At 40.5% G+C, this 72,089-nt stretch overlaps 1 protein-coding gene and 1 long non-coding RNA gene across 3 annotated transcripts; one reads left to right on the top strand and one right to left on the bottom strand.

Annotated features, from left to right (window-relative positions):
* Positions 1-37,508: 37,508 nt before the first annotated feature.
* On the bottom strand, positions 37,509-45,371 carry LOC128503525 (LON peptidase N-terminal domain and RING finger protein 2-like). Of its 2 annotated transcripts, none has more exons than XR_008355253.1 (2): positions 41,588-41,742; positions 37,509-37,696 (listed from the first exon to the last, which is right to left on the bottom strand). XR_008355253.1 is itself a non-coding variant. In XM_053473639.1 (2 exons), the coding sequence occupies exons 1-2, from the start codon at positions 45,357-45,359 to the stop codon at positions 37,653-37,655; spliced, it is 351 nt and encodes a 116-aa protein (XP_053329614.1). In that variant the 5' UTR covers positions 45,360-45,371; the 3' UTR covers positions 37,509-37,652. The 2 variants fall into 2 exon arrangements, 1 of the variants encoding a protein (XP_053329614.1); XM_053473639.1 differs by lacking the exon at positions 41,588-41,742 and adding an exon at positions 45,053-45,371.
* Positions 45,372-64,245: 18,874 nt separating this feature from the next.
* LOC128503744 (uncharacterized) lies at positions 64,246-64,687 on the top strand. Its single transcript, XR_008355294.1, has 2 exons — positions 64,246-64,396; positions 64,632-64,687. It is a non-coding gene; the product is annotated as an uncharacterized LOC128503744 (long non-coding RNA).
* The last annotated feature ends 7,402 nt before the right edge of the window (positions 64,688-72,089 follow it).

Genomic DNA, 72,089 nt, shown 5'->3' with positions numbered 1-72,089 from the left:
CATGAGTCTTTCCATTTATGCTTACGTTTTAATTTGAGAGTCCAAGCTCAGAATGTTGTACCTGATAGGAGCAGCAACTGGCATACTATTTTTGGTGGAGAAGGTTGCCTCTCAGAGACTATCAATATCTACTTCATCGTTGCTATCCTTGAGTTTTGGGGGTCTAGTTAAGGAGGTTCTAATTAGTTAGAGGATGAACTTGTGTACTGTTTGTTAGAGATTGGTGCCTCCACAAAGGGTATCATCAGTCATTCCATTGCTGCTGACATTTAGATTTCAGGGTCCTAGTTTAGGACATTGTATCTGATAAAGCAGCAACCTTTGTAACATTTTTGTGGATACTTTTTCCTCTCAAAGGGTATCAAAATCCACTCCATTGTTGCTATCCTTGAGATTTAGACAACTAGCTAGTGGGTTTTAATTAGAGAATTAACTTGTGTACCCTCTGTTAAAGACTGATGCCTCCACAAAGGGTATCATGAGTCATTCCATTGCTTCTGACATTAAGAAGCAATCTAAAGATGTGTGTCTCATAGGAGCAGCAACTACTGTACCATTTTTGAGAATACTGTTGCCTTTCAAAGGGCATCAAGTTTCATTCACTTGTTGCTGATGTTAAGATTAAGGGTTTCTAGCTAAAGAGCTGGTAAATGACTAGAACACTTACTTGTGTACCATTTTCTGGAGCATGACATGAGTCTTTCCATTTATGCTTACGTTTTAATTTGAGAGTCCAAGCTCAGAATGTTGTACCTGATAGGAGCAGCAACTGGCATACTATTTTTGGTGGAGAAGGTTGCCTCTCAGAGACTATCAATATCTACTTCATCGTTGCTATCCTTGAGTTTTGGGGGTCTAGTTAAGGAGGTTCTAATTAGTTAGAGGATGAACTTGTGTACTGTTTGTTAGAGATTGGTGCCTCCACAAAGGGTATCATCAGTCATTCCATTGCTGCTGACATTTAGATTTCAGGGTCCTAGTTTAGGACATTGTATCTGATAAAGCAGCAACCTTTGTAACATTTTTGTGGATACTTTTTCCTCTCAAAGGGTATCAAAATCCACTCCATTGTTGCTATCCTTGAGATTTAGACAACTAGCTAGTGGGTTTTAATTAGAGCATTAACTTGTGTACCCTATGTTAAAGACTGATGCCTCCACAAAGGGTATCATGAGTCATTCCATTGCTTCTGACATTAAGAAGCAATCTCAAGATGTGTGTCTCATAGGAGCAGCAACTAATGTACCATTTTTGAGAATACTGTTGCCTTTCAAAGGGCATCAAGTTTCATTCAGTTGTTGCTGACGTTAAGATTAAGGGTTTCTAGCTATAGAGCTGGTAAATGACTAGAACACTTACTTGTGTACCATTTTTTGGAGCATGACATGAGTCCTTCCATTTATGCTTACGTTTTAATTTGAGAGTCCAAGCTCAGAATGTTGTACCTGATAGGAGCAGCAACTGGCATACTATTTTTGGTGGAGAAGGTTGCCTCTCAGAGGCTATCAATATCTACTTCATCGTTGCTATCCTTGAGTTTTGGGGGTCTAGTTAAGGAGGTTCTAATTAGTTAGAGGATGAAGTTGTGTACTGTTTGTTAGAGATTGGTGCCTCCACAAAGGGTATCATCAGTCATTCCATTGCTGCTGACATTTAGATTTCAGGGTCCTAGTTTAGGACATTGTATCTGATAGAAGCAGCAACCTTTGTAACATTTTTGTGGATACTTTTTCCTCTCAAAGGGTATCAAAATCCACTCCATTGTTGCTATCCTTGAGATTTAGACAACTAGCCAGTGGGTTTTAATTAATTAGAGCATTAACTTGTGTTCCATTGCTGCTGACATTTAGATTTCAGGGTCCTAGTTTAGGACATTGTATCTGATAGGAGCAGCAACCTTTGTAACATTTTTGTGGATACTTTTTCCTCTCAAAGGGTATCAAAATCCACTCCATTGTTGCTATCCTTGAGATTTAGACAACTAGCCAGTGGGTTTTAATTAATTAGAGCATTAACTTGTGTTCCATTGCTGCTGACATTTAGATTTCAGGGTCCTAGTTTAGGACATTGTATCTGATAGGAGCAGCAACCTTTGTAACATTTTTGTGGATACTTTTTCCTCTCAAAGGGTATCAAAATCCACTCCATTGTTGCTATCCTTGAGATTTAGACAACTAGCTAGTGGGTTTTAATTAAGTAGAGCATTAACTTGTGTTCCATTGCTGCTGACGTTTAGATTTCAGGGTCCTAGTTTAGGACATTGTATCTGATAGGAGCAGCAACCTTTGTAACATTTTTGTGGATACTTTTTCCTCTCAAAGGGTATCAAAATCCACTCCATTGTTGCTATCCTTGAGATTTAGACAACTAGCTAGTGGGTTTTAATTAAGTAGAGCATTAACTTGTGTTCCATTGCTGCTGACATTTAGATTTCAGGTTCCTAGTTTAGGACGTTGTATCTGATAGGAGCAGCAATCTTTGTAACATTTTTGTGGATACTTTTTCCTCTCAAAGGGTATCAAAATCCACTCCATTGTTGCTATCCTTGAGATTTAGACAACTAGATAGTGGGTTTTAATTAATTAGAGCATTAACTTGTGTTCCATTGCTGCTGACATTTAGATTTCAGGGTCCTAGTTTAGGACATTGTATCTGATAGGAGCAGCAACCTTTGTAACATTTTTGTGGATACTTTTTCCTCTCAAAGGGTATCAAAATCCACTCCATTGTTGCTATCCTTGAGATTTAGACAACTAGCTAGTGGGTTTGAATTAGATAATTAACTTGTTTACCCTCTGTTATAGACTGTTGCCTACACAAAGGGTATCATGAGTCATTCCATTGCTTCAGACATTAAGAAGCAATCTCAAGATGTGTGTCTCATAGGAGCAGCAACTAATGTACCATTTTTGAGAATACTGTTGCCTTTCAAAGGGCATCAAGTTTCATTCAGTTGTTGCTGACGTTAAGATTAAGGGTTTCTAGCTAAAGAGCTGGTAAATGACTAGAACACTTACTTGTGTACCATTTTTTGGAGCATGACATGAGTCCTTCCATTTATGCTTACGTTTTAATTTGAGAGTCCAAGCTCAGAATGTTGTACCTGATAGGAGCAGCAACTGGCATACTATTTTTGGTGGAGAAGGTTGCCTCTCAGAGGCTATCAATATCTACTTCATCGTTGCAATCCTTGAGTTTTGGGGGTCTAGTTAAGGAGGTTCTAATTAGTTAGAGGATGAATTTGTGTACTGTTTGTTAGAGATTGGTGCCTCCACAAAGGGTATCATCAGTCATTCCATTGCTGCTGACATTTAGATTTCAGGGTCCTAGTTTAGGACATTGTATCTGATAGGAGCAGCAACCTTTGTAACATTTTTGTGGATACTTTTTCCTCTCAAAGGGTATCAAAATCCACTCCATTGTTGCTATCCTTGAGATTTAGACAACTAGCCAGTGGGTTTTAATTAATTAGAGCATTAACTTGTGTTCCATTGCTGCTGACATTTAGATTTCAGGATCCTAGTTTAGGACATTGTATCTGATAGGAGCAGCAACCTTTGTAACATTTTTGTGGATACTTTTTCCTCTCAAAGGGTATCAAAATCCACTCCATTGTTGCTATCCTTGAGATTTAGACAACTAGCTAGTGGGTTTTAATTAGAGAATTAACTTGTGTACCCTCTATTAAAGACAGATGCCTACACAAAGGGTATCATGAGTCATTCCATTGCTTCAGACATTAAGAAGCAATCTCAAGATGTGTGTCTCATAGGAGCAGCAACTAATGTACCATTTTTGAGAATACTGTTGCCTTTCAAAGGGCATCAAGTTTCATTCAGTTGTTGCTGACGTTAAGATTAAGGGTTTCTAGCTAAAGAGCTGGTAAATGACTAGAACACTTACTTGTGTACCATTTTTTGGAGCATAACATGAGTCCTTCCATTTATGCTTACGTTTTAATTTGAGAGTCCAAGCTCAGAATGTTGTACCTGATAGGAGCAGCAACTGGCATACTATTTTTGGTGGAGAAGGTTGCCTCTCAGAGGCTATCAATATCTACTTCATCATTGCTATCCTTGAGTTTTGGGGGTCTAGTTAAGGAGGTTCTAATTAGTTAGAGGATGAAGTTGTGTACTGTTTGTTAGAGATTGGTGCCTCCACAAAGGGTATCATCAGTCATTCCATTGCTGCTGACATTTAGATTTCAGGGTCCTAGTTTAGGACATTGTATCTGATAGGAGCAGCAACCTTTGTAACATTTTTGTGGATACTTTTTCCTCTCAAAGGGTATCAAAATCCACTCCATTGTTGCTATCCTTCAGATTTAGACAACTAGCTAGTGGGTTTTAATTAAGAAGAGCATTAACTTGTGTTCCATTGCTGCTGACATTTAGATTTCAGGGTCCTAGTTTAGGACATTGTATCTGATAGGAGCAGCAACCTTTGTAACATTTTTGTGGATACTTTTTCCTCTCAAAGGGTATCAAAATCCACTCCATTGTTGCTATCCTTGAGATTTAGACAACTAGCCAGTGGGTTTTAATTAATTAGAGCATTAACTTGTGTTCCATTGCTGCTGACATATAGATTTCAGGGTCCTAGTTTAGGACATTGTATCTGATAGGAGCAGCAACCTTTGTAACATTTTTGTGGATACTTTTTCCTCTCAAAGGGTATCAAAATCCACTCCATTGTTGCTATCCTTGAGATTTAGACAACTAGCTAGTGGGTTTTAATTAAGTAGAGCATTAACTTGTGTTCCATTGCTGCTGACATTAAGATTTCAGGCTCCTAGTTTAGGACATTGTATCTGATAGGAGCAGCAACCTTTGTAACATTTTTGTGGATTCTTTTTCCTCTCAAAGGGTATCAAAATCCACTCCATTGTTGCTATCCTTGAGATTTAGACAACTAGCTAGTGGGTTTTAATTAAGTAGAGCATTAACTTGTGTTCCATTGCTGCTGACATTTAGATTTCAGGGTCCTAGTTTAGGACATTGTATCTGATAGGAGCAGCAACCTTTGTAACATTTTTGTGGATACTTTTTCCTCTCAAAGGGTATCAAAATCCACTCCATTGTTGCTATCCTTGAGATTTAGACAACTAGCTAGTGGGTTTTAATTAGAGAATTAACTTGTGTACCCTCTGTTAAAGACTGATGCCTCCACAAAGGGTATCATGAGTCATTCCATTGCTTCAGACATTAAGAAGCAATCTCAAGATGTGTGTCTCATAGGAGCAGCAACTAATGTACCATTTTTGAGAATACTGTTGCCTTTCAAAGGGCATCAAGTTTCATTCAGTTGTTGCTGACGTTAAGATTAAGGGTTTCTAGCTAAAGAGCTGGTAAATGACTAGAACACTTACTTGTGTACCATTTTTTGGAGCATGACATGAGTCCTTCCATTTATGCTTACGTTTTAATTTGAGAGTCCAAGCTCAGAATGTTGTACCTGATAGGAGCAGCAACTGGCATACTATTTTTGGTGGAGAAGGTTGCCTCTCAGAGGCTATCAATATCTACTTCATCGTTGCTATCCTTGAGTTTTGGGGGGCTAGTTAACGAGGTTCTAATTAGTTAGAGGATGAACTTGTGTACTGTTTGTTAGAGATTGGTGCCTCCACAAAGGGTATCATCAGTCATTCCATTGCGGCTGACATTTAGATTTCAGGGTCCTAGTTTAGGACATTGTATCTGATAGGAGCAGCAACCTTTGTAACATTTTTGTGGATACTTTTTCCTCTCAAAGGGTATCAAAATCCACTCCATTGTTGCTATCCTTAAGATTTAGACAACTAGCTAGTGGGTTTTAATTAGAGCATTAACTTGTGTACCCTATGTTAAAGACTGATGCCTCCACAAAGGGTATCATGAGTCATTCCATTGCTTCTGACATTAAGAAGCAATCTCATGATGTGTGTCTCATAGGAGCAGGAACTAATGTACCATTTTTGAGAATACTGTTGCCTTTCAAAGGGCATCAAGTTTCATTCAGTTGTTGCTGACGTTAAGATTAAGGGTTTCTAGCTAAAGAGCTGGTAAATGACTAGAACACTTACTTGTGTACCATTTTTTGGAGCATAACATGAGTCCTTCCATTTATGCTTACGTTTTAATTTGAGAGTCCAAGCTCAGAATGTTGTACCTGATAGGAGCAGCAACTGGCATACTATTTTTGGTGGAGAAGGTTGCCTCTCAGAGGCTATCAATATCTACTCCATCGTTGCTATCCTTGAGTTTTGGGGGTCTAGTTAAGGAGGTTCTAATTACTTAGAGTATGAAGTTGTGTACTGTTTGTTAGAGATTGGTGCCTCCACAAAGGGTATCATCAGTCATTCCATTGCTGCTGACATTTAGATTTCAGGGTCCTAGTTTAGGACATTGTATCTGATAGAAGCAGCAACCTTTGTAACATTTTTGTGGATACTTTTTCCTCTCAAAGGGTATCAAAATCCACTCCATTGTTGCTATCCTTGAGATTTAGACAACTAGCTAGTGGGTTTTAATTAAGTAGAGTATTAACTTGTGTTCCATTGCTGCTGACATTTAGATTTCAGGGTCCTAGTTTAGGACATTGTATCTGATAGGAGCAGCAACCTTTGTAACATTTTTGTGGATACTTTTTCCTCTCAAAGGGTATCAAAATCCACTCCATTGTTGCTATCCTTGAGATTTAGACAACTAGCCAGTGGGTTTTAATTAATTAGAGCATTAACTTGTGTTCCATTGCTGCTGACATTTAGATTTCAGGGTCCTAGTTTAGGACATTGTATCTGATAGGAGCAGCAACCTTTGTAACATTTTTGTGGATACTTTTTCCTCTCAAAGGGTATCAAAATCCACTCCATTGTTGCTATCCTTGAGATTTAGACAACTAGCTAGTGGGTTTTAATTAAGTAGAGCATTAACTTGTGTTCCATTGCTGCTGACGTTTAGATTTCAGGGTCCTAGTTTAGGACATTGTATCTGATAGGAGCAGCAACCTTTGTAACATTTTTGTGGATACTTTTTCCTCTCAAAGGGTATCAAAATCCACTCCATTGTTGCTATCCTTGAGATTTAGACAACTAGCTAGTGGGTTTTAATTAAGTAGAGCATTAACTTGTGTTCCATTGCTGCTGACATTTAGATTTCAGGTTCCTAGTTTAGGACGTTGTATCTGATAGGAGCAGCAATCTTTGTAACATTTTTGTGGATACTTTTTCCTCTCAAAGGGTATCAAAATCCACTCCATTGTTGCTATCCTTGAGATTTAGACAACTAGATAGTGGGTTTTAATTAATTAGAGCATTAACTTGTGTTCCATTGCTGCTGACATTTAGATTTCAGGGTCCTAGTTTAGGACATTGTATCTGATAGGAGCAGCAACCTTTGTAACATTTTTGTGGATACTTTTTCCTCTCAAAGGGTATCAAAATCCACTCCATTGTTGCTATCCTTGAGATTTAGACAACTAGCTAGTGGGTTTTAATTAGAGAATTAACTTGTGTACCCTCTATTAAAGACAGATGCCTACACAAAGGGTATCATGAGTCATTCCATTGCTTCAGACATTAAGAAGCAATCTCAAGATGTGTGTCTCATAGGAGCAGCAACTAATGTACCATTTTTGAGAATACTGTTGCCTTTCAAAGGGCATCAAGTTTCATTCAGTTGTTGCTGACGTTACGATTAAGGGTTTCTAGCTAAAGAGCTGGTAAATGACTAGAACACTTACTTGTGTACCATTTTTTGGAGCATAACATGAGTACTTCCATTTATGCTTACGTTTTAATTTGAGAGTCCAAGCTCAGAATGTTGTACCTGATAGGAGCAGCAACTGGCATACTATTTTTGGGGGAGAAGGTTGCCTCTCAGAGGCTATCAATATCTACTTCATCATTGCTATCCTTGAGTTTTGGGGGTCTAGTTAAGGAGGTTCTAATTAGTTAGAGGATGAACTTGTGTACTGTTTGTTAGAGATTGGTGCCTCCACAAAGGGTATCATCAGTCATTCCATTGCTGCTGACATTTAGATTTCAGGGTCCTAGTTTAGGACATTGTATCTGATAGGAGCAGCAACCTTTGTAACATTTTTGTGGATACTTTTTCCTCTCAAAGGGTATCAAAATCCACTCCATTGTTGCTATCCTTGAGATTTAGACAACTAGCTAGTGGGTTTTAATTAAGTAGAGCATTAACTTGTGTTCCATTGCTGCTGACATTTAGATTTCAGGTTCCTAGTTTAGGACGTTGTATCTGATAGGAGCAGCAATCTTTGTAACATTTTTGTGGATACTTTTTCCTCTCAAAGGGTATCAAAATCCACTCCATTGTTGCTATCCTTGAGATTTAGACAACTAGATAGTGGGTTTTAATTAATTAGAGCATTAACTTGTGTTCCATTGCTGCTGACATTTAGATTTCAGGGTCCTAGTTTAGGACATTGTATCTGATAGGAGCAGCAACCTTTGTAACATTTTTGTGGATACTTTTTCCTCTCAAAGGGTATCAAAATCCACTCCATTGTTGCTATCCTTGAGATTTAGACAACTAGCTAGTGGGTTTTAATTAGAGAATTAACTTGTGTACCCTCTATTAAAGACAGATGCCTACACAAAGGGTATCATGAGTCATTCCATTGCTTCAGACATTAAGAAGCAATCTCAAGATGTGTGTCTCATAGGAGCAGCAACTAATGTACCATTTTTTAGAATACTGTTGCCTTTCAAAGGGCATCAAGTTTCATTCAGTTGTTGCTGACGTTAAGATTAAGGGTTTCTAGCTAAAGAGCTGGTAAATGACTAGAACACTTACTTGTGTACCATTTTTTGGAGCATAACATGAGTACTTCCATTTATGCTTACGTTTTAATTTGAGAGTCCAAGCTCAGAATGTTGTACCTGATAGGAGCAGCAACTGGCATACTATTTTTGGGGGAGAAGGTTGCCTCTCAGAGGCTATCAATATCTACTTCATCATTGCTATCCTTGAGTTTTGGGGGTCCAGTTAAGGAGGTTCTAATTAGTTAGAGGATGAACTTGTGTACTGTTTGTTAGAGATTGGTGCCTCCACAAAGGGTATCATCAGTCATTCCATTGCTGCTGACATTTAGATTTCAGGGTCCTAGTTTAGGACATTGTATCTGATAGGAGCAGCAACCTTTGTAACATTTTTGTGGATACTTTTTCCTCTCAAAGGGTATCAAAATCCACTCCATTGTTGCTATCCTTCAGATTTAGACAACTAGCTAGTGGGTTTTAATTAAGAAGAGCATTAACTTGTGTTCCATTGCTGCTGACATTTAGATTTCAGGGTCCTAGTTTAGGACATTGTATCTGATAGGAGCAGCAACCTTTGTAACATTTTTGTGGATACTTTTTCCTCTCAAAGGGTATCAAAATCCACTCCATTGTTGCTATCCTTGAGATTTAGACAACTAGCCAGTGGGTTTTAATTAATTAGAGCATTAACTTGTGTTCCATTGCTGCTGACATATAGATTTCAGGGTCCTAGTTTAGGACATTGTATCTGATAGGAGCAGCAACCTTTGTAACATTTTTGTGGATACTTTTTCCTCTCAAAGGGTATCAAAATCCACTCCATTGTTGCTATCCTTGAGATTTAGACAACTAGCTAGTGGGTTTTAATTTAGTAGAGCATTAACTTGTGTTCCATTGCTGCTGACATTAAGATTTCAGGCTCCTAGTTTAGGACATTGTATCTGATAGGAGCAGCAACCTTTGTAACATTTTTGTGGATTCTTTTTCCTCTCAAAGGGTATCAAAATCCACTCCATTGTTGCTATCCTTGAGATTTAGACAACTAGCTAGTGGGTTTTAATTAAGTAGAGCATTAACTTGTGTTCCATTGCTGCTGACATTTAGATTTCAGGTTCCTAGTTTAGGACGTTGTATCTGATAGGAGCAGCAACCTCTGTAACATTTTTGTGGATACTTTTTCCTCTCAAAGGGTATCAAAATCCACTCCATTGTTGCTATCCTTGAGATTTAGACAACTAGATAGTGGGTTTTAATTAATTAGAGCATTAACTTGTGTTCCATTGCTGCTGACATTTAGATTTCAGGGTCCTAGTTTAGGACATTGTATCTGATAGGAGCAGCAACCTTTGTAACATTTTTGTGGATACTTTTTCCTCTCAAAGGGTATCAAAATCCACTCCATTGTTGCTATCCTTGAGATTTAGACAACTAGCTAGTGGGTTTTAATTAGAGCATTAACTTGTGTACCCTATGTTAAAGACTGATGCCTCCACAAAGGGTATCATGAGTCATTCCATTGCTTCAGACATTAAGAAGCAATCTCAAGATGTGTGTCTCATAGGAGCAGCAATTAATGTACCATTTTTGAGAATACTGTTGCCTTTCAAAGGGCATCAAGTTTCATTCACTTGTTGCTGATGTTAAGATTAAGGGTTTCTAGCTAAAGAGCTGGTAAATGACTTGAACACTTACTTGTGTACCATTTTCTGGAGCATGACATGAGTCCTTCCATTTATGCTTACGTTTTAATTTGAGAGTCCAAGCTCAGAATGTTGTACCTGATAGGAGCAGCAACTGGCATACTATTTTTGGTGGAGAAGGTTGCCTCTCAGAGGCTATCAATATCTACTTCATCGTTGCTATCCTTGAGTTTTGGGGGTCTAGTTAAGGAGGTTCTAATTAGTTAGAGGATGAACTTGTGTACTGTTTGTTAGAGATTGGTGCCTCCACAAAGGGTATCATCAGTCATTCCATTGCTGCTGACATTTAGATTTCAGGGTCCTAGTTTAGGACATTGTATCTGATAGGAGCAGCAACCTTTGTAACATTTTTGTGGATACTTTTTCCTCTCAAAGGGTATCAAAATCCACTCCATTGTTGCTATCCTTCAGATTTAGACAACTAGCTAGTGGGTTTTAATTAAGAAGAGCATTAACTTGTGTTCCATTGCTGCTGACATTTAGATTTCAGGGTCCTAGTTTAGGACATTGTATCTGATAGGAGCAGCAACCTTTGTAACATTTTTGTGGATACTTTTTCCTCTCAAAGGGTATCAAAATCCACTCCATTGTTGCTATCCTTGAGATTTAGACAACTAGCCAGTGGGTTTTAATTAATTAGAGCATTAACTTGTGTTCCATTGCTGCTGACATATAGATTTCAGGGTCCTAGTTTAGGACATTGTATCTGATAGGAGCAGCAACCTTTGTAACATTTTTGTGGATACTTTTTCCTCTCAAAGGGTATCAAAATCCACTCCATTGTTGCTATCCTTGAGATTTAGACAACTAGCTAGTGGGTTTTAATTAAGTAGAGCATTAACTTGTGTTCCATTGCTGCTGACATTAAGATTTCAGGCTCCTAGTTTAGGACATTGTATCTGATAGGAGCAGCAACCTTTGTAACATTTTTGTGGATTCTTTTTCCTCTCAAAGGGTATCAAAATCCACTCCATTGTTGCTATCCTTGAGATTTAGACAACTAGCTAGTGGGTTTTAATTAAGTAGAGCATTAACTTGTGTTCCATTGCTGCTGACATTTAGATTTCAGGTTCCTAGTTTAGGACGTTGTATCTGATAGGAGCAGCAACCTCTGTAACATTTTTGTGGATACTTTTTCCTCTCAAAGGGTATCAAAATCCACTCCATTGTTGCTATCCTTGAGATTTAGACAACTAGATAGTTGGTTTTAATTAATTAGAGCATTAACTTGTGTTCAATTGCTGCTGACATTTAGATTTCAGGGTCCTAGTTTAGGACATTGTATCTGATAGGAGCAGCAACCTTTGTAACATTTTTGTGGATACTTTTTCCTCTCAAAGGGTATCAAAATCCACTCCATTGTTGCTATCCTTGAGATTTAGACAACTAGCTAGTGGGTTTTAATTAGAGCATTAACTTGTGTACCCTCTGTTAAAGACTGATGCCTCCACAAAGGGTATCATGAGTCATTCCATTGCTTCAGACATTAAGAAGCAATCTCAAGATGTGTGTCTCATAGGAGCAGCAACTAATGTACCATTTTTGAGAATACTGTTGCCTTTCAAAGGGCATCAAGTTTCATTCAGTTGTTGCTGACGTTAAGATTAAGGGTTTCTAGCTAAAGAGCTGGTAAATGACTAGAACACTTACTTGTGTACCATTTTTTGGAGCATGACATGAGTCCTTCCATTTATGCTTACGTTTTAATTTGAGAGTCCAAGCTCAGAATGTTGTACCTGATAGGAGCAGCAACTGGCATACTATTTTTGGTGGAGAAGGTTGCCTCTCAGAGGCTATCAATATCTACTTCATCGTTGCTATCCTTGAGTTTTGGGGGGCTAGTTAACGAGGTTCTAATTAGAGGATGAACTTGTGTACTGTTTGTTAGAGATTGGTGCCTCCACAAAGGGTATCATCAGTCATTCCATTGCTGCTGACATTTAGATTTCAGGGTCCTAGTTTAGGACATTGTATCTGATAGGAGCAGCAACCTTTGTAACATTTTTGTGGATACTTTTTCCTCTCAAAGGGTATCAAAATCCACTCCATTGTTGCTATCCTTAAGATTTAGACAACTAGCTAGTGGGTTTTAATTAGAGCATTAACTTGTGTACCCTATGTTAAAGACTGATGCCTCCACAAAGGGTATCATGAGTCATTCCATTGCTTCTGACATTAAGAAGCAATCTAAAGATGTGTGTCTCATAGGAGCAGCAACTACTGTACCATTTTTGAGAATACTGTTGCCTTTCAAAGGGCATCAAGTTTCATTCACTTGTTGCTGATGTTAAGATTAAGGGTTTCTAGCTAAAGAGCTGGTAAATGACTAGAACACTTACTTGTGTACCATTTTCTGGAGCATGACATGAGTCTTTCCATTTATGCTTACGTTTTAATTTGAGAGTCCAAGCTCAGAATGTTGTACCTGATAGGAGCAGCAACTGGCATACTATTTTTGGTGGAGAAGGTTGCCTCTCAGAGACTATCAATATCTACTTCATCGTTGCTATCCTTGAGTTTTGGGGGTCTAGTTAAGGAGGTTCTAATTAGTTAGAGGATGAACTTGTGTACTGTTTGTTAGAGATTGGTGCCTCCACAAAGGGTATCATCAGTCATTCCATTGCTGCTGACATTTAGATTTCAGGGTCCTAGTTTAGGACATTGTATCTGATAAAGCAGCAACCTTTGTAACATTTTTGTGGATACTTTTTCCTCTCAAAGGGTATCAAAATCCACTCCATTGTTGCTATCCTTGAGATTTAGACAACTAGCTAGTGGGTTTTAATTAGAGCATTAACTTGTGTACCCTATGTTAAAGACTGATGCCTCCACAAAGGGTATCATGAGTCATTCCATTGCTTCTGACATTAAGAAGCAATCTCAAGATGTGTGTCTCATAGGAGCAGCAACTAATGTACCATTTTTGAGAATACTGTTGCCTTTCAAAGGGCATCAAGTTTCATTCAGTTGTTGCTGACGTTAAGATTAAGGGTTTCTAGCTATAGAGCTGGTAAATGACTAGAACACTTACTTGTGTACCATTTTTTGGAGCATGACATGAGTCCTTCCATTTATGCTTACGTTTTAATTTGAGAGTCCAAGCTCAGAATGTTGTACCTGATAGGAGCAGCAACTGGCATACTATTTTTGGTGGAGAAGGTTGCCTCTCAGAGGCTATCAATATCTACTTCATCGTTGCTATCCTTGAGTTTTGGGGGTCTAGTTAAGGAGGTTCTAATTAGTTAGAGGATGAAGTTGTGTACTGTTTGTTAGAGATTGGTGCCTCCACAAAGGGTATCATCAGTCATTCCATTGCTGCTGACATTTAGATTTCAGGGTCCTAGTTTAGGACATTGTATCTGATAGAAGCAGCAACCTTTGTAACATTTTTGTGGATACTTTTTCCTCTCAAAGGGTATCAAAATCCACTCCATTGTTGCTATCCTTGAGATTTAGACAACTAGCCAGTGGGTTTTAATTAATTAGAGCATTAACTTGTGTTCCATTGCTGCTGACATTTAGATTTCAGGGTCCTAGTTTAGGACATTGTATCTGATAGGAGCAGCAACCTTTGTAACATTTTTGTGGATACTTTTTCCTCTCAAAGGGTATCAAAATCCACTCCATTGTTGCTATCCTTGAGATTTAGACAACTAGCCAGTGGGTTTTAATTAATTAGAGCATTAACTTGTGTTCCATTGCTGCTGACATTTAGATTTCAGGGTCCTAGTTTAGGACATTGTATCTGATAGGAGCAGCAACCTTTGTAACATTTTTGTGGATACTTTTTCCTCTCAAAGGGTATCAAAATCCACTCCATTGTTGCTATCCTTGAGATTTAGACAACTAGCTAGTGGGTTTTAATTAAGTAGAGCATTAACTTGTGTTCCATTGCTGCTGACGTTTAGATTTCAGGGTCCTAGTTTAGGACATTGTATCTGATAGGAGCAGCAACCTTTGTAACATTTTTGTGGATACTTTTTCCTCTCAAAGGGTATCAAAATCCACTCCATTGTTGCTATCCTTGAGATTTAGACAACTAGCTAGTGGGTTTTAATTAAGTAGAGCATTAACTTGTGTTCCATTGCTGCTGACATTTAGATTTCAGGTTCCTAGTTTAGGACGTTGTATCTGATAGGAGCAGCAATCTTTGTAACATTTTTGTGGATACTTTTTCCTCTCAAAGGGTATCAAAATCCACTCCATTGTTGCTATCCTTGAGATTTAGACAACTAGATAGTGGGTTTTAATTAATTAGAGCATTAACTTGTGTTCCATTGCTGCTGACATTTAGATTTCAGGGTCCTAGTTTAGGACATTGTATCTGATAGGAGCAGCAACCTTTGTAACATTTTTGTGGATACTTTTTCCTCTCAAAGGGTATCAAAATCCACTCCATTGTTGCTATCCTTGAGATTTAGACAACTAGCTAGTGGGTTTGAATTAGATAATTAACTTGTTTACCCTCTGTTATAGACTGTTGCCTACACAAAGGGTATCATGAGTCATTCCATTGCTTCAGACATTAAGAAGCAATCTCAAGATGTGTGTCTCATAGGAGCAGCAACTAATGTACCATTTTTGAGAATACTGTTGCCTTTCAAAGGGCATCAAGTTTCATTCAGTTGTTGCTGACGTTAAGATTAAGGGTTTCTAGCTAAAGAGCTGGTAAATGACTAGAACACTTACTTGTGTACCATTTTTTGGAGCATGACATGAGTCCTTCCATTTATGCTTACGTTTTAATTTGAGAGTCCAAGCTCAGAATGTTGTACCTGATAGGAGCAGCAACTGGCATACTATTTTTGGTGGAGAAGGTTGCCTCTCAGAGGCTATCAATTTCTACTCCATCGTTGCTATCCTTGAGTTTTGGGGGTCTAGTTAAGGAGGTTCTAATTACTTAGAGCATGAACTTGTGTACTGTTTGTTAGAGATTGGTGCCTCCACAAAGGGTATCATCAGTCATTCCATTGCTGCTGACATTTAGATTTCAGGGTCCTAGTTTAGGACATTGTATCTGATAGGAACAGCAACCTTTGTAACATTTTTGTGGATACTTTTTCCTCTCAAAGGGTATCAAAATCCACTCCATTGTTGCTATCCTTGAGATTTAGACAACTAGCTAGTGGGTTTTAATTAGAGCATTAACTTGTGTACCCTATGTTAAAGACTGATGCCTCCACAAAGGGAATCATGAGTCATTCCATTGCTTCAGACATTAAGAAGCAATCTCAAGATGTGTGTCTCATAGGAGCAGCAATTAATGTACCATTTTTGAGAATACTGTTGCCTTTCAAAGGGCATCAAGTTTCATTCAGTTGTTGCTGATGTTAAGATTAAGGGTTTCTAGCTAAAGAGCTGGTAAATGACTAGAACACTTACTTGTGTACCATTTTTTGGAGCATGACATGAGTCCTTCCATTTATGCTTACGTTTTAATTTGAGAGTCCAAGCTCAGAATGTTGTACCTGATAGGAGCAGCAACTGGCATACTATTTTTGGTGGAGAAGGTTGCCTCTCAGAGGCTATCAATTTCTACTCCATCGTTGCTATCCTTGAGTTTTGGGGGTCTAGTTAAGGAGATTCTAATTACTTAGAGCATGAACTTGTGTACTGTTTGTTAGAGATTGGTGCCTCCACAAAGGGTATCATCAGTCATTCCATTGCTGCTGACATTTAGATTTCAGGGTCCTAGTTTAGGACATTGTATCTGATAGGAGCAGCAACCTTTGTAACATTTTTGTGGATACTTTTTCCTCTCAAAGGGTATCAAAATCCACTCCATTGTTGCTATCCTTGAGATTTAGACAACTAGCTAGCGGGTTTTAATTAAGTAGAGCATTAACTTGTGTTCCATTGCTGCTGACATTTAGATTTCAGGGTCCTAGTTTAGGACATTGTATCTGATAGGAGCAGCAACCTTTGTAACATTTTTGTGGATACTTTTTCCTCTCAAAGGGTATCAAAATCCACTCCATTGTTGCCATCCTTGAGATTTAGTCAACTAGCTAGTGGGTTTTAATTAATTAGAGCATTAACTTGTGTACCCTATGTTAAAGACTGATGCCTCCACAAAGGGTATCATGAGTCATTCCATTGCTTCAGACATTAAGAAGCAATCTCAAGATGTGTGTCTCATAGGAGCAGCAACTATTGTACCATTTTTGAGAATACTGTTGCCTTTCAAAGGGCATCAAGTTTCATTCAGTTGTTGCTGATGTTAAGATTAAGGGTTTCTAGCTAAAGAGCTGGTAAATGACTAGAACACTTACTTGTGTACCATTTTCTGGAGCATGACATGAGTCCTTCCATTTATGCTTACGTTTTAATTTGAGAGTCCAAGCTCAGAATGTTGTACCTGATAGGAGCAGCAACTGGTATACTATTTTTGGTGGAGAAGGTTGCCTCTCAGAGGCTATCAATATCTACTTCATCGTTGCTATCCTTGAGTTTTGGGGGTCTAGTTAAGGAGGTTCTAATTAGTTAGAGGATGAACTTGTGTACTGTTTGTTAGAGATTGGTGCCTCCACAAAGGGTATCATCAGTCATTCCATTGCTGCTGACATTTAGATTTCAGGGTCCTAGTTTAGGACATTGTATCTGATAGAGCAGCAACCTTTGTAACATTTTTGTGGATACTTTTTCCTCTCAAAGGGTATCAAAATCCACTCCATTGTTGCTATCCTTAAGATTTAGACAACTAGCTAGTGGGTTTTAATTAGAGAATTAACTTGTGTACCCTCTGTTAAAGACTGATGCCTCCACAAAGGGTATCATGAGTCATTCCATTGCTTCAGACATTAAGAAGCAATCTCAAGATGTGTGTGTCTCATAGGAGCAGCAACTAATGTACCATTTTTGAGAATACTGTTGCCTTTCAAAGGGCATCAAGTTTCATTCACTTGTTGCTGATGTTAAGATTAAGGGTTTCTAGCTAAAGAGCTGGTAAATGACTAGAACACTTACTTGTGTACCATTTTTTGGAGCATGACATGAGTCCTTCCATTTATGCTTACGTTTTAATTTGAGAGTCCAAGCTCAGAATGTTGTACCTGATAGGAGCAGCAACTGGCATACTATTTTTGGTGGAGAAGGTTGCCTCTCAGAGGCTATCAATTTCTACTCCATCGTTGCTATCCTTGAGTTTTGGGGGTCTAGTTAAGGAGGTTCTAATTACTTAGAGCATGAACTTGTGTACTGTTTGTTAGAGATTGGTGCCTCCACAAAGGGTATCATCAGTCATTCCATTGCTGCTGACATTTAGATTTCAGGGTCCTAGTTTAGGACATTGTATCTGATAGGAGCAGCAACCTTTGTAACATTTTTGTGGATACTTTTTCCTCTCAAAGGTTATCAAAATCCACTCCATTGTTGCTATCCTTGAGATTTAGACAACTAGTTAGTGGGTTTTAATTAAGTAGAGCATTAACTTGTGTACCATTGCTGCTGACATTTAGATTTCAGGGTCCTAGTTTAGGACATTGTATCTGATAGGAGCAGCAACCTTTGTAACATTTTTGTGGATACTTTTTCCTCTCAAAGGGTATCAAAATCCACTCCATTGTTGCTATCCTTGAGATTTAGTCAACTAGCTAGTGGGTTTTAATTAATTAGAGCATTAACTTGTGTACCCTATGTTAAAGACTGATGCCTCCACAAAGGGTATCATGAGTCATTCCATTGCTTCAGACATTAAGAAGCAATCTCAAGATGTGTGTCTCATAGGAGCAGCAACTACTGTACCATTTTTGAGTATACTGTTGCCTTTCAAAGGGCATCAAGTTTCATTCACTTGTTGCTGATGTTAAGATTAAGGGTTTCTAGCTAAAGAGCTGGTAAATGACTAGAACACTTACTTGTGTACCATTTTCTGGAGCATGACATGAGTCCTTCCATTTATGCTTACGTTTTAATTTGAGAGTCCAAGCTCAGAATGTTGTACCTGATAGGAGCAGCAACTGGCATACTATTTTTGGTGGAGAAGGTTGCCTCTCAGAGGCTATCAATATCTACTTCATCGTTGCTATCCTTGAGTTTTGGGGGTCTAGTTAAGGAGGTTCTAATTAGTTAGAGGATGAACTTGTGTACTGTTTGTTAGAGATTGGTGCCTCCACAAAGGGTATCATCAGTCATTCCATTGCTGCTGACATTTAGATTTCAGGGTCCTAGTTTAGGACATTATATCTGATAGGAGCAGCAACCTTTGTAACATTTTTGTGGATACTTTTTCCTCTCAAAGGGTATCAAAATCCACTCCATTGTTGCTATCCTTGAGATTTAGACAACTAGCCAGTGGGTTTTAATTAATTAGAGCATTAACTTGTGTACCCTATGTTAAAGACTGATGCCTCCACAAAGGGTATCATGAGTCATTCCATTGCTTCTGACATTAAGAAGCAATCTCAAGATGTGTGTCTCATAGGAGCAGCAACTAATGTACCATTTTTGAGAATACTGTTGCCTTTCAAAGGGCATCAAGTTTCATTCAGTTGTTGCTGATGTTAAGATTAAGGGTTTCTAGCTAAAGAGCTGGTAAATGACTAGAACACTTAGTTGTGTACCATTTTTTGGAGCATGACATGAGTCCTTCCATTTATGCTTACGTTTTAATTTGAGAGTCCAAGCTCAGAATGTTGTACTTGATAGGAGCAGCAACTGGCATACTATTTTTGGTGGAGAAGGTTGCCTCTCAGAGGCTATCAATATCTACTTCATCGTTGCTATCCTTGAGTTTTGGGGGTCTAGTTAAGGAGGTTCTAATTAGTTAGAGGATGAACTTGTGTACTGTTTGTTAGAGATTGGTGCCTCCACAAAGGGTATCATCAGTCATTCCATTGCTGCTGACATTTAGATTTCAGGGTCCTAGTTTAGGACATTGTATCTGATAGGAGCAGCAACCTTTGTAACATTTTTGTGGATACTTTTTCCTCTCAAAGGGTATCAAAATCCACTCCATTGTTGCTATCCTTGAGATTTAGACAACTAGCTAGTGGGTTTTAATTAAGTAGAGCATTAACTCTTGTTCCATTGCTGCTGACATTTAGATTTCAGGCTCCTAGTTTAGGACATTGTATCTGATAGGAGCAGCAACCTTTGTAACATTTTTGTGGATACTTTTTCCTCTCAAAGGGTATCAAAATCCACTCCATTGTTGCTATCTTTGAGATTTAGACAACTAGCTATTGGGTTTTAATTAGAGAATTAACTTGTGTACCCTGTATTAAAGACTGATGCCTACACAAAGGGTATCATGAGTCATTCCATTGCTTCAGACATTAAGTAGCAATCTCAAGATGTGTGTCTCATAGGAGCAGCAACTAATGTACCATTTTTGAGACTACTGTTGCCTTTCAAAGGGCATCAAGTTTCATTCAGTTGTTGCTGACGTTAAGATTAAGGGTTTCTAGCTAAAGAGCTGGTAAATGACTAGAACACTTACTTGTGTACCATTTTTTGGAGCATGACATGAGTCCTTCCATTTATGCTTACGTTTTAATTTGAGAGTCCAAGGTCAGAATGTTATACCTGATAGGAGCAGCAACTGGCATACTATTTTTGGTGGAGAAGGTTGCCTCTCAGAGGCTATCAATATCTACTTCATCGTTGCTATCCTTGAGTTTTGAGGGTCTAGTTAAGGAGGTTCTAATTAGTTAGAGGATGAACTTGTGTACTGTTTGTTAGAGATTGGTGCCTCCACAAAGGGTATCATCAGTCATTCCATTGCTGCTGACATTTAGATTTCAGGGTCCTAGTTTAGGACATTGTATCTGATAGGAGCAGCAACCTTTGTAACATTTTTGTGGATACTTTTTCCTCTCAAAGGGTATCAAAATCCACTCCATTGTTCCTATCCTTGAGATTTAGACAACTAGCTAGTGGGTTTTAATTAAGTAGAGCATTAACTTGTGTTCCATTGCTGCTGACATTTAGATTTCAGGGTCCTAGTTTAGGACATTGTATCTGATAGGAGCAGCAACCTTTGTAACATTTTTGTGGATACTTTTTCCTCTCAAAGGGTATCAAAATCCACTCCATTGTTGCTATCCTTGAGATTTAGACAACTAATTAGTGGGTTTTAATTAAGTAGAGCATTAACTTGTGTTCCATTGCTGCTGACATTTAGATTTCAGGGTCCTAGTTTAAGACATTGTATCTGATAGGAGCAGCAATCTTTGTAACATTTTTGTGGATACTTTTTCCTCTCAAAGGGTATCAAAAGCCACTCCATTGTTGCTATCCTTGAGATTTAGACAACTAGATAGTGGGTTTTAATTAATTAGAGCATTAACTTGTCTTCCATTGCTGCTGACATTTAGATTTCAGGGTCCTAGTTTAGGACATTGTATCTGATAGGAGCAGCAACCTTTGTAACATTTTTGTGGATACTTTTTCCTCTCAAAGGGTATCAAAATCCACTCCATTGTTGCTATCCTTGAGATTTAGACAACTAATTAGTGGGTTTTAATTAAGTAGAGCATTAACTTGTGTTCCATTGCTGCTGACATTTAGATTTCAGGGTCCTAGTTTAAGACATTGTATCTGATAGGAGCAGCAATCTTTGTAACATTTTTGTGGATACTTTTTCCTCTCAAAGGGTATCAAAAGCCACTCCATTGTTGCTATCCTTGAGATTTAGACAACTAGATAGTGGGTTTTAATTAATTAGAGCATTAACTTGTCTTCCATTGCTGCTGACATTTAGATTTCAGGGTCCTAGTTTAGGACATTGTATCTGATAGGAGCAGCAACCTTTGTAACATTTTTGTGGATACTTTTTCCTCTCAAAGGGTATCAAAATCCACTCCATTGTTGCTATCCTTGAGATTTAGACAACCAGCTAGTGGGTTTTAATTAGAGCATTAACTTGTGTACCCTATGTTAAAGACTGATGCCTCCACAAAGGGTATCATGAGTCATTCCATTGCTTCTGACATTAAGAAGCAATCTAAAGATGTGTGTCTCATAGGAGCAGCAACTAATGTACCATTTTTGAGAATACTGTTGCCTTTCAAAGGGCATCAAGTTTCATTCACTTGTTGCTGATGTTAAGATTAAGGGTTTCTAGCTAAAGAGCTGGTAAATGACTAAACACTTACTTGTGTACCATTTTTTGGAGCATGACATGAGTCCTTCCATTTATGCTTACGTTTTAATTTGAGAGTCCAAGCTCAGAATGTTGTACCTGATACAAGCAGCAACTGGCATACTATTTTTGGTGGAGAAGGTTGCCTCTCAGAGGCTATCAATATCTACTCCATCGTTGCTATCCTTGAGTTTTGGGGGTCTAGTTAAGGAGGTTCTAATTACTTAGAGTATGAAGTTGTGTACTGTATGTTAGAGATTGGTGCCTCCACAAAGGGTATCATCAGTCATTCCATTGCTGCTGACATTTAGATTTCAGGGTCCTAGTTTAGGACATTGTATCTGATAGGAGCAGCAACCTTTGTAACATTTTTGTGGATACTTTTTCCTTTCAAAGGGTATCAAAATCCACTCCATTGTTGCTATCCTTGAGATTTAGACAACTAGCTAGTGGGTTTTAATTAAGTAGAGCATTAACTTGTGTTCCATTGCTGCTGACATTTAGATTTCAGGGTCCTAGTTTAGGACATTGTATCTGATAGGAGCAGCAACCTTTGTAACATTTTTGTGGATACTTTTTCCTCTCAAAGGGTATCAAAATCCACTCCATTGTTGCTATCCTTGAGATTTAGACAACTAGCTAGTGGGTTTTAATTAAGTAGAGCATTAACTTGTGTTCCATTGCTGCTGACATTTAGATTTCAGGGTCCTAGTTTAGGACATTGTATCTGATAGGAGCAGCAACCTTTGTAACATTTTTGTGGATACTTTTTCCTCTCAAAGGGTATCAAAATCCACTCCATTGTTGCTATCCTTGAGATTTAGACAACTAGCTAGTGGGTTTTAATTAGAGAATTAACTTGTGTACCCTCTATAAAAGACTGATGCCTACACAAAGTGTATCATGAGTCATTCCATTGCTTCAGACGTTAAGAAGCAATCTCAAGATGTGTGTCTCATAGGAGCAGCAACTAATGTACCGTTTTTGAGAATACTGTTGCCTTTCAAAGGGCATCAAGTTTCATTCAGTTGTTGCTGACGTTAAGATTAAGGGTTTCTAGCTAAAGAGCTGGTAAATGACTAGAACACTTACTTGTGTACCATTTTTTGGAGCATGACATGAGTCCTTCCATTTATGCTTACGTTTTAATTTGAGAGTCCAAGCTCAGAATGTTGTACCTGATAGGAGCAGCAACTGGCATACTATTTTTGGTGGAGAAGGTTGCCTCTCAGAGGCTATCAATATCTACTCCATCGTTGCTATCCTTGAGTTTTGGGGGTCTAGTTAAGGAGGTTCTAATTAGTTAGAGCATGAACTTGTGTACTGTTTGTTAGAGATTGGTGCCTCCACAAAGGGTATCATCAGTCATTCCATTGCTGCTGACATTTAGATTTCAGGGTCCTAGTTTAGGACATTGTATCTGATAGGAGCAGCAACCTTTGTAACATTTTTGTGGATACTTTTTCCTCTCAAAGGGTATCAAAATCCACTCCATTGTTGCTATCCTTGAGATTTAGTCAACTAGCTAGTGGGTTTTAATTAATTAGAGCATTAACTTGTGTACCCTATGTTAAAGACTGATGCCTCCACAAAGGGTATCATGAGTCATTCCATTGCTTCAGACATTAAGAAGAAATCTCAAGATGTGTGTCTCATAGGAGCAGCAACTACTGTACCATTTTTGAGAATACTGTTGCCTTTCAAAGGCCATCAAGTTTCATTCAGTTGTTGCTGATGTTAAGATTAAGGGTTTCTAGCTAAAGAGCTGGTAAATGACTAGAACACTTACTTGTGTACCATTTTCTGGAGCATGACATGAGTCCTTCCATTTATGCTTACGGTTTAATTTGAGAGTCCAAGCTCAGAATGTTGTACCTGATAGGAGCAGCAACTGGCATACTATTTTTGGTGGAGAAGGTTGCCTCTCAGAGGCTATCAATATCTACTTCATCGTTGCTATCCTTGAGTTTTGGGGGTCTAGTTAAGGAGGTTCTAATTAGTTAGAGGATGAACTTGTGTACTGTTTGTTAGAGATTGGTGCCTCCACAAAGGGTATCATCAGTCATTCCATTGCTGCTGACATTTAGATTTCAGGGTCCTAGTTTAGGACATTGTATCTGATAGGAGCAGCAACCTTTGTAACATTTTTGTGGATACTTTTTCCTCTCAAAGGGTATCAAAATCCACTCCATTGTTGCTATCCTTGAGATTTAGACAACTAGCCAGTGGGTTTTAATTAATTAGAGCATTAACTTGTGTTCCATTGCTGCTGACATTTAGATTTCAGGGTCCTAGTTTAGGACATTGTATCTGATAGGAGCAGCAACCTTTGTAACATTTTTGTGGATACTTTTTCCTCTCAAAGGGTATCAAAATCCACTCCATTGTTGCTATCCTTGAGATTTAGACAACTAGCCAGTGGGTTTTAATTAATTAGAGCATTAACTTGTGTTCCATTGCTGCTGACATTTAGATTTCAGGGTCCTAGTTTAGGACATTGTATCTGATAGGAGCAGCAACCTTTGTAACATTTTTGTGGATACTTTTTCCTCTCAAAGGGTATCAAAATCCACTCCATTGTTGCTATCCTTGAGATTTAGACAACTAGCTAGTGGGTTTTAATTAGAGAATTAACTTGTGTACCCTCTATTAAAGACAGATGCCTACACAAAGGGTATCATGAGTCATTCCATTGCTTCAGACATTAAGAAGCAATCTCAAGATGTGTGTCTCATAGGAGCAGCAACTAATGTACCATTTTTGAGAATACTGTTGCCTTTCAAAGGGCATCAAGTTTCATTCAGTTGTTGCTGACGTTAAGATTAAGGGTTTCTAGCTAAAGAGCTGGTAAATGACTAGAACACTTACTTGTGTACCATTTTTTGGAGCATAACATGAGTACTTCCATTTATGCTTACGTTTTAATTTGAGAGTCCAAGCTCAGAATGTTGTACCTGATAGGAGCAGCAACTGGCATACTATTTTTGGGGGAGAAGGTTGCCTCTCAGAGGCTATCAATATCTATTTCATCATTGCTATCCTTGAGTTTTGGGGGTCTAGTTAAGGAGGTTCTAATTAGTTAGAGGATGAACTTGTGTACTGTTTGTTAGAGATTGGTGCCTCCACAAAGGGTATCATCAGTCATTCCATTGCTGCTGACATTTAGATTTCAGGGTCCTAGTTTAGGACATTGTATCTGATAGGAGCAGCAACCTTTGTAACATTTTTGTGGATACTTTTTCCTCTCAAAGGGTATCAAAATCCACTCCATTGTTGCTATCCTTGAGATTTAGACAACTAGCTAGTGGGTTTTAATTAGAGCATTAACTTGTGTACCCTATGTTAAAGACTGATGCCTCCACAAAGGGTATCATGAGTCATTCCATTGCTTCAGACATTAAGAAGCAATCTCAAGATGTGTGTCTCATAGGAGCAGCAATTAATGTACCATTTTTGAGAATACTGTTGCCTTTCAAAGGGCATCAAGTTTCATTCACTTGTTGCTGATGTTAAGATTAAGGGTTTCTAGCTAAAGAGCTGGTAAATGACTAGAACACTTACTTGTGTACCATTTTCTGGAGCATGACATGAGTCCTTCCATTTATGCTTTCGTTTTAATTTGAGAGTCCAAGCTCAGAATGTTGTACCTGATAGGAGCAGCAACTGGCATACTATTTTTGGTGGAGAAGGTTGCCTCTCAGAGGCTATCAATATCTACTTCATCGTTGCTATCCTTGAGTTTTGGGGGTCTAGTTAAGGAGGTTCTAATTAGTTAGAGGATGAACTTGTGTACTGTTTGTTAGAGATTGGTGCCTCCACAAAGGGTATCATCAGTCATTCCATTGCTGCTGACATTTAGATTTCAGGGTCCTAGTTTAGGACATTGTATCTGATAGGAGCAGCAACCTTTGTAACATTTTTGTGGATACTTTTTCCTCTCAAAGGGTATCAAAATCCACTCCATTGTTGCTATCCTTCAGATTTAGACAACTAGCTAGTGGGTTTTAATTAAGAAGAGCATTAACTTGTGTTCCATTGCTGCTGACATTTAGATTTCAGGGTCCTAGTTTAGGACATTGTATCTGATAGGAGCAGCAACCTTTGTAACATTTTTGTGGATACTTTTTCCTCTCAAAGGGTATCAAAATCCACTCCATTGTTGCTATCCTTGAGATTTAGACAACTAGCTAGTGGGTTTTAATTAGAGAATTAACTTGTGTACCCTCTATTAAAGACAGATGCCTACACAAAGGGTATCATGAGTCATTCCATTGCTTCAGACATTAAGAAGCAATCTCAAGATGTGTGTCTCATAGGAGCAGCAACTAATGTACCATTTTTGAGAATACTGTTGCCTTTCAAAGGGCATCAAGTTTCATTCAGTTGTTGCTGACGTTAAGATTAAGGGTTTCTAGCTAAAGAGCTGGTAAATGACTAGAACACTTACTTGTGTACCATTTTTTGGAGCATAACATGAGTACTTCCATTTATGCTTACGTTTTAATTTGAGAGTCCAAGCTCAGAATGTTGTACCTGATAGGAGCAGCAACTGGCATACTATTTTTGGGGGAGAAGGTTGCCTCTCAGAGGCTATCAATATCTATTTCATCATTGCTATCCTTGAGTTTTGGGGGTCTAGTTAAGGAGGTTCTAATTAGTTAGAGGATGAACTTGTGTACTGTTTGTTAGAGATTGGTGCCTCCACAAAGGGTATCATCAGTCATTCCATTGCTGCTGACATTTAGATTTCAGGGTCCTAGTTTAGGACATTGTATCTGATAGGAGCAGCAACCTTTGTAACATTTTTGTGGATACTTTTTCCTCTCAAAGGGTATCAAAATCCACTCCATTGTTGCTATCCTTGAGATTTAGACAACTAGCTAGTGGGTTTTAATTAGAGCATTAACTTGTGTACCCTATGTTAAAGACTGATGCCTCCACAAAGGGTATCATGAGTCATTCCATTGCTTCAGACATTAAGAAGCAATCTCAAGATGTGTGTCTCATAGGAGCAGCAATTAATGTACCATTTTTGAGAATACTGTTGCCTTTCAAAGGGCATCAAGTTTCATTCACTTGTTGCTGATGTTAAGATTAAGGGTTTCTAGCTAAAGAGCTGGTAAATGACTAGAACACTTACTTGTGTACCATTTTCTGGAGCATGACATGAGTCCTTCCATTTATGCTTTCGTTTTAATTTGAGAGTCCAAGCTCAGAATGTTGTACCTGATAGGAGCAGCAACTGGCATACTATTTTTGGTGGAGAAGGTTGCCTCTCAGAGGCTATCAATATCTACTTCATCGTTGCTATCCTTGAGTTTTGGGGGTCTAGTTAAGGAGGTTCTAATTAGTTAGAGGATGAACTTGTGTACTGTTTGTTAGAGATTGGTGCCTCCACAAAGGGTATCATCAGTCATTCCATTGCTGCTGACATTTAGATTTCAGGGTCCTAGTTTAGGACATTGTATCTGATAGGAGCAGCAACCTTTGTAACATTTTTGTGGATACTTTTTCCTCTCAAAGGGTATCAAAATCCACTCCATTGTTGCTATCCTTCAGATTTAGACAACTAGCTAGTGGGTTTTAATTAAGAAGAGCATTAACTTGTGTTCCATTGCTGCTGACATTTAGATTTCAGGGTCCTAGTTTAGGACATTGTATCTGATAGGAGCAGCAACCTTTGTAACATTTTTGTGGATACTTTTTCCTCTCAAAGGGTATCAAAATCCACTCCATTGTTGCTATCCTTGAGATTTAGACAACTAGCCTGTGGGTTTTAATTAATTAGAGCATTAACTTGTGTTCCATTGCTGCTGACATATAGATTTCAGGGTCCTAGTTTAGGACATTGTATCTGATAGGAGCAGCAACCTTTGTAACATTTTTGTGGATACTTTTTCCTCTCAAAGGGTATCAAAATCCACTCCATTGTTGCTATCCTTGAGATTTAGACAACTAGCTAGTGGGTTTTAATTAATTAGAGCATTAACTTGTGTTCCATTGCTGCTGACATTTAGATTTCAGGGTCCTAGTTTAGGACATTGTATCTGATAGGAGCAGCAACCTTTGTAACATTTTTGTGGATACTTTTTCCTCTCAAAGGGTATCAAAATCCACTCCATTGTTGCTATCCTTGAGATTTAGTCAACTAGCTAGTGGGTTTTAATTAATTAGAGCATTAACTTGTGTACCCTATGTTAAAGACTGATGCCTCCACAAAGGGTATCATGAGTCATTCCATTGCTTCAGACATTAAGAAGCAATCTCAAGATGTGTGTCTCATAGGAGCAGCAACTACTGTACCATTTTTGAGAATACTGTTGCCTTTCAAAGGGCATCAAGTTTCATTCAGTTGTTGCTGATGTTAAGATTAAGGGTTTCTAGCTAAAGAGCTAGTAAATGACTAGAACACTTACTTGTGTACCATTTTCTGGAGCATGACATGAGTCCTTCCATTTATGCTTACGTTTTAATTTGAGAGTCCAAGCTCAGAATGTTGTACCTGATAGGAGCAGCAACTGGCATACTATTTTTGGTGGAGAAGGTTGCCTCTCAGAGGCTATCAATATCTACTTCATCGTTGCTATCCTTGAGTTTTGGGGGTCTAGTTAAGGAGGTTCTAATTAGTTAGAGGATGAACTTGTGTACTGTTTGTTAGAGATTGGTGCCTCCACAAAGGGTATCATCAGTCATTCCATTGCTGCTGACATTTAGATTTCAGGGTCCTAGTTTAGGACATTGTATCTGATAGGAGCAGCAACCTTTGTAACATTTTTGTGGATACTTTTTCCTCTCAAAGGGTATCAAAATCCACTCCATTGTTGCTATCCTTGAGATTTAGACAACTAGCTAGTGGGTTTTAATTAAGTAGAGCATTAACTTGTGTTCCATTGCTGCTGACATTTAGATTTCAGGTTCCTAGTTTAGGACGTTGTATCTGATAGGAGCAGCAACCTTTGTAACATTTTTGTGGATACTTTTTCCTCTCAAAGGGTATCAAAATCCACTCCATTGTTGCTATCCTTGAGATTTAGACAACTAGCTAGTGGGTTTTAATTAAGTAGAGCATTAACTTGTGTTCCATTGCTGCTGACATTTAGATTTCAGGTTCCTAGTTTAGGACATTGTATCTGATAGGAGCAGCAACCTTTGTAACATTTTTGTGGATACTTTTTCCTCTCAAAGGGTATCAAAATCCACTCCATTGTTGCTATCCTTGAGATTTAGACAACTAGCTAGTGGGTTTTAATTAAGTAGAGCATTAACTTGTGTTCTATTGCTGCTGACATTTAGATTTCAGGCTCCTAGTTTAGGACATTGTATCTGATAGGAGCAGCAACCTTTGTAACATTTTTGTGGATACTTTTTTCCTCTTAAAGGGTATCAAAATCCACTCCATTGTTGCTATCCTTGAGATTTAGACAACTAGCTAGTGGGTTTTAATTAAGTAGAGCATTAACTTGTGTTCCATTGCTGCTGACATTTAGATTTCAGGGTCCTAGTTTAGGACGTTGTATCTGATAGGAGCAGCAACCTTTGTAACATTTTTGTGGATACTTTTTCCTCTCAAAGGGTATCAAAATCCACTCCATTGTTGCTATCCTTGAGATTTAGACAACTAGCTAGTGGGTTTTAATTAATTAGAGCATTAACTTGTGTTCCATTGCTGCTGACATTTAGATTTCAGGGTCGTAGTTTAGGACATTGTATCTGAAAGGAGCAGCAACCTTTGTAACATTTTTGTGGATACTTTTTCCTCTCAAAGGGTATCAAAATCCACTCCATTGTTGCTATCCTTGAGATTTAGACAACTAGCTAGTGGGTTTTAATTAAGAAGAGCATTAACTTGTGTTCCATTGCTGCTGACATTTAGATTTCAGGGTCCTAGTTTAGGACATTGTATCTGATAGGAGCAGCAACCTTTGTAACATTTTTGTGGATACGTTTTCCTCTCAAAGGGTATCAAAATCCACTCCATTGTTGCTATCCTTGAGATTTAGACAACTAGCTAGTGGGTTTTAATTAAGTAGAGCATTAACTCTTGTTCCATTGCTGCTGACATTTAGATTTCAGGGTCCTAGTTTAGGACATTGTATCTGATAGGAGCAGCAACCTTTGTAACATTTTTGTGGATACTTTTTCCTCTCAAAGGGTATCAAAATCCACTCCATTGTTGCTATCCTTGAGATTTAGACAACTAGCCAGTGGGTTTTAATTAATCAGAGCATTAACTTGTGTACCCTATGTTAAAGACTGATGCCTCCACAAAGGGTATCATGAGTCATTCCATTGCTTCTGACATTAAGAAGCAATCTCAAGATGTGTGTCTCATAGGAGCAGCAACTACTGTACCATTTCTGAGAATACTGTTGCCTTTCAAAGGGCATCAAGTTTCATTCAGTTGTTGCTGATGTTAAGATTAAGGGTTTCTAGCTAAAGAGCTGGTAAATGACTAGAACACTTACTTGTGTACCATTTTTTGGAGTATGACATGAGTCCTTCCATTTATGCTTACGTTTTAATTTGATAGTCCAAGCTCAGAATGTTGTACCTGATACGAGCAGCAACTGGCATACTATTTTTGGTGGAGAAGGTTGCCTCTCAGAGGCTATCAATATCTACTCCATCGTTGCTATCCTTGAGTTTTGGGGGTCTAGTTAAGGAGGTTCTAATTAGTTAGAGGATGAACTTGTGTACTGTTTGTTAGAGATTGGTGCCTCCACAAAGGGTATCATCAGTCATTCCATTGCTGCTGACATTTAGATTTCAGGGTCCTAGTTTAGGACATTGTATCTGAAAGGAGCAGCAACCTTTGTAACATTTTTGTGGATACTTTTTCCTCTCAAAGGGTATCAAAATCCACTCCATTGTTGCTATCCTTGAGATTTAGACAACTAGATAGTGGGTTTTAATTAAGTAGAGCATTAACTTGTGTTCCATTGCTGCTGACATTTAGATTTCAGGCTCCTAGTTTAGGACATTGTATCTGATAGGAGCAGCAACCTTTGTAACATTTTTGTGGATACTTTTTCCTCTCAAAGGGTATCAAAATCCACTCCATTGTTGCTATCCTTGAGATTTAGACAAGTAGCTAGTGGGTTTTAATTAAGTAGAGCATTAACTTGTGTTCCATTGCTGCTGACATTTAGATTTCAGGGTCCTAGTTTAGGACATTGTATCTGATAGGAACAGCAACCTTTGTAACATTTTTGTGGATACTTTTTCCTCTCAAAGGGTATCAAAATCCACTCCATTGTTGCTATCCTTGAGATTTAGACAACTAGCTCGTGGGTTTTAATTAATTAGAGCATTAACTTGTGTTCCATTGCTGCTGACATTTAGGTTTCAGGGTCCTAGTTTAGGACATTGTATCTGATAGGAGCAGCAACCTTTGTAACATTTTTGTGGATACTTTTTCCTCTCAAAGGGTATCAAAATCCACTCCATTGTTGCTATCCTTGAGATTTAGACAACTAGCTAGTGGGTTTTAATTAGAGCATTAACTTGTGTACCCTATGTTAAAGACTGATGCCTCCACAAAGGGTATCATGAGTCATTCCATTGTTTCAGACATTAAGAAGCAATCTCAAGATGTGTGTCTCATAGGAGCAGCAACTAATGTACCATTTTTGAGAATACTGTTGCCTTTCAAAGGGCATCAAGTTTCATTCACTTGTTGCTGATGTTAAGATTAAGGGTTTCTAGCTGAAGAGCTGGTAAATGACTAGAACACTTACTTGTGTACCATTTTTTGGAGCATGACATGAGTCCTTCCATTTACGCTTACGTTTTAATTTGAGAGTCCAAGCTCAGAATGTTGTACCTGATAGGAGCAGCAACTGGCATACTATTTTTGGTGGAGAAGGTTGCCTCTCAGAGGCTATCAATATCTACTCCATCGTTGCTATCCTTGAGTTTTGGGGGTCTAGTTAAGGAGGTTCTAATTAGTTAGAGCATGAACTTGTGTACTGTTTGTTAGAGATCTGTGGCTCCACAAAGGGTATCATAAGTTATTCCATTGCTTCCAACATTGAGATTTGATAGCTGTAGCAAATTTGGTTCTAATTGATAAATTAGAACTTGTATGTAGTTTATTAGAGACAAATGCCTCATCAAAAGGTGTCATGATTGATTCCATCGCTGCTAACCTTGTGATTTGAAGGTCTTACTTCAGGAGGATAAATCTGATATGAGTAACAACTCTTGATTGTTTTTGTAAGACTATTGCCGCTTTAAGACCTTGAGATTTATTGGTGTAGCTAAGTAGGGTCTATTTAATTAGAGCATTAACTAAAGTACCATATGTTTAAGTATGGTGCCTCTGACAAGGGTATCAACATTGTTTGCTAACCTTGAGATTCAGGAGTCTAGCTAACAATGTTCTAATTAATTAGAGGATTGACTCATGTACCATTTTTTAAAGACTAGTGCCTCTGCCAAACATCCTTTCTATTTATGCTTACCTTGCAATTTGAGGGTTCTAGCTCAAGGAGATTGTAGCTGATTAGATTGACATGTACCATTTGTGCCTCTGCAAAAGATCCATTCCATGGTTGCTGACCTTGTGAGTTGGTGGTTATGTCACAAGGTTGTAAATGATTATAACAGTGTAGACAAATCTTTTGCAAAGGGTCTCAACATTTCTTCCATTATTGTTTCTTTTGGTGGGGGTGCAGATGGTAAGTAAGGGAACATAAACTTGTCAAATAATTCCATTCTGTTAAAACATAGATTGTAAGTTCCTGCGGGAACAGGCCCCTTTATTTCTCTTGTAGCTGTATGTCAATTGCTGTATTGTACTTGTCATTATCTGTAAAATTTTCAGCTTCTCCCGAATCTAAAGTATAATAATAATAATAATTTGAAAGAAACACACTGTTAAAGGTAATTTTAATTGAAGAACAATTAAGGGCATTTTACATTTTCCTACTTAAGCCCAGAGGGAAGGGCAGTCCTTTTTGCCATGGTTCCCCAGAGGTTTCCTCCATAATGGGGGTTTTTCCTCTCCTGAGTGCTGAAGGATGACTCTTTGTGAGTCCAGATGTAGCCCTTATTTTGGCCATATTTCTCACTGTCATGTTGTCTCTTAACTTCCTAATGTTCTTATCCGGAAACTGCAAAATGTTTCTTATTCTGTTTAATTTTTCTAAATAAATGTGAAGTTTCTAAATCTATATTGTCTAATGTTGGTTTTATTCGTCTCATTTACTCAGTTTGTTTACATTAAAAAGGGAGGTTATTTTGTGTATTGAGATTTTGGAATCAGGTGATTTTGATCATTATGGGATTTAATTTATAGGATACAAAAATAATCAAGATAGTGTTTGAGAAAAACACAAATAAAACAGTTTTTGAGAAGACAAAGAGTAGAAGAGGTATGAGCAAAGTTTAGAAAAGGACATTGCCCTGCTGTATGCTTACCTGAGAAAGACAGCAGTCCTCTGGCTGTTGTAGAACTACAAAGCTCATAATCTCAGATGACCATATGCATGCTTCTCTTCCTTTAAGATACTGACTGAACTCAAGGAAATCATTGTCCCATTAAAGCTGGAGAGCCACTATTTTTCTATCTATTTGCCATGTGCCACTTCTCACATTGTTTATTTCAGTTAACAATGAGTTATTAATCATAGTTATTAAACAGTAAAAACATCAATCATGTTCTATGTTATCGCACAAAAAGTGTGCCCAAAAACCTATATTGATGGTATAGAACCCACTGCAGGAGACTGTCTCGTTACCAAGGCAGTCTGTAGGCAGACTGTGATTGGCCGATAAATGTATACTGCATGGCACACTGTTTGTCTCTCTGCCTCCATATTCTGTCTTTTCTGAACACCATTTAGTGATACATTGAGTTCCACTGAGAATAAAGGGAACCTGATTACTGATAATTCTGTACAATGTTTTTTCATTGCACCCTGACTGATTTTATTCTAAGCACCATTGCTGCCACTCACAAGATGGCACTGCCAACTGAACAGCTAATGACTTCACAAGGGTCTGTCCATGTACTGAATTCAACCACACAGTCAATGGAGCCCAGCTCACTAATCACAAGTGATCCGTAAAATCATAATAATAATAATAATAAAATAGTTTAAAAAATGTGTAACATGTAAAAATAATTTGCCACGGATGTCAGCATCAGGAGAACCATCCAGTTTCACAAATCTTTTTCCAAATATACATGCAGATATGAGCAAGTACTAAAATTAGCACTATATCTTCACAAACATTATCACATGGAAAGAGTTTTAAAAAATGGTGTTGTAAATGCCCATGGAGTGTGTAGTTTAAAAAAAAAATATGATTTGATGGGGTAGATTGACTTGGCCAGGTTGAAAGATCTCCTAAAAATAGGACATGGCACATGTCTGGAATGCGCACTACTCCAAGAAGGCACGTGACTTATTTTGGCGGTAAGAGGGTCTAAATCACTATCTGTCTTCACTAGACTGGAAAATAATAATTAAATGCCCCGCTTACACACCTCCCACTCTGATATAAAGATAGGTAATGCTGCCACCAAACCTGGTTAAAACGCTCAACTTACTTTTTAATCTACTGTCCCCAAATAGTTTATATATCCAAACATGCAGATTAGCCAAGCATCTAAGAAGACTACGGATTATTAAATAACTCTCTTCAAGGCAAATGTGGTTCTTATACCAGACAAAGGCAGGAACTTAATAAATGAATGATTTATTATGAAATAAAAAATATTTACAGTACATACAAACAATTATATTAACAATTTAGTCACACCAAGCAGATAAAAATAAAAGGGAGAACAGTTAATAGAAATCCTACTTACAGAAGTACTTTATTCTATTCCCGGAGGAGCTTTTGGCAAGAATAATGGCGATTTATTGCAAAATTAGATCTTGGCCACCAAAATAAGGACACCTTAATATCGAAGTACAGGATACTTTATACCTGTTGACTGCAGGTCAGATGTCAGGGCTGCAGTCCGCAGAAGAGTAGGAGGGGCTACGAGATTGGGCCACTTATTCGACACCTAGCAAAGGGTTTTTCTATCCAGTTACAGCATATAAAGGTTATATTTTTTCAGATCCAGACTTGTCAGAAATCCCTCTTTCCATAATGACCTTCCTTGGTCAGTCTGTGATCTAACACTGCAGACTTCAGTTTATCTATTAAATGATTGGAGGTAACCCAACCTTGTCTGATGTCATTCTGCTAGGAAAAATGTGGGCACCTCATATATAAATATGAGGACCCCAGATCCCTAGATCTAGATTTAATCTTTTAAATATAACCTTTAGTAGAAAAGGGGCTGAGTTTGTAACGCCTTTGTTTGTTGGAGGGTTCTTTGCAGGGTCAAAACGGTGCCTTTCTGGCTAGGAGAGGTGTCACATTTCCCAACTTGGAATGGTTTAGGCAAAAGGACTCCCATAATAACACAAAGATACTAATGAATTGGAGTAAACCTCATTTACGGTTGATTGGGTTCACTCCACATCTTATTTAAACTCTGTTAACTCTCGCCACTCCACCCTCGTACCATTTCTGCCTGAAAGGGTAACCGCTCCATGTATCTACTACACACATATTGGCTAAACACTAGATTCACAATAAACTAAGTCTAATGGGCCTGGCAGCACAGACTGATGTTGAAATTCAAAAAAAAATGCAAACCTTGTCAAGATGAACACAAATTGGGCTGTTTTTTGACAGTAACATATACCAGGAGCTGTAAATTCATACCTAAATGTGTGGGGGGGGGGCACAAAAACTACTGCAAATGTTGAGAAAGGCTGGTGATAAAATGTGTGCATGGAAAGAAGGAAAATATCAGTATTTGAAATACCCTGGGGTGTTTAGTTTTCAAAAATATATAATATATGATATGTAATGTTTGTGGTATAATGTGTATACAATGTGTGTGGATGCACAAAATGACAAAGAAGGAAATTATAAACAGTAACACAGCAAAAACGTTAAAACAGCCTTTGCCCAAAAGTGTACAGTCAGCAATACAAAGGAAGGCTGATATTCAAACAACATAAAAGTTCCAAGAGGGCAAGGTAACGGGTCAAGCTGTACAAGCTTTGTTAAAGAGACGGGCATTCGTTTTCTTTTTGGATTTATGGGGTGGGGGGTGGGGTGACTTGCACTTAAATTAGCCAGACAATGCCGGCTCTGTGGGGATGAGTGGTAAAAATTGCCTGGAACCTCATCTCAAACCGTCTTAATTATGGGTATCATATGTACATTGACAACTATTACCGAAGTGTCCCTTTACTCGGAAATATTTGCTTGGAACCGTGGCCTGTGGGACTGAACAAAAACAACTGCCTCCAAAGGTAAGCCACAGAGAAGTTGTAGGGTCTGCTGGAAAATAAAATAACATGTGGAAGGACAGTAGCTTTTACTGCCCCTCTCGCCCATCGTTGTATCGGAAGTTGCTTTCAAAACTACAACCCACAGTGCTATTTATTTGGTGATCACAAGGACCAACAATGACTCCCTAACAAGCCCGGGTTATCCAGTTGCAATTTGTTAGCTGCAATAAATTACCTGTACCTGAGCTTTACGTCTTTAATGTCAACAAAGTCCCAGGAATAAACATCTGCTGCCGATCTAAGAGATAGAATTACCCCAAAAACTTTGCCTGAAAAGTCCTCGGATATGCAATAAAGTCTCTATATTCCTCCTGGAACAAAATTTGGCAGTTTTCAAAATAATATAAAAAATATTTCAATAATTTCCATTATAATAATAATTTTCCAATAATATTCCATTTTCCAATAATTTAATTGTTGTGGTATCTTTACTCCACAATTGTACATCAGGTTTGTTATGTTTCCTTCTGCGTGATGATTATACCTAAAAATATGCAGATTTAAAATATAAAAGGTTTCCTGGACCTGAGAGCAAGTTGGCAACCCCAAAAAATAATCTATACACAAAGGTGGGGAACTGCTTCAATGAATGGTAATATAAACAATGGGCGGGGATAGCAAATTACCCATACCGCCATATCCCACTATTGTGTGACTGCCCGATGGATACGGGCGACCGTACGCTCCAAAACTGTAATAACGTTACTCGCAGCCACACATATCCTGCTGATCTCTGCACAAATGTTATTTGGTGACCTTCAAGTGCCAGAGCCAGTTGGTCATCCTCAGACCTGTTTAGAGTCAGGTCCTTTAGTTTTTTTAATCCTGCTCCCGCTGATTTTGTGACCATTACCGCCCGCTTCCACAATGTGCGCGTTCCACTCCCGCCCGCTCCCGCAACATATGTGTCCAATCCCACCCGCTCCCGCAACATATGTGTCCGATTCCGCCCGCTCCCGCAACATATGTGGTCAATCACACCCACCCCCTTACCTGTACTGCAGATTTTCTGTGCAGTCCCGCAAGGCTGCCTTCATGTTGCTCCCTTACAGCATCTCTTCTCTTGTTCCACCCAGGAGCTGAGCAGAGTCATGTGACATGGCGTAAAATCACGTGACTCCGCTGGCTTCCTTTTGCGGAACAAGAGAATAGATGTTGTGAGGGAGCAACGCGAAGGCAGCCTTGCGGGAGTGCGCAGGATTACTGAGACCCGCAGGTACAGTGTCTGACCGTCCGCAGCGCCCGAAAGACCACCCGAGTTTTTTGGTGGGTCCCGCAGAACCCGCATCCCAATGCAGTCCTCCACTTTAGTCTGCTGTTTGTAGTTATTCACCAACAGAAGGCTTGTCAGGAGAGTTGTGGTTTCAGCTCCTTGATTTCACGAACTTCCCTCTGATACATTGTGAAACGCCTTTATTTATGTAAATGTTTCTTTAATACCCCCCCCTCTGTTTTCTATATTGAGCCCCCGTGTTATTTCCTGATAGATCCCTCAGTCTGCTCAATATTCAGCCCTAGGCTGTAGACGATTGTATAGAGTCTATATACAGGTACTCGGTATATTTCATAAGATATTGGAATACTTCAACAAGTTTGTTTAAGGTTTTATTCTGAAAACCCATGACCTTTAAGTAAAGATCAGTATATACATTGCAGACCATTTACAAACACACATGCAGAAGCGCATTAATAAGTATAATGGAGGTTTGTTAAATGCATGTTCCAGCAACATTGTATCACTTTTGTTCTTCTAATGCTTGTCTTTTTTCTTCTTTCCTCCCTGTAAGATATTTAGAAAGAAAAAGAAATACTTAACATCAGAAATTCATATAAATATAAATCACACAAAATAAGTGACAAGTGAGGTCTTAAAAGCTTTTGTTACTTTATATGTATTTCTATTTTAGCGTAATAAAGTGTATCAACTGACTAAAGGCTTCATTTTCTTTTGGAATAATACAGCTATATCATTTTTTTTCTTACTGCATGACTTTACTTCTATGTTGACCCAAATATTATGTCACGTTGCCGCTCTGTCATAGGAGTCCCGGCACATTGCGCAGACGTCCACCAGCTGACAGAGACAAGGATCCAGGTCCCCTGTAGCGCTGCAGGGATCTGGATCTTACTCTTATTTGAGGTTGGATTATAAAACAAGGGGTATTTTTCAGAGCATTTCCCTTTAATCGCTTTAATCTTATTTCCCATTAAGACATACTTGCCAGGGGCTGGTAATTGACTCTAAAAAATGAAAAATATACAATATACAAAAATCTTTATGTATTAGTTATTGGCAGGGCTGGATTAAGATCATCATGGGCCTGGTGCTGAGGATTTTGGTGGGCCTTTTTTATAGAAATAAAATCAATAGACAGAAGCTTAACTCCTCAGCATCCATGTGTACTGGATAAGATGACATCAGTGCTAGGCAGATAATATAGGATATAATCTAATGTGATGGGATTGGGAGTACATCAGTACACTAAAAAAGTCATCATACACAGGGTGCCTGAAGTCACTAATCAATTTTAATAAAATATGCAGATTGAAATAGAGTAAATAACACAATAACTTTACTTCTCCTCTCACTGATTTTTGGGCCTGAAAAGGTTTGTCCTTTGAAGTGATCTACAAAGGAGGGTGCTTTATCTCTGAAATGGTAAAAATTAAATAGTTAAATTTATTTCTACAGTGCCAGGAAACAGATGACCAAACACACACACCAGGACAGGCTCTGCCACATCAACAACCAAACATCAGGATGGGCTCTGCCACATTGACACCCAAAAACACACACACCAGGACATGTTCTGCCACACCGACAAACACACCAGGACAGGCTCTGCCACACCAACACCCAGACATATACACCAGGACAGGCTCTGGCACATCGACACCCAAACACACACACCAGGACAGGCTGTGCCACACTGACACACACACACACCAGGACAGGCTCTGCCACACCAACACCCAAACACACACACCAGGACATTGACACCCAAACACACACACACCAGGACAGGCTCTGCCGCACTGACACACACACCAGGACAGCCTCTTCCACATCGACACCCAAACACAGGAAAGGCTCTGCCAAACTAACACCCAAACACACACACACACCTGGACAGGCTCTGTCACACATCTGGATGGGCTAAGCTACAACAATAAAAACAATGTTTTTTTCCCACAATTCTTTGTCGTTGACCCCCCTTTTGTGTTTTTGCCCCCAGCCAGCCCCTCCTTTTAGTATTGATTTAAGTAATGGCCCCAGCTGCCCCCTTGTGTATTGATGCCGCCAGCACAGATAAAATGATGCCCCATACAGCAGGTTTGGTCAGCAATATGTAAAAATTATATGTGTCCTGGAAAACAAGGCAAATTTGGTCACCCTAATGACCCCACACCCTTGCTGAATTTTCTAAAATGAGAAAATGTGTAAAAAAGTTACTTGGTGCCATTTAATGGAGTACAGGAGGAATGAGATTATTTAAAAGTTCAATTATTGAAGGTAACATAAAGTTTTATTAGGCTGGTCAGTAAGAGCAAAATTTAAAGAAAACACTGTGATACTCCGCAGAAGTGGCCAGAATAGTAAAAAACAAGAAGCATTTAGTAAATACAAAGAAAAGCAAAGTTAGGAAGACAGACAGATCTATAAGATTAGGCAGAAAGAAGAAAAGCATGTTATAAGAGCTGCCAGAGCACATGCAGAAGAGAGAATTGCTCTGTTAATAAAAAGTGCCACAGCTTCTTTGGTGGAGCACTGGAAGGTCATGTGATGCCTGCGCTCTGTCATAGAAGCCACTGGCTGCCAGAGAGAAGGATTCAAGTCCCCTGCAGCGCTGCGGGGAATATGGATCTTAGTCTTGTAGTCAGATCTCTATTTGAGGTTTGATTATAACGAATAAAAGACGAGGGATATTTTTCAGACCATTTACTCTGAAAAAACTAGAGAAAATACGGTATTTACCTAATTTCTTCAATTTCTCCTTTCTTGTCATATTTACATGTTAATATAAAACAATTTATAAACACAAAATGCAGCTTTTAAATCATTATTTTATTTATTGAAGGTAAAGAGTTCATCAAAACCTTTTTTACTCATGTGAAAAAATAATGCCATTACTGGTTGCCATCCTTTGCGCAAAAAGTGCAATCAAACATTTGCAATAAATAGCAATATTATTATTAATATTGGTGACTCTTCTTGGCTTAATTCAGCCACATTGGAAGGTTTTCGAGCATTACCTACGGATTTAAGTCAGGACTTTGACTTGGTAGCACCGAACCTTCATTTTGTTTATTTTGAGCCATTAAGAGGTGGACTTGCTTATGTGCTTCGGATCATGGTCCTGCTGCATAACCAACTGCGCTTGTGCTTTAGGTCACAAACTGATGACTGGACATTCTCCTTCAGGCGTCATCAATTATGGGAAGTCGCCCAGGTCCTGAAACAGCAAAGCAGTCCCAGGCCACCACACTACCACCACCACCGTGTTAGACTGTTGGTATGATGTTATGGAATGCTGTGTTAAGATTTACTCCAGATTTACCAGGAAGCATGTCTTTCAAAAAAATTCCACTTTAGACTCATCAGTCCACAGAATATTATCCCAAAAGTCTTGAGGATCATCAAGATGTATTTTGGCAAATGTCAGACAAGAGTTTGTGTTCTTTTTGTTCGTTTTCTCCATTTGTAGATAATGGCTCTCACAGTGCTTTGCTGGAGTCCCAGAGCCTTAGAAATTGCTTTGGATGATTTCCAGACTGATAGATGTCAATGACTTTGTTTCTTCTTTGCTCTTGAGTTTCTTCAGATCGTGGCATCATGTGCTGCTTTCTGAGATCTTTAAGCCTACATCACTTTGCAAAAAACTTTCTATTTAATTGATATTTAGATTCAGCAGGGCTGGGAGTAATCATGTCTGGGGGTGTCTAGTGAAATTAAACCCAATTATCATTTAAATTTGGTTAATTAATTGATTCAATAAGTAAGGGGGCAATTACTTTTTCACATAGTGCCAGGTTGAGTAGGATAGCTTATTTTCCTCCCATACATAAAATCTTCATTTGAAAACTGCATTTTGTGTTTTACTGAAGTTGACTTTATTTAATATTAAAATTAGTTTGATGATCTGAAACATTTCAATGTGACAAATGTGCAAAAGCCAGAAAAAATGGGAAAGAGTGGAAATACTTTTTCACAGTACAATGTATATGTACGCATATTTATTTTTTACTACGTGTTTGTGCATCTATGTTACGCTTTACAGTATAATAAAAGGGGAGGTACAATAAGTGGAGTCATATAATATGTGACGTTGTCTAAAGACAAGGGTACGGTGAGTATTAGTCCCTGTCCCATCATTAGCTGTCCCACTGTGCCAGTCCCTCCACTAGCTCTGCATACCCTCTGAAACTAAATTTAAAATATGGCCCTTTACCTATAGCTTGCTCTGACTCTTTCTCCTGGCTCACATTGTATTGATGACATCAGATGTATCTCAACATTTCAACATTTCAACATTTCAATCTTATGCCCCCTGAGCCAGAGGTAAGTTATGAATTTGGTTCCTACTGTTTGTGATTTTCGTATGTCTCCTGGTAAGGTAAACCTGCAGTATTTCAATGGCTATATCCCAATCATACCAAAACTTAACGTTACCTTCACATTCGCTATTGTGCCACATGAATCAATGGATGCAGCTTTTAGAGGAGCTATGAGGGTAGCGGCGTCTGGACTGGACGACTTCAAGTAATGAGAGACCTCGTCTAACAGCTCTTCAGGAGATGAAGGCCCCCGGAAAACCGAGATCTTCAAGCAGCTAAATGGAGGAAAATTTAGCCAGTGTTTAATATGTTGCGCCTACAACATAATTACATTGAATGTTACATGTGTCGATATTCAACGTACTCTACTCAATATACTTTTGTAACTAAATATACATACAGTTTTGAAATAATTCTTGAATGATAATAAATTATTATTAATTGTTGCTATGGCAATAGAATTGTTTAATTCCCAATGTTTGTAGTCCATTATGGCTACGGTTCTCAATGCCAATGTAGAGTTCTTCTGTGTATGACCAGGCATGAAGGGGTTTTTTTGTGGCCCCTAGTGGGTGGGGGTCCAACCTACTTATACATTGCGGGTATTTTCTTACATTACATTGGGACCTACTTTCATTGGAGGACACCATATTTTCTGGAGTGACAGCTGGCATTCTCCTGGTCCAGGCAGGGCTGTAGCAAGGGTGAGGCGAGTGAGCCACTCGCCTTGGGCGCACCTGCGAGGGGGCGCACAGCTGCCCGATCAGAAGCTGCAGGTCTGCTTGGGGAGATCACGGACAGTAGCTTTTCTATTTGGGAGGGGGCGACCGGAAAGGCCCCCTCCCCTGTGCCGGTCTTCAGGGGACTGCACGATTGTGCTCTCTCCATCCAGCCCTGCTCATCAGGCGCCCCCGTGGGCAGTGCGCACCCAGGCACCATCAGCACTGGTCTGGGGTGGAGGTGTCCGATGAGCAGGGCTGGTTGGGGATATCACAATCCCCCTCAAACCGGCCCAACATTTGACAGACCTCACGCTCCCTATTCAGACCTCGTCTTCCGTTCTCCCTAACCACTATGCGACGGCAAATGATGCAGAGCTCCGGGATATGATGTCAAGCAGAGGCCTGGAGTGACAGACCTCGAGCTCCCACCACAGGATGGAAGATAGAAGATGATGGAAGATGAGAAAAGTAATAGATGGGAGAAAGGGCTGTGTATAGATGTGTGTTTGTAAGCTGGTGTGTGTGTGTGAGGGCTGTGTATATGTGTGTGTGTTTGTAAGCTGGTGTGTGTGTAAGTGCTGTGTATGTGTGTGTGTTTGTAACCTGGTGTGTGTGTATGGGCAGTGTGTGTGTATGTGTATGGGCAATATGTGTGTGTGTGTATGAGCAGTGTGTGTGTGTATGAGCAGTGTGTGTGGGCAGTGTGTGTGTGGGCAGTGTGTGTGTGTGTATGGGTAGCGTGTGTGTGTATGGGCAGCATGTGTGTGTATGGGCAGCATGTGTGTGTATGGGCAGCATGTGTGTGTATGGGCAGCATGTGTGTGTCTGTGTGAATAGGCAGTGTGTGTGTGTGTATGGGCAGCGTGTGTGTGTGTATGGGCAGTGTAGGTATTTCTGTGTTTGTAAAGCTGGTGTGTGTGCGTGTGTAAGGGCAGTGTAGGTATTTGTATGTTTATAAGCTGGTGTATGTGTATATACATATTAATGGGCAGGTGTGTGTGTGTGAGGGCAGTCGCGTGTAAGGGCAGTGTATGTGTGTGTTTATGGGCAGTCGTGTGTAAGGGCAGTGTATGCATATATGTGTGTTTATGGGCAGTTGTGTATAAGGGCAGTGTATGCGTATATGCGTGATAATGAACAGGTGTGTGTAAAGGCAACGTGTATGTGTGTTTGTGTGTTTATGGACAGGTGCGTGTAAGGGCAGTGTAAATTAAACAACCTCTGTAAAAAAAAAAAATAGCTGGGGGGTGCAATTTTTCATTGTTGCCTCGGGTGCAAAAGGGCCTAGCTCCGGCTCTTGGTCCAGGTGCCACAGAAGGGCACCATCTGTCACCCAGAAATGTGGAAGTAGGTCTGATCGCCCATACTACATGTAGCACTATATGTGTCTCGTAGACAGAACCCAGTGACTCCCTCTTGGATGTTCGGGAAAGTGTCACCAGACTGCTTTGAAGTATTCAGTAGCTACCAACAGCGCTCAGGTTAAAGATCTCGCTAATTACTTATCGTTAAATGCTGCTTATTACTCAAACCGTGTCATAAGCATTCAAACAAAGAAAAGGAATCCCAGCACTCCAAACAGCTTCCAGTCTCTAGGACACTTTATTAAGCGAAAACAAACAAAAGCAACGTTTCGGCCAAACAGGGCCTTTGTCAAGCTGTCATAAGCAGACACACAGCGTTCACAGGTGCTCCTCGATCCACCCAGAACTGGTTTACGTTCCTCCTACTCCACAGGTAGCTATGATTTTAGATAATCTGCTATTGGACAGAACATAAAAAAAACATGGCAAACATTCGTAAATCTAAATATGTCAGCGTCCGCAGAGCAGGGTGAGAGACAAGGAACGTTCCCTCTCTCACCCAAACGTCCAATTTTGCACCAAAGAATGAATGAGCCCCATAATTCTTGTAAGAGCCTAGCTGGGAACTCTTAAGGTTTGACCCGGAGTCCGTGGTTTGTTGCCCAAATATCAGCGTCTCCGGATGAAGGAGTAAAATCTCCAGATCACACTGTCTGGAACTGACTCTGTCCTATTCTACACTGCTGTGATCATACATAAGACCCCTACTTGGTGCTTTTGATACCAGTATGTTATGGATGATATCCCTGCTTGAATGCAGGTGACTCAGTTAAGCACATCTTTAAAAAAATGACAAGTCTTACAATTTGGCAAATCACTCCAAAGAATCTTCTTGATGTGCTATTAAAGGGTTAATACCTAAATAGTTGCAGTCAGCTGACTAAAGAAGATCTCCAAGGTATGCCTAACTGGCACTGATGTCACGTCTGATGGTTCAACTGACCTGAGGCTATCAGAGATGAGTCCAGTCTTGGACATGCGCCTCTACTTCCGTCATTCCCCCTCTCCATCTAAGAAGGTTCTGCACTTTAATGCATTGCTGGGCTCTGGGCAGACATTTCAACACCTGAAAGACCCTCTAAGCCCAGTCTAATGGTAGAAAGGCACAGATCAACCACCAGTACAAATATTTTAAGTAACAAAAAAGGTTTTTACGTTCCATTCTCAGGATGGCATCCTACATAGACACGTAACAGTGCGACGGCGGCAGGCACCTAACACGCTGCCACCAGCGTATGTATGATGGCGCTATATACAACAATAAATAATAATAATAATCATACAACAGGCCATTAAAATACAGAAGCGCATTGATAATGATCACTGTCCACAATTTTTTCAGAAACTCAATATGCGCTGGCTATGGATGAGTTAATCCCGGTATATAATAGCAATGATCATATATAATGTGATATATGATCTACTCTTATATCATCATGAGGATCACATATAGACATTTAAATGCCCCCCATGGGACCTCCTACAGAAACTCACCCATCGCAACTCCTCTGGAGGCCACTTTTGCTGCCTCTTCGTGGTCCTGGAGTGAGAGCAAATCGCGCAGGTCGCTTCTCACCCTGTTCAGTCTGGTTTCGCTCTGCAGGCACTTCTCCAGCAAGTTGCATAAAAGGGTGTTACATTTCAGCTCCTGGGCACCCCTGGGCTTCAGCTTCTGCTTGCAAATGTGGCACCTGTCCACTGCTGGCCCCCGCAAGCACCTTTTGCAGAAAGAGTGGCCGCATCTTACAGTTACAGGGTCCCAGAGGGCCTGCTGGCAGGAGGGGCAGTTAAAGACATCCATGGGTCACAGGAGGGTAACACTCCACCCCGCTTGGCACGCAGTGGATCCGGACTCCGGCGGAGACAAAGTGGGAAGAAGAAGAAGCACAAAGAGCCCCTGACATAACATGTGCGGCAACATTACATAAAGTGTGTGCTCACGTGACCGGCAGGGGTGGCCTCCCATTGGCTGTCTCTGGGCTGCCCTCCCTTGTTGTGAAACAGCCCATGTTGTTGGTTTCATAAGGGCTGCGATGAGGAGGGGGGCAGGCGCAGGCGCACGCTGTTAACATGTGTGTAGGGAACAGTGGCGACTCTAGAAACAATATTTAAGGGGGGCAAACAAGATACCACAGTCAAACTGGGGGGGCATTAATAATTTCCACCATTAAATCATACCACTGAAAAAACACACACTGCTGATCTCAGCACTGAAGGTATATATCAAATAAACAGAATCAGACATACAAGTCCTGTATTTGCAGGTATACAATAATAATATATGAAACGTAGCATCGCAGGTATAGATCAACTGAATAAGACATATTAACCCTGTATTTCCAAGTACACAAAAATAATGTATGGAAACATAGCATAGCAGATATGGATCTACAGAATAACACAAAAACCCATCTTTGCAGGTAAAGATCAATTGGAATTCACATAAAAACAGGGCATTAAAGGTATATTTAAAACCCCCTAAATTACAGGCATAGATCACAGGTTGCACACCCCAAAGCCAGCCCTGGCGTCTACACTGCCCACATAGAACCCGACTAGCACCCAGATAACACACATAAGATTTGCAATCTTTGTCCCCAAACAGCCCAGCACAAGTCAACTTTGTCCCCAAACAGTCCGGCCAGTGCCATCTTTGTCCCATATACACCCTGCCTGTGCCATCTTGGTCCCCAAGGCTCAAACCTCCTGCTAGTGCCATCTTTGCCCTTCCACAATTATACATCTATGATACACAAACACATTTACAGTCACTCACTAATTCACACTTTAATTCAGACAACTCATCCACACATTAACTCATGCTCTCCCTCATTCACTCAATGCATCCACACATTAACTCATGCTCTCCCTCATTCAGGCAACTCATCCACACATTAACTCATGCTCTCCCTCATTCAGGCAACTCATCCACACATTAACTCATGCTCTCCCTCATTCAGGCAACTCATCCACACATTAACTCATGCTCTCCCTCATTCAGACAATACATTCACATATTAACTCATGCTCTCTCTAATTCACTCAATGCATCCACACATTAATGCACACTCTTTACTTATATCTACCCCCCTTCCTCATCACTTTTTAACTCCCTCCCTCCCTTCCTCATCACTTTTTAACTCCCTCCCTCCCTCCCTCATCACTTTTTAACTCCCTCCCTCCCTTCCTCATCACTTTTTAACTCCCTCCCTCCCTCCCTTATCACTTTTTAACTCCCTCCCTTCCTCATCACTTTTTTAACTCCCTCCCTCCCTTTCTCATCACTTTTTAACTCCCTCCCTCCCTCCCTTTCTCATCACTTTTTAACTCCCTCCCTTCCTCATTACTTTTTAACTCCCTCCCTCCATTCCTCCATTCCTCATCACTTTTTAACTCCCTCTCTCCCCCCTCTCACCTTGAAGTCCAGCGACGGGAGGACGATACTTCTGTCTTCCTGAACCGCTCGCTGGTGCCCGCTGCTTCACTGCTGAGCGCCGTAATATGACGTCATATTTCGGCACCCAGCAGTGAAGCAGCGGGCACCAGCGAGCGGCTATTAAACGCTGTCTTCTTTTTTTTGATGCGGGGGAGAACGAGGGGCGCCGAGCGGTTGCTAGGCGCCCCTCTCTCTCCTCCGCATCAGTGTTTAAAAGCCGCTCGCTGGTGCCGGCATTTCATGCAGAGCGCCGCAAAATGCCGGCATATTGCGGCGCTCTGCATGAAATGCCGGCACCGGGACGGGGGTAGAGGGCTCGTGGAGGAGAATGAGGGGCGCCGAGCGGTTGCTAGGCGCCCCTCTCTCTCCTCCGCATAAAAAAAAAAATAAATGCCGGTGAGCGGCATTTAAAAGCCGCTCACCGGCGCCCCCCTTGAGGTAGCGCCCATGGCACGTGCCATGGCTGCCATACCCTATATACGCCTCTGCCTGGAACAATGCTGAACCCTTCTGATCTAGAAAGCCCCAGAGGCCAAAACGAACTGCATGACCGGGGCAAGCTAAAGTGAACAGCCTATCCTTAGAAACCATGTGGTGTAGTGGAGGCAGGGAATGGGCAACAGAAAGGTGCGGTACATATATATATATATATATATATATATATATATATATATATATATATATATATATATATATAAATATATAAACTGGACACCGTCCCCTTGTTCCTGGCGCGTCCCTCCCTCCCTGTTGTTTCGGTCATCTTGATGTATTTTGATAGGCGGTTTTTGTTTGTGTGGTTCCTGTTAATTAATGTTTTGGAGACGGTTCGTCAATAGTGAGGTGGAGGTACGCCTCAGTAAGTTGTATTGTTTTCCCTAGGGCAGGGTCCCTTTGATAACGTAATGTGATTTATGCCAGTCTGTCTGCCAATGTAGGCTTACGGCAGGCGGGAGTAATGTCGGCATTGGTTACAGTGGCTTGTTGCCATATGTTTTATGAATATTTTAAGGCGGTCTTATGACTAAACGTTTACTGTTTTTACAAGGTGTATTGCTTGACAGAGATAGCACCAAGCAGCGTTTGACGCGTATTAACATTTGAATACTGTTTTCTTAAACAAACTAATAAAGCGCTGTGGCCATACACTTTCCCACTAAATTTCGGTCTCCTGTGTGTTTTATTATTATTTTGTGAACTCAAAAAGAGGTATGCGGATCAAGGATCCTGACAACGCTAGCAGCAGAGGGGGTTCCACATCCGAGGCTCGTCGAAGAGGGGATGCGCCTGGATCGCAGAAAATAACTGTGAGGGTGAAATCATATATTTTTCTTAAAGTTCTTTCTGTACTGTTGGTGCCTCAGCTGAACAATGACACAATTTATATTCACCAGCATTTTCTGATTATGGTCCCCACATACATAGTTCTTCTTTGTTTAAGAGAGCCGCATCCATGCTTTACATATTACCCTATATTACATAGTTTAGGGCTTGGGGCTAGTGATTTTGTATACTATATACTATAATACGTATAGTGTTAGGACTAAGGTTCTTTTTAAAAATGTTGGTTTTTATTTATTTATTTCAGGCAATCCTTGTACGACGGTGTACCAGGTCTCACAGTGAGCGCTGTTAAACACGATTGGGCTGCAGGGCGCCAACAAAGCTGGCTTCTAACGACTGCGTGATCTCCCAAGATCAGCAAGTCAGGACGTACTGATATGTCCTAATGGGCTTCTTTAAGAAGAAAATGAAGAAAAAAAAGAATACTTTCCAAAATGTATGTTTAATGTAATAAATTAAAAAAATGCATGGAGCCCCTTTATCGGTTAGATTAAGGGTTAGTGGCCTTGCACTAGGACATTACATATTGATAAAGCCTGCACCCATAGGGCAGGGTGCCATGAGGTTGTGGGGGCAAATAAAGGTCAGTTTATCAATAGAAATAACGCAGAATAATGAAAATGTATCCAGCTTCTGTGTATATATAAGAATATGTTACTATACGTGAAAAAATGTTTACCTCTTCTGGGTATTTCCCTGTTTGCTGAAATAAGAAATAAAGCATGAGTTCATTACTTACTTCTCTACTCCCTCCTTTCCTGCGTTCTCTCCCACGTGTTTCACATTCCCGATATCTCGCCCTCTCTACACATATTCCATCCCTGGTTACTTCTCTCCTGTTCTTAAACTATAATCTCCCCCTCTCCCATTAATTGCTTTACCTTTACTTATTGTTGCTCTTCCTCTCTATCAGACGTGTAAAAATAAAGAGAGGCTTTTTCGAGAAGCTATATCCATAGAGAGAATTAATAACTGGCCTCTGTGTTTATATACAGACCATGTGGACTGAGATCTTCCCTCTAAATACTCACCACACAGTCACTGCAGGCTCTTCTTCAACTAAAAATACAAAGCAATAAGTAACATGAATATGATATTTTTGGGTTCTTTTTTCATTCATCAACCACCTTGCTATTAGACGCCATCATATATTCATTCTGCCCAAGGAAACAAACAAACGCTGAGAACTCCTAACGTTTTTAATGAAAACCGATGACTTTACTGTGATCTGCAGACCATCCATAATAACTCAATATGTTCCCTGTCTGGGGTTTGAATAACAGGGCTGCAACTAATGATTATTTTCATAACTGATTCGTTGGCCAATTATTTTTTTGGATTAATCAATTAAAAAAATAAATGTACATTTTTCATTTATGTAACTGGATGTTAAAAACAAACGGCAGAATAAAAAAAAAACATTGATAAAAATGCATTTCTTGTTTTTATTTCCCAACCTGCCCCCCCCCCCCAGTTATGCACATCTGAGCCCAGGCTTGCCACACTACCTCCCAGATGTCACATACCTCTAGATATGCCACATATCCCCAGATATGCCACACTGCCTCCCACATATGCCTTATATACCCTATATGACTTATATCCCCAGATATGCCACTGTGCCCCCTGATATGCCTTATACCCCAGTATGAATTATACCCCCAGATATGCCATAGTGCCCTCATAGATTCACAGACCCATTCACATCACACTGACACAATACTTTTATAAATAAGTACTGGGTTAATCTTCACTGCCCCCAGGATTTAGTTTCCCCTTAGTTTGCCGCCCTTTACATCTAACTGCAAATTGAGTTAACCTTATTAAATTAATTAAATTAACCCTCCATCATAAGCATTAAATTAATCCAAAAGAACCCATCAACCATAACTGCCCCTAAATTAACCCTAACGACCCCATCAACCATAGATGCCCCTAAGTTTACCTTGAAGATCCCATTAACCATAACTGCCCCTAAATTAACCCTCAACACCCCATCAACCATAACTGACCCTAAATTAACAATCAACACCCCATTAACCATAACTGCCCCTAAATGAATCCTAAACACCCCATTAACCATTACTGCCCCAAATTAACCCTAAGCACCCCATCAGCCATAACTGCCCCTAAATTAACCCTCAACACCCCATCAACCATAACTGCCCCTAAATTAACCCTAAACACCCCATTAACCATAACGTCCCTAAATTAACCCTCAACACCCCATCAACCAAAACTGCCCCTAAATTAACCCTCAACACCCCATTAACCATAACTGCCCCTAAACACACCATTAACCACAACTGCCGCTAAATTAACCCTCAACACTCCATCAACCATAACTGCCCCTAAATTAACCCCTTAACACCCCATCAACCATAATAATAACCACATATTAATGTTATACTCACAGTTAGATGAATGTCTGAGCCATGTGGACGCTATAGGAAATGGGCGCGACCAATCGACAGTGTTATTGCAGGGAGGGACTGGGAGGGTAAGGGGCGGGGCCAATTGTCAGAGTGACTGCAGGGAGGGACTGGTAAGTAGTAACTGCTCTGAGTCATTGAATGAAAAGGATTATAACGGATTATTTGCTCTGAAAAAACCCTCATTTTATAATCGATAAAAATCGATTCAATCGATAAAAATCGATTCAATCGATAATGAATTTCGTTGGCAACGATTTTCATTAACGATCATTATCGACTTTATCGATTAGTTGTTGCAGCCCTAAATAACAGAAGCTACAATATGATGGGGTCTTGTGTATTACAGTAAAAAGTTACTTCAGAATGTACTTACATGACATCTGACTTCCCATCACCTGAAAAATGAAACAGACATAATATGTTAAATAATATTGTAAAAAAGCTTCCATGTCCACATTTATTCAGTTGTATATCATATCTATATATCCACAATATGTCTCGTTGAGCCGGGTTTGCTGGCGGACTCTGGGCAACCAGGACAGGAAATTCCTCCATGGTGGGAGAGGGAGGTGAAGCCCCTTATAATCCCTATTCTGATAATTAAACCCAATAAACATTGGTTACTGGGTCTTATTATAAATACCAGTTAACCAACATTTTACTGGCAGGGAGCTTACAACCTATTGCGTGTTTATCACCTGATCACCTATAGAAATACTTACTCACTATCTTCTCAACATGTTAAGAAGATGGATTAGCTAGTACTTTGTACATCTACATCTGAACTCCAGTGACAGCAGACTTAGTATGAATTAGCTTTAGGGCCACTATACCATTATGAAGGGTAACTTACATTTCTGAGCCTTAATACATCAACCCAAGGATCTTTACCAAATTAGTTTTAAAAAAAACAACATTTAATCATTTCCGGATGCTGTGGCAAAGCCTTTCAGCTTGTCCAGGATAATTTCTGACGACCCTAATTATAATACGACCCCCCAAAATCTGAATATTAATTTAGGAAAAAAGAAATAGCCTGAATATAAGATGACCCTATAGGAAAAAAGTTTTACTAGTAAATGTTAATTGTTTTTATTTCCTTTTATTTTCCAACCTGCCCCCCAGTTATGCAGATCTGCCCCCAGGCTTGCTACTCTGCCCCATATATATGCCACTGTGCCACATGATATGCATTTTAATCCTCTAAATGCCACTATGCCCCATGATATGCCTTTTGGCCCCCTATGTGCCACTGTGCCCCATGATAGGCCTTTTGACCCCCTATGTGCCACTCTGCCTCCAGAAATGCCTTATACCCCTATATGCCACTCTGGCATTTAGGGGGCATTTAGGGGGTTAAAAGGCATATTATGGGGCAGAGTGGCATATAGGGAGGTATAAGGCATTTCAGGAGGCAGAGTGGTGTATAGAGGGTTAAAAGGCATTTCTGGTGGCAGAGTGGCATAAAGGGGGTTAAAAAGCATATCAGAGCACTCTGCCTACAGTAATGCCTTATGTCCCCCCCATTTAGCCCCCCCTCCAAACTTACTGGTACTCCTGACTCCCCGGTGTGTAGCTGGGGCAGTGTGTAGATGTCTACACGATTCGCGTAGGCAACTTCCGCTGCAGCCGGAAGGAGGTGCGGTTAGCAGCGGGGGTTGTCTGCGTCCATCGCACAGACCTTCCCCGGCTGTCAGAAAGAATTCCCCGGTGAGGGGAACTCTGATCTCCGAGAGCCGGGGAAGGTCTGGACGCAGACAACCCCTGCTGCTAACCGCACCTCCTTCCGGCTGCAGCAGAATTGCCTATGCGAATCGTGTAGACTGACCAGGGATTCAGAAGCACCAGTAAGTTTGGGGGGGTGTTTTACCAGACAAGAGCATCCAGGTCCCCTGTAGCGCTGTGGGGGATCTGAAGCTTAGTCTTATAGTCAGGCCTATTTGAGGTCTGATTATAAGACAACCCCGATTATAAGACGAGGGGTATTTTGACGAGCATTGCTCTGAAGAAAACCTCGTCTTATAATCGAGCAAATACGGTACTTGGTTGATACAGAATTCCCGGCTCATCAAACGCAGAGAGGATTAACTGCCGACGAACCCCAAAGACCCCACATGGCTAAAGAGAACCCCTGAGATTTAACAGGTTAACTATTTGGTAAGTTTGAGCCCCGGTCTCAGGTGGCCTTGGAGGATCCAAGGATTACAGTGAAGGAAAAAATTATTTGATCCCCTGCTGATTGTGTACATTTGCCCACTGACAATGACATGATCAGTCTATAATTTTATTTGAACAGTGAGAGACTGAATAACAACAGTTTTGTTTGACAAATCAAACCTTCAGCTCCCTCCACAGATTTTCTATGGGACCTTAATGTGCTTCTTCTTGAGCCACTCCTTTGTTGCCTCGGCCATCTGTTTTGGGTCATTGTCATGCTGGAATACCCACCCACAAGCCATTTTCAATGCCTTGGCTGAGGGAAGGAGGTTCTCACCAAAGATTTGACGGTACATGGCCCTATCCATCGCCCCTTTGATGAGGTGAAGTTTTCCTGTCCCCTTAACAGAAAAACACCTCCAAAGCATAATGTTTCCTCCTCCATGGTTGACGATGGGGATGGTGTTCTTGGCGTCTAAGGCAGCATTCCTCCTCCAAACACGGCAAGTTGAGTTGATGCCAAATAGCTCACCAGAACACTTTCAGCTAGTTCTCTTCTGAATCATTCAGATGTTCATTGGAAAACTTCAGACGGGCCTGTACATGTGTTTTCTTGAGCAAGGGGACCTTGCGGGCACTGCAGGATTTCAGTCCTTCACGGCGTAGCGTGTTACCAATTGTTTTCTCAGTGACTATGGTCCCAGCTGCCTTGAGATCATTGACAAGATACTCTCGTGTAGATTCCTCACCAGTCTCATGATTATTGAAAGTCCACGAGGTAAGATCTTGCATGGAGCCCCTGACCGAGGGAGACAAAGTTATTTTGTGTTTCTTCCATTTGTGAATAATCGCAAAAACTGTTGTCACCTTCTCATCAAGCTGCTTGGTTATGGTCTTGTAGCCCATTCCAGCCTTGTGTAGGTGTACAGTCTTGTCCCTGACATCCTTGGACAGCTCTTTGGATCCTGGCCATTGTGGAGAGGTTGGAATCTGAATAATTGCTTATGTGGACATGTGACAAGATGAGCGCTCATAATCTCAGCTCATTACTTGTATAAAAGACACATGGGAGCCAGACATATTGCTGATTGATAGGGGATCAAATAGTTATTTAACTGATCAGAATACAAATCAATTTATAACTTATTTGAAGTGCGTTAGTCAGGATTTTTTGTTGTTATTCTGTCTCTCAATGTTCAAATAAACGTACCATTAAAATGTTACACTGATCATGTCTGTCAGTGGACAAAGGTACAAAATCAGCAGGGGATCAAATAATGTTTTCCTTCACTGTAGTGATGGGCTGAGTGGAAGCTTTAGTGATTACCATGCTTGTCCTATGTTTATACTGTATGTGTATTACCCACCTGATGATGTCAGTCATATGCTCCTCCGATTCCAACTTTAAGCACTGCTGGGTCTACCTGCAGGATACAGACAGTATGAGAGCATAACTAGGGGCGTAACTAGAAGCCTCAGGGCCCCGGTGCGAGAATCTGTTACGGGAAAACCCTCCACCCCCAACCATCTCCCTACACCCAAACCTCTCCGTACCCTCCATTCTCACCATCTACCCTCTCCCTACTCCCCCTTCTCACCATCTACCCTACCCCCAAATTTTTACTTGTCTTAAAGCATATACAAATATTTGGTCAATACCAATTAGTTACTGTTTAAGGAGACTCATGCTATCTTTCTTTATTAAAAAATACCTTTAGAACTTTTTTTTAATGTTTAAAACTGACATCAGTGATACAAATGGTATCATCTGTTTCTTTGATACCCCTACACCCAGGGGAGGGCTGGCAGCCTAAGGCCTGGGGGGCAAGTCTAGTCAAGTGGCCCATTGCGCCACCAAAGTGGCTGCGAGCGACCAAAAACGAAAAAAAAAACTTTTAAAATACTTTATTAACCCCTTAGCGACCTTTGCCGGTTCAGGACCGTCATGACAAGAAGGTCACTAAATGACCTTTGACGGTCCTGAACCGTCATAAAATTAAATAAGCTTAGAAAGTGATCAACGATCACTTTCTTCGCTTAAACGGCGTTACTGTAATGCCTCGATGTCGAGGCATTCAGTAACCGAGATCGGCATCGGGGGCCATGTCTGGCCCCTCCCCGGGGCGTCAACAGCCGCCATACATTGTACGTGTTAAAAGTGTTTAGGAGGCGATCAACGATGATTGTGTGAATTAATTATGTGAATGAAAGTGTGAATTGGTGAGTGACTGTAAAAGTGATAGATGTATAATTGATTTGTGGAACGGCAAAGATGGCACAAGCAGAATGTTTGAGCCTTGGGGACCAAGATGACACAGGCCGGGCTGTTTGGGGACAAAGTTGAGTCAGGCTGGGCTGTTCGGGGACAAAGATGGAAAGTCCTATGTGTGTAATCTGGGTGCTGGTCAGGTTCTATGTGGGAAGTGTGGATGCCAGGGCTGGCTTTGGGTTGTGCAACCTGTCATCTATGCCTGTAGTTTTATCTCTTGCTATGTTTCCATACATTATTATTGTATACCTGCAAATACGGGATTTGTATGTCTGATTCTATGCCTCCAGTGCTGAGCTCACATGTGAACAATAATAATAACAATATTAATATATATATGATTGCTAACAGCAATCACACTCCTATCATGCCCAGGCAACCAGTACATGCTAGAACCTGGATATGATAGGAGTGTGATTGCTGTTAGCAATCATATACCGTATTTGCTCGATTATAAGACGACCCTGATTATAAGACGACCCCCCAAAATCTGAATATTAACTTAGGAAAAAAAGAAAAAGCCTGAATATAAGACGACCCTAAAGGAAAAAAGTTTTACCAGTAAATGTTAATTCATGTAAACTATTTTTTTTAATAAAAGCTATGATTGAGAAAAATATTTTTTTTTTGTTTTTATTTCTTGTATTTTCCAACCTGTCCCCCAGTTACGCACATCTGCCCCCAGGCTTGCCACACCAATATGGCACTGTGGCCCATGATATGCCTTTTAACCCTCTATATGCCACTGTGCCCCATGGTATGCCTTTTGACCCCCTATGTGCCACTCTGCCTCCAGAAATGCCTTATACCCCTATATCCCATTCTGGCATTTAGGGGGTTAAAATGCATATTATGGGGCAGAGTGGCATATAGGGAGGTATAAGGCATTCCAGGAGGCAGAGTGGCATTAAGGGAGTTAAAAGGCATTATATAGAGCACTCTGCCTCCAGAAATGCCTTATACCCCTATATGCCACTCTGGCATTTAGGGGGTTAAAAGGCATATTATGGGGCAGAGTGGCATATAGGGAGGTATAAGGCATTTCAGGAGGCAGAGTGCACTATTAAATGCCCCCTTAACGCCACTCTGCCTCCTGAAATGCCTTATACCTCCCTATATGCCACTCTGCCCCATAATATGCCTTTTAACCCCCTAAGTGCCAGAGTGGCATATAGGGGTGTAAGGCATTCCAGAAATGCCCTACACACACACACACACACACACACACACACACACACACACACACTTACTTACTTACTTATTTACCGGTGCTTCCAATTTCCTGCTGTATTGCCGGGGCAGCGGGTTGACGTCTCATTCCGCGGCAGCCGGAAGGAGGTGGAGTTGACAGCGGGGGTTTGTATGCGTCCGTCGCAAATACCTTCCCCGGCTGTCAGAGATCAGGAACTCTGGAACTCTGGTCTCTGACAGTCGGGGAAGGTATTTGCGACGGACGCATACAAACCCCCGCTGCCAACTTCACCTCCGGAAGCACCGGTAAGTGTGTGGGGGGGGGGGCGACGACAGGAGGATCCAGGTCCCCTGCAGCGGTGCGGGGGATCTGGATCTTAGTCTCCTAATCAGACCTCTATTTGAGGTCTGATTAGAAGACGACCCCGATTATAAGACGAGGGGTATTTTTCAGAGCATTTGCTCTGAAAAAAACCTCGTCTTATAATCGAGCAAATACGGTATATATTAATATTGATATTATTATTGCCAAGTCAGCTAGTACATGCTGGAATCTGGGTATGCCCGGGCATGTACATGTACACTTCTCTAGCACTCTGAACCGGGTGCCGTGAGGTGCCAGGAAGTGGTTTGTAGTTGCCATGACGATCTGGCACCCAGGGTTTGTCGAGTCTTATGTTAAGAAGTGCTTTGAACATCAGAAGCATTGTCCTAAAAAATCAATATGACATCACAGGGAGCTTTGAAAATCATCTTGTCTTACAAATAAATAAAGATCTACTGTCACTGATATGATACCAAACAGTTATTCACAAGTGACAATACCAAGTTTCTATAGCAACTAAAACAAATGTCAACTGTTGTGCAAGAAAGAATAATAAATCAATCAGGGCTATTGGTCTGTGCTGAATAGAACCGTATTTCTTGACATGTAACCCCTTCACGACAAAGTGGGTTTTGCACTTGGCCTTATGACTGGAGTGTGTTTGACATTTTTGCTAGGTAAGATTGGCGTCATGACGTAGGAACGTACCTGCGGGCTCCCTCCCTTCCTTCTCCTCCTCCTTCTTTTCTCCTCTCCTTCCCTTCCCTCCGGAATCCGCTGAGGACTGAGGGTGATCGGGTACGGCATGGCGGTATAACGCCGCGACACGCCGGCTGAGAACGCCGGCTGAGCACGCTACTCTTTTGGGGATACGATTCGATATAGCGGCTCAGCACAATACGGTTCGGTGACTTGGTGCGATTTGCCGGCTTAATACGGTGCGGCGGTTCAGTATGGTGGTTTAGTTCTACACAGCATTATACCGCATAGCACAGTATAACGATTCAGCGATTCAGAGATTCAGCGTTTCAGCGATTCAGTGTTTCAGCGTTTCAGTGATTCAACGATTCAGCGTTTCAGCGATTCAGCGATTTAGCGATTCAGTGATTCAGCGATTCAGCGATTCAGTGATTCAGCGATTCAGTGATCCAGCGATTCAGCGATTCAGCGACTCAGCGATTCAGCGATTCAGCGATTCACCGACTCAGCGACTCAGCGACTCAGTGACTCAGTGTTTTAGCGTTTTAGTGATTCTCTACAGCACGGCAGCAAGGCGTCTCAGCACGGTGGCTAAGCACGGCGGTTCAGCACAGTACAGAACGGTGCAGTCCGGTGGCTCTACACGCCAAAGTGGTTTAACACGGTACGCCGGCTCAATACGACACGGTGGATCAACACGGAACGGTGGCTCAGCACAGCACAGTAGCACAGCATAGTGCCTCAGCATAGTACGGCAGCTCAGCACAGCACGGTGGCCTATGAAATTACAATAGCAGGCTCAGTGTTACGGAATGATAACATCAGCAGGTATCAAGGCAGCCTGATTTAAGAGACTCTTGCACAAAGGTAATATATACCTAATATTATATGCCGCATCCGTACATGGTTATATTGATAAGTGCTGGCGCTGAGCATTTTTATTAATAGTGACTGGAGCTTTAATGGCGGAATGAGTGTTGCCAATATTAAAAATCCTATCGCTAAACACTAGGGACAAGGTAAATACTAGGTATAAGGTTTGAAGAAGTCCTATCATAAAATACTAAGCTATATATTTATTAGGATTGGAGAAGTCTATATATTTGAAAGTAAGCGTTCAAAATAAAAAAAAAAAAAAAAATGTCTCCTAAAAACCCAAACCGGAAGTCCGCTGGTATTAGTTCCCCCTAGCGGCAGCTAAAATCGATAGATTTTTGAGAGCTTCTCCTGTTATAACGAAAAGCCGGTCTGCCAAAAATGTGTCCCCAGTGGAAGGCAGAGAAGATATGGAGCGGTTAGGATCTATAACTCCGCAAAAAATGGGGGACTCCGGGGAGGAGTATGGACGCTCAATTGAACCTGGCCTTCTTGGTACCATTCTTAAAGAAGTGCAAAATTCTAATCAAGCTCTAGCACAGTTAAATTCGAAAGTGGAAAGTTTGTCTATTGAAGTCTCCCTTATTAGAGATGATTTAAACAAGATACGGGAAAGGTTGCTTAATCTTGAAACAATAGTTCCTTCCTTGGATAAAGGAATGGTTGAGATAAAGAACAGTACAACCTCCTTAAGTACGGATATGGACAAATTGAAAGATAAAATGAGAGATATGGAAGATAGATCTAGAAGGAATAATATTCGTATTTTGGGGTTACCAGAGGGAGCGGAGGGATTAGATCCCAGGATGTTTTGCCAAAAATGGATTGGTGAGACTTTTGGAGCACAAACACTTTCTTCTTTATTTTGTGTGGAAAGGGCACATAGGGTCCCGGCAAAAACCCCTCCACCGGGGGCCCCACCAAGGACTATGATAATCAGACTTTTAAATTCTTCTGATCGTGATGCAATTCTTAGACGTGCTAGAGAAATTGGCTCGATATTATACAACTCGGCAAAGATTGCCATGTACCCAGATTTTTCCAGGGGAACTCAAATGCAACGTGCGGCTTTCGCTGAAATTAAAAAACGGCTTAGAATAGCTAATATTCGTTACTCTTTGTTGTTTCCCACAAAGCTCCGAGTGCAATATAAGTCAGGCATTTTATTTTTTTCAAGCCCTCAGGAGGTGTCTATGTGGTTTGAAGGAGAAGGGTTGTAATGTCTAAATGGCTAATTATACTTAATTTCTTTGAGGAGTCAGGAGGGGGGGGTTATTATGACGGTGTAAAGAGATACGTGTGGAAAATGGTCCAGCACGCATCACGAGAGGGGGGGTGGTATGTGATAGGGGGGAGGGTTATTGGTCTGCTGGGTTTTTTTTTTTTTTTTTTTTCTCTTCCTCTTTCTGAATGCAAATTAAAATCTTATTTTGGAATGTGAGAGGAACTGGAGATTGTAGAAAGAGGGTAGCCATATTTGATCGTGTACAGAAACATCTCCCGGCTATTATTTGTTTAGATGAAACACATACGATAGGAGAGACACAAAGGAGGCTATCGAGAAGATGGGCTCAAACGGAATTTCATTCCTCCTTTTCTAATTACTCGGCTGGAGTCTCTCTACTTTTCCATCGAAAGATTCCGTTAGTGATTAAGAACAAGATAATTGATGAGAGAGGTAGATTTATATTTGTACATCTAATTATCTATAACCAGGAGATGATTATGGCTTTCTTTTATGTTCCTCCCCCTTTCTCTCCACAGCCAATAAATAAATTAGTTCAATTCATTGGAGGTAAGGAACAGCTTCCACTATATTTGTTCGGGGACTTTAATTGTACACTAGACCCTGAGAAAGATGTAGTGCGAGTGGTCAATAAACAGCATACTAATTTGAATACTCAGACCCCATTAGCAAGAATGATTGAAGAATTGGGCTGGAATGATCCATGGCGGTTAATGAATCCTGTTACACAAAGATACTCATGTTATTCTGCCACGTATCAAACCGCATCTAGGATTGATTTGGTTCTGTGCAATGATTTGGGGATTAGGTTTATTCACAAAATTGTGTATGAATCGAGATCAATTTCAGACCACACACCACTAATAGTGGATTTGACATTGGGGGATGAGAAAAAGAATGAAGGGAAACTTTTTAGGTTTAACCCCCATTGGCTGACGCTACTTGAAACTAAAGAAAATAATATGCAGTTGTTAAAAGAGTTTTGGGAGAATAATAAAGCATCTGCTTCTTTATGCGTGGTTTGGGATGCATTAAAAGCATTCCTGCGGGGGTTGCTCCTCAGAGATGTGATTACAAAAAAAAGAAGCTTTTTCCAAAAAGAGAAGGATATAAGAGAGAAAGTAATTAGCAGTGAAATTAAATTTGCTAAAGATCCTTCAACGAATAATTATGATCAAATGAAAGATATACAAGACCAACTTGCAGCTCTGATGTTAGATAAGGCACAACATAAATTATTTTTTAGAGGTCAAAAGAACTTTCTTGAAGGGGGTCGGCCGGGGAAACTACTTGCAAATTTGGTAAGAGCTCAGAAAGATAAAAGTGATATCCTGGCAATTGAAGATAAAGATGGTAGGGTAGTAAATGACCCAAGTAAAGTGCAGGCCGTAATGGTTGATTTTTTCTCTAAGTTATATCAAGCAGACCCAGCGGCAAACGATCTAGATATAGCTACTTACTTAAGAAAGTGTGATTTACCCATGATCTCGCCCCAACAGAAGGTTCTATTAGAGAGGGATATTACGGTGGAGGAGATGAGGGAGGCCCTTCTTTCTTGTGCAGCTTCATCTGCCCCAGGAGGGGATGGACTCCCGTTCGGGGTCTACCAGGAATATGCGGGAATCCTTTTACCTATTTTATGTTTAGTTTTTTCAGAAGGTTTGAAAGGAAAGCAGCTACCAAGGTCTATGATGGAAGCAATAATTATACTTATTCCTAAAAAAGATAAAAATCCAGTAAAAGTAGAATCATACCGGCCGATATCCCTCATTAACACGGATGCGAAAAACCTAGCTAAAGTGTTGGCCAGAAGATTAGCAATTTGTGTGCCTGCTTTGATTGGAGAAGATCAGACGGGCTTTGTACCAGGAAGGTTATTACATTCTAACCTGGAAAGAGTTTTTGCCAATCTTCAGCTAGGTGCGAACCTTCCCAACTCCATTCTGTCTTTAGATGCCATGAAGGCATTTGACAGGGTGGAGTGGCGTTTTTTATGGCATACGTTAACAGCTTTTGGATTTGGGGAAACCTTTTTAAGTTGGGTACAACTTTTGTATAGTTCTCCAGTAGCTAGGATTAATTTAAGTGGTAAGCTCTCGGATATCTTTTTGTTAAGTCGAGGAACCCGTCAGGGGTGTCCACTTTCGCCCCTTTTATTTATTTTATACATTGAACCATTAGCTGCAAGTATTAGGAAAAACCATGAAATAAGAGGTTTTGGTTTAAAAGGTAGTGAAGAAAAGCTCTTATTATATGCGGATGATTTACTATTTTTTTTAGAAGATACTGAAAAAGTGCTCCCAATAGTGATACTAGTGATACGGTTGAATCTTTTGGCAGATTGTCAGGACTTAAAATTAATTGGGACAAATCAACACTTCTCCCGTTAAACTCAGTAGGTACCCCCAAGGTAGGAGGTGTTAAGATCTTGAAGCAGGGGGACTCTTTGGAGTATTTGGGGATTAAAATCTCGAATAAAGTCGACTTCTTTATTAAGCAGAACCTTACCCCATTAGGTATTAAGATACAAAAAAAGGTGGGGATCTGGACAAAACTCCCGTTGTCACTGGCAGATAGGGTGAGTCTGGTGAAGATGATTGTTCTCCCGCAGGTTTTGTTTGTCTTGTCTGCCTCACCAGTGTGGATCCCGGATAAATGGTTTAAAGGTCTAGAAGCTGTACTCAGTAAATTATTGTGGGGAAGAGGCAGAGTGCGCATGAAATATGCCAAGCTCAGCTCACTGGAGGGTGAGGGGGGTTTGGCATTACCTCACTTCAAATTATATTTCCTGGCAAAGAAAATCCAGAATTTGAAATTCAATGGATATGGGGGATTAATCCAGTTTTTCTTAGAAATAACTGGAAATTCTAACCCCATGGAAATGTTAGAAGCAGGTTTACAGTTGGAAAAGAAATTGGATAATACCTCTTTGGTGAAGTTATATAGAAAAGTGTGGCAGGAAACCAAATGTATCTGTAAAATCAAGGGTAGTTTACCCCAAACACAAATATGGTATAACTCAAAATTTATGGAGTTTCACAAAGGGTTAGGGAGTGATTTTTGGATTAATAAAGGGATTAGTTTTGCTGGACAGTTGTTCTCTGCTGGGTATATTAAGGATTTTGAGGAGCTCAAATTTGAATATGAGTTGCAAAATGGACACAAATTTTGGTATAATCAATTAGCTCACGCATATAATTGCACGGAAAATAAGAAGATTTTTGAGGTTGAGACACATGAGCTTTTTGAGTTTTTGCAGATAAGATCTATTGGGAAGAAGACACTTAACACTATTTATAAAATACTTTTAAGAGAAATGGATATAGGCTTCAGAGGCAAGATTAAAAAGAAATGGGAGGAAGAGATTGGTGCCATTGATGAGGCCTCTTGGAACCGTATCCTTAAGAACACAGGGTGTTGCACCGTTAATAAACAATATCAATTTACACAACTTAAAATTATTTATCGTTTATATTATTCTCCGCACCAGTTATGGAAGATTAAATGTAGGGATAAGTCAGATTGCCCCAGATGTGGGGTCCTTAATGCAGGTTTAATTCACTTATGGTGGGAATGTAATAAGATTCATAAATTTTGGGATGATATATTTTTGTTTGTGAAAAGTAAATTTAGTTGTAATCTTGAAATGGATCCAAAGGTTTTGATCTTAGGTGATGTGGAAGAATTTGGTAGGCTAAACAATTTGTTTAAGAAAATCTTCTTCTTAGGGAGATTATTGATTCTTAGGAAATGGTTCGACAAAGGAGTACCCGTATTGACCCAGTGGTTAAATATGATTGAACAAATTAAAAAATATGAACATTATAGAAGTGCTGAATCAAAAAAGAAAAAAAAGGAGTTCCAACTCACATGGGGTTTATGGTAATAAATTTTTATTCTTATTTTTATTATACTTTTTAATATTTATTTATTTATTTATTTATTTTTATTTTTTTTTCCCTTTCCTAGCAGATTTCGGGGGGGGGGGGTAAGAAAGAAAATAGCATTCTACAGGCATAAGTGTCACAATATTGTGAACGAAATTAATAATAATAATAAAAAAAAAAAGTATATAACTGAGCTAAATTGAGAATGTGTTGCAGACATTTGTGAAGATATAAAGACCAGCAAGGCTGTTTTTTATTTTAATTATTTTATTTAAAATTCTAGAAAGCAAAAAAATGCATTCTCAGTCTTAATTTAGCAGTCTATGAAAAAGTCTATAATTTCTCATTTACACAGAGATTGTTAAAGTATAAATAAAGATATAAGATGTTTAAAAAAAAACAGACATGTTAAAAAAAATACATTTTTGCTAGGTGGTGGTTCAACTACACTTTTCCTGTTTTTCATTTTGTGTACCCACACATTATTTATTGTTTTTTTAATATTTTTTTACATTGTCCTCTGCAGTCCACAGACCAAAGAAGCCAATTTGTACCTTGTTTGTAGCTGTTATCAGCTAGTATACAAATGGCCCAAAACGTAAGCACACTCAGGGATTGATGGTTTATTCACAAAAATCAATGTTTCAGTCACTCACAGGAGACAGTGTATGTGTCATTAATTTAGCATTAACAAAATATTAAGTCTCAACAAGAAAAATATAAACGAAGAAAAAAAGACACATTTTCAATTTTACTTGCAACTACAGTAAGAGTCCAAAGTATACAACTTGTACTGATTTAAAGAATGCCTCATTTATTTTGGATTGTAATTTGTTTAATTATTGATGAATGCTGATCTGTTTTGCAGGCTGAAGAAAAGGCAGATGCCTTGAACAAGGAGTTACTGATGACTAAACAGAAACTGATTGATGCAGAAGAGGAGAAGAGACGATTGGAAGAAGAATCTGCTCAGGTTGGTTGTAGTAACACAGTAGAGTGTATGATTGAAGAGATGTGTTGAATCCAAGCAGTGTATAATGTATACTGTGCTATTCAAGTGCACTAATGTCACACAGTACAGTATTTATCTTAATCATAGAATTAATTAATTTGCACTTTGTATTAATGCACTTATACCCCAGCATATAAGTGTCATTTCTGACACCCAGCTTTATTGCTTGACAGTGAATATTTGCATTTTTCTGCAGCTGAAGGAAATGTGTCGCAGGGAGCTTGATAAAGCAGAGTCAGAAATAAAGAAAAACAGCTCTATCATTGGAGACTACAAACAGGTACAAAAACTACAGAAAGCTTGCGTCTGTCCTCACTAACAATATTACATTGGATGTATTTAACAACTTTATATGTACCTCTGTGTGTGTGTGTGTGTGTGTGTTACATCCATGCACTTATTTACTTAGATCTTATTTTATGGAAGTGCTTAAACCTGTGCTGTCACTAATTCTTGTATTTCTGTCTAGTGTGAGTTAAAACATGTTTCAATATTTGTACACGACTACCCTTTTCTTTGTAATAGCTTTGCATTAAGTAATATAGGGGGGCGTGCATCCCACAGGCAGAATAATTGGCCAGAGGTCAATCATTACATCCGGCTAAATGCCGTATATGTTTGCACTCTTAATGTGAAACTGCTTATAAGATACTTACATATTTTAATTTGCATTATAAACTATAAATTTCTGCAGCTCATATGTCTTCTTTATAAAAAATACTACCTATTTTAAATACAAAGCTGTATGCTAATTTTATAATTACCGTATTTGCTCGATTATAAGACAAGGTTCTTTTCAGAGCAGATGCTCTGAAAAATACCCCTAGTCTTATATTCAAGGTCATCCTATAATTCGACCTTAAATAGAGGTCTTAATATAAGACTAAGATCCAGATCCCCCGCAGCGCTGCAGGGGACCTGGATCCTCCTCTCTGGTAACCTCCGCTGCTGCCGGCACTTCCTCTGGGCCTTCTATGACAGAGCACTGGCGGGACATGACCTTCCAGTGCTTCATCATAGAAGTGCCGGCAGCAGCAAAGGTTCTCTGCGCATATTGCGCAGACGTTCACCGGCTGCCAGAGAGGAGGATCCTCCGCAGAGCTGCAGGGGACCTGGATCCTCCTCCCTGGCAGCCGGTAAAAGTCTGAACAATGCCCTGCCGGGGCTTCTGTGACTGAGCACCGGCATGACCTTCCGGTGCTCAGTCACAGAAGCCCCTGCAGAACTAACTGGCAGCAGAGGTTGTCTACACGCATCACGCAGACGTCCACCGGCTGCCCGCACTAAACACCAGGGAGTCTGAAGCACGGGGGACAAGCCTAGGGATGCATTGGTAAGACAGGGGGAGGGGGCTGGGTGGCATATGGGTGGGGTATAAGGCATTTCTGGGGGGCAGAGTGGCATATAGGGGGTATAAGGTATAACAGGGGGCCTGAGATTGGCAAATAAAAGGAAATAAAAACACAAAAAATAAAAATTTTCTCAATCATAGTTTTTATTAAATATGAAAAAAATATTTACATTAGTTAAAACTTTTTACTTATAGGGTAGTCTTATATTCAGAATTTTCTATTTTTCCTAAATTAATATTCATATTTTGTAGGGCTGCAACAACTAATCGATAAAATCGATAATAATCGATAATGAAATTCGTTGCCAACGAATTTCATTATCGATTAGTTGAATCGATTATTATCGATTATAAATTGAGGGTTTTTTCAGAGCAAACACTCTGAAAATACCCCTCATTATATAATCCGTTTAGTCTGACTCACAGCAGCAGCTCCTACTTACCAGTCCCTCCCTGTAATCACTGTGACAACTGGCCCCGCCCCCTTCCTTCTCCCAGAAGGCCAGAACCACATGGCTGTGACACTCATCTAACTGTAAGTATAAAATTAATATTTGGGCTGCTGAAAGTTAGGGGAGGTGGGGGTTAATTTAGGGGCAGCTATGGTTAATGGGGTGTTTAGGGTTAATTTAGGGGCAGTTATGGTTAATGGGGTGTTTAGGGGCAGCTATGGTTAATGGGGTATTCAGGGGTAATTTAGGGGCAGCTATGGTTAATGGAGTGTTTAGGGTTAATTTAGGAGCAGCTGTGGTTAATGGGGTGTTTAGGGTTAATTTAGGGGCTGTTGTGGTTGACAGGGTCTTTAGGGTTAATTTAGGGGATGCTGTGGTTAATGGGGTGTTTAGGGTTAATTTAGGGGCAGTTACGGTTAATGGGGTGTTTTGTTTTGATGGGGTATTTAGAGTTAATTTAGGGGTAGTTATGGTTAATGGGGTGTTTAGGGTTAATTTAATGATGAGGACTAAGGGTTAATTTGATTAATTTAATAAAGTTAACTTAAGGTGCAGTTAGAGATAAAGGGGGGGCAAACTAAGGGGAATCTAAATCCTGGGGGCCGTAAAGATTAACCCAGTACATATTTAAAAAAGTATGGTGTCAGTGTGATGCGAACGGGTCTGTGACTCTATGAGGGGACTATGAGATATGTGGGAGGCAGCGTGGAGTGGTATATGTGGGAGGCAGCGTTGAGTGGTATATGTGGGAGGCAGCGTTGAGTGGTATATGTGGGAGGCAGCGTGGAGTGGTATATGTGGGAGGCAGCGTGGAGTGGCATGTGTGGGAAGCAGCGTGGTATATGTGGGAGGCAGCGTGGAGTGGCATATGTGGGAGGCAGCGTGGAGTGGCATATGTGGGAGGCAGCGTGGAGTGGCATGTGTGGGAGGCAGCGTGGTATATGTGGGAGGCAGCGTGGAGTGGTATATGTGGTAGGCAGCGTGGCATGTGTGGGAGGCAGCGTGGAATGGTATATGTGGGAGGCAGCGTGGAGTGGCATATGTGGGAGGCAGCGTGGAATGGTATATGTGGGAGGCAGCGTGGAGTGGTATATGTGGGAGGCAGCGTGGAGTGGCATATGTGGGAGGCAGCGTGGAATGGCATATGTGGGAGGCAGCGTGGAGTGGTATATTGGGAGGCAGCGTGGAGTGGTATATGTGGGAGGCAGCGTGGAGTGGTATATGTGGGAGGCAGCGTGGAGTGGCATATGTGGGAGGCAGCGTGGCAAATGTGGGAGGCAGCGTGGCATATGTGGGAGGCAGCGTGGCATGTCGGGGAGGCAGCATGGCAAGCCTGGGCTCAAATGTGTATAAATTGGGGGGGCTGGTTGGGAAATACAGACAAGAAATGCATTTTATCAAAGTTTTTTTTATTCTGCTGTTTGTATTTAACATCATTTGTTTATTAAATTATTTTAAATAAATGAAAAATTTACATTCATTTTTTTTAATCGATTAATCGACAAAATAATTGGCCAACTAATCGATTATGAAAATAATCGTTAGTTGCAGCCCTAATATTTTGGGGCAGTCATCTTATAATCATGGTCGTCTTAAAATCGAGCAAATGCGGTAAGTCCTCGCAAGACAGAAATGTGGTTTTCTAAAGATGACAAGTATGTTTTACAATGCCAAGTAGTATATATATAAGAAATTAAAGTGGAGTTTGTTATATGTACATCAGTGACATTCTTTTAAAATCAGGATTTGTTGAACAATGCACTCTACAGTACATGCTCCTCTATTTTTGTAGAAATATGTCATAATGTATAATAAACTCAAAGCTAAAACTCCAAGGCAGACTCCTATTTTAGTAAACAAACCCCGATTTCTGATAATTTAAATTCCATATTTGCAGAGGCGTATATAGGGTATGGCAGCCATGGCACGTGCCATGGGCGCCATCTCAAGGGGGGCGCCGGTGAGCGGCTTTTAAATGCCGCTCACCGGCATTTTTTTTATTTTTTTTGATGCGGAGGAGAGAGAGGGGCGCCTAGCAACCACTCGGCGCCCCTCATTCTCCTCCACGAGCCCTCTACCCCCGTCCCGGTGCCGGCATTTCATGCAGAACGCCGCAATATGCCGGCATTTTGCGGCGCTCTGCATGAAATGCCGGCACCAGCGAGCGGCTTTTAAACACTGATGCGGAGGAGAGAGAGGGGCGCCTAGCAACCGCTCGGCGCCCCTCGTTCTCCCCCGCATCAAAAAAAAGAAGACATCGTTTAATACAGGGCTCGACAAATCCCAGGCGCCAGGTCGCCATGGCGACTCAGAATTTCGTCCTGGCGCCTAGGAGTTTGTCAGCCTTTTACGTCCACAAAAAAATGCCCCCGCGTCACCACGCGGGGGCGCTGCTGTCTGCCTAGAAGTCTGGGCAGACAGCACAGCCACTCAGAGCCCGCCCCCAAGCCTGAGATCACTCCCACGGAGTGATCCGGTAGGCTGAAACCGCAATTGCAGGAAAACCTGCAATAGCGTTTTCAGCTGCCACAGGCAGCTTCAGGAAAGGGGGTTGAGTGTTGATTGGGTCCCCACACAAGTGTGGTTACCTGACACAACACCCCCCAGCTGCCTGATCGCTCCATGAGAGCGACAGGGCAGCGTTAACCCCTTCAATGCCGCGATCGCGGCATTTAGGGGTTAATTCCCGTTTTGTACGGGGCTCTGCTGCTGGTGGTCTGCCTGGAAGCCCAGGCAGGCCAGCAACAGCAAAAACGAGCCCCCCCACAAGCCCTTTGATGACTCCTGTAGGCATGGAAGCCTACAGCAGTCATCAGAGAGACTCCCCCTGCAGTGGCTGGTCTATAGACCAGCAGTCGCGTCCCAGCTGCATTTGTTACAAGACAAATGGGACCTTCAGGGACAGGGGGAGAGGGTTCTTTGGTCTCCACATGAGTGTGGAGACCAGCCCCAACCCTCCCCTGCTGCCTGATCGCTCCATGAGAGCGACAGTGCAGCGTTAACCCCTTCAATGCCGCGATCGCGGCATTTAGGGGTTAATTCCCGTTTTGTAAGGGGCTCTGCTGTTTGTGGTCTGCCTGGAAGCCCAGGCAGACCAGCAACAGCAAAAACGAGCCCCCACAAGCCCTTTGATAATTCCTGTAGGCATGGAAGCCTACAGCAGTCATCAGAGACTCCCCCGTGCAATGGCTGGTCTATAGACCCACAAGCTTGTGGGGACTAAATATCAGTCAATGCTGTGCTCCAATGGAACATCAGTATTGAAAGTGTTACATATATATATATATATATATATATACACACATATATTTATTTATTTATCAAAAAAAATAATAAAAAAAAACAGCACTGACTTGAAAGTCCAGGGTGCTTCCAGGTCAAATGCTGTGAGTTTAGTAAGTGGGCTGATGATGATCAGATCACTCCTAACCAACTGTTTAAAAAAAAAATCCTGGCTCCTAACTTTTTTAGCTGGCGCCTAGATTCACAACAAATTTGTCGAGCCCTGGTTTAATAGCCACTCGCTGGTGCCCGCTGCTTCACTGCTGGGCGCCGAAATATGACGTCATATTACGGCGCTCAGCAGTGAAGCAGCGGGCACCAGCGAGCGGTTCAGGAAGACAGAAGTATCGTCCTCCCGTCGCTGGACTTCAAGGTGAGAGGGGGGAGAGAGGGAGTTAAAAAGTGATGAGGAAGGGAGGGAGGGAGTTAAAAAGTGATGAGGGAGGGAGGGAGTTAAAAAGTGATGTGATGAGGGATGGGGTTAAAAAGTGATGAGGGAGGGAGAGGGGGTAGATATAAGTAAAGAGTGCGCATTAATGTGTGGATGCATTGAGTGAATGAGGGAGAGCATGAGTTAATGTGTGGATGAGTTGTCTGAATTAAAGTGTGAATTAGTGAGTGACTGTAAAAGTGTTTGTGTATCATAGATGTATAATTGTGGAAGGGCAAAGATGGCACTAGCAGGAGGTTTGAGCCTTGGGGACCAAGATGGCACAGGCAGGGTGTATATGGGACAAAGATGGCACTGGCCGGACTGTTTGGGGACAAAGTTGACTTGTGCTGGGCTATTTGGGGACAAAGATTGCAAATCTTATGTGTGTTATCTGGGTGCTAGTCGGGTTCTATGTGGGCAGTGTGGACCCAAGGGCTGGCTTTGGGGTGTGCAACCTGTGATCTATGCCTGTAATTTAGGGGGTTTTAAATATACCTTTAATGCCCTGTTTTTATGTGAATTCCAATTGATCTTTACCTGCAAAGATGGGTTTTTGTGTTATTCTGTAGATCCATATCTGCTATGCTATGTTTCCATACATTATTTTTGTGTACTTGCAAATACAGGGTTAATATGTCTTATTCAGTTGATCTATACCTGCGATGCTACGTTTCATATATTATTATTGTACACCTGCAAATACAGGACTTGTATGTCTGATTCTGTTTATTTGATATATACCTTCAGTGCTGAGATCACAAGTGAATTTCAATTGATCTGGGTTTGTGTGTTGATCCAAACCCGCTATCGGCAGCAGGGACTAATATATATATATGGGCAGCAGGGGCTAGTAAATGGGTTTTAGATATTTGGACAGGGGTGCAATTTCAGTGCTTGCCATAGGCGCTATTTTCAGTAGATACGCCTCTGCTCACACATCATTTAACAAACAGCAGCGAACACACGCATATCAGCAAAATACATACATGCAAACCAGCAACATACACACACACACACACACACACACACATATATATATATATATATATATATATATATATATATATATAAATATATATATATATATATATATATATATATATATATATATATATATACACACAGATATACACACATACACTCCAAACAAAGTATACACGATTGTTTAATTTTATGGAGCCATCTCGATTGGATGCATTTCTTGACTGTTTGGTGAAAGTCTGGTAGGAAGTCTCACCTTTGTGGAGATAATCTTTCTATTCTCTATAGTTTATTGTTAACTGTATTGCAATGTAATGCTTTTTCTGCCTCCCCTTTTTCCCCTTGCTTTGTATTTTTATGTTTCAATTTTATTTATATATCATTGACTTTTTAACACATTTATTGTGAAAAATGCTGAAGGATCTGTTTCATGCAACAATTTATTTTTTATTTTTTATTATATGGAGAATGAAATTACATGAAATTATCACTCATAGCCTGAAGAGACACGGACAGGTGGACAGGTGCAGTTAGAGAAGGGTGCTCGTCTTACTTTGTCTGTAAAGACTTGAGTTTTTAAGTGCAAAAATGATTCCATAGGTGAGTGCCTGTTGGCGATGGCTGACGTGACAATTGGCAGATCCAGAGACTGATTGCGCGAAGGGATGTTACACTAACACAGACCAAGCCACAAACATCTAGACACAAATTTGTATAGTGTAACATTTGGAGGACAAACATTGAAGGAACCTGATAGCCAGTAAATTTCAAGACAGGTGGATTCAGACCTGTTTTGGTTCCTGATAATAGCGATCAATACTATACACCCTTAAGACCAAGGATAGTTAGAGACAACAAGTCACTTGAAGGGTGAGGCCTGAGACCTTACATGAAATTATCACTCATAGCCTGAAGAGACACGGACAGGTGGACAGGTGCAGTTAGAACCCTGTAAGGAGGGTGGTTGTCTTACTTTGTAAAGGCTTGAGTTTTAAATGCAAAAAAAATCCCTGGTGAGTGCCTGTTAGCGATGGCACATGTAACAATTGGCAGATCCAGATTCTTACAGGTGGATTTCGAGCAGCGTGGTTCCTTGCAATAGTGCTCAGTATACCGTAGGACACTCAGAAACACCAAGTCACTTAAATGGTGAGG

The sequence above is a fragment of the Spea bombifrons genome, chromosome 8 (genome assembly GCF_027358695.1).
Source record: "Spea bombifrons isolate aSpeBom1 chromosome 8, aSpeBom1.2.pri, whole genome shotgun sequence".
In the NCBI taxonomy this organism is placed as follows: domain Eukaryota; kingdom Metazoa; phylum Chordata; class Amphibia; order Anura; family Pelobatidae; genus Spea; species Spea bombifrons.
The sequence above is the reverse complement of the archived record's forward strand: the minus strand, read 5'-3'. Positions and strand labels throughout refer to the sequence as shown.

Excerpts from the sequence above, each read along its gene's own strand:
- LOC128503525 (XM_053473639.1), bottom strand. The coding sequence starts at position 45,359 with ATGGATGTCTTTAACTGCCCCTCCTGCCAGCAGGCCCTCTGGGACCCT. Across the intron at positions 37,697-45,052 it reads CTCCAGAGGAGTTGCGATGG|GGAGGAAAGAAGAAAAAAGA; the intron begins GTGAGTTTCTGT and ends AATATCTTACAG.